Here is a 60,948-nt window from a genome sequence, read left to right as displayed (position 1 = left end):
GAAGAAGAAATGGGTGAAACAGCCACTGACCATGTTATGAGTGTTGATTTTGCATTGTTGTCCACCACACGAGATTCTACAACTTCCCTGTTGGGAAGTTTGGGTGTTCAGAATGCCACAAACACAACAACAACCATCTGATCCAAGCCTATTGCATAGAGCATAAACAAATGAATAAATAACTACATAAAAGTGCTAAGGTCATCTGTTTATGTGCTGTGTCTTGAAAAGTGAAGATTTTTATATATTTGTTAGTATAATTGTTATAGATAGTTTTGCATTTTATCATGAGTCTTAAAAATCTCATGCCAACCTCGCTCTTTTCTCAATAAACAATATACTTAAAGTTGTGGTCAATGTTACAAAGAAAATTATATAAAGTAAACCTGCAGTCTAGTTTGTTAATCATCTGGTATGGGCAAAGCCTATCTAGAAGAGTCATTTTGTTACCTAGTCATCCCACTGAATAGCTTGCGATTCAGCTGGGGGGTCAAAACAGGCTGCTTGTGAGACAGTCCTCAATAAATCAGAGCTAAAACAATTGTTTTTCTACACTGTCTTCTAGAACAAGACATGTTCACTGATAATTCTTCACACTGTCATGATGGTGGTAGTTCTTAATTACTGATCATTTACTTGTGTCTTTGTTTATTATTGTTTATTATTTTATGTCCAGCACTGTCTCCATGCAGATATATAATTACCATTCTTTACTGACTATTAAATCTGGATTTCCAGAGTCAACAAAACAGGGTAGTTTTTCCACCGCTGCTTGAACATGGATGGACTTCAGATCCTTAAGTTAAATCCATTATAAAGACAGTCTGTTCATCTACCCATTTTTCTCTAATTCAACTTAATTACATAACTACAATAATAGGAAAGATGCCCATTAGAGATATCACCTTCTTATGTCCTGTTTGGGACATTCACCATCCATCCACTGTGCATCGTTGCTTATTAACAGTTCACTGAGGGAAGGGTCTGTTCTTTCCTACTCTAAACATGCTGATGCAACTTCTTCACTAAATAAACTTAATGTTAATGCCACCTGTGTTGGTATTTTCCAATAATGTCATTGTTAACAATTATTAGAAAGCACTCTACTGAGACTGCTCTTTTGAAGGTCTATAACAATCTGTTGATGGTTTCTGATGCCAGGAATTGTTTTGTGCTCATTCTACTTAACCTCAGTGCAGCATTTGATACTGTTGACTGTAAAATGTAACTTAATAAACTTGAGATTCTGGCTGGTAGTTCTGGCACTTCATTAGAATGTTTTTCTTTCTATTTATCTGATGGAACTTTGTTCGGAGAAACAAATTCTTCTCTTACTTTGCCTCCTTAACCTGTGGGGTTCCACAAGGTTCAGTCATCGGTAAATTATTATTTCTTTCTACATTCTTCCATTAGCTTACATCATTCAGTCCTTTAGTGATATCCATCCATCCATCCATTCGCTTCCGCTTATCCTTTTCAGGGTCGCGGGGGGCGCTGGAGCCTATCCCAGCTGTCATAGGGCGAGAGGCGGGGTACACCCTGGACAGGTCGCCAGTCTGTCGCAGGGCCAACACACAGGTACAGACAACCATTCGCACTCTCATTCACTCGCACATTCACACCTAGTGGCAATTTGGATTATCCGATTAACCTATCCCCACAAGCTGCATGTCTTTGGACGGTGGGAGGAAGCCGGAGTACCCGGAGAGAACCCACGCAAACACGGGGAGAACATGGGAGAACATGCAAACTCCACACAGAAAGACCCCGGCCTGATGGTGGAATTAGTGATAGTTTTGATAATTTTTATGCTGATGACATTCAGTCCAATATGTTTTTTAAGCCTCATCAGTTGTGCACTCTATTCCACTGTTTAACCCAGATTAGTGACTGGCTTTTTATCAGTCAGTCTTTTTCTTTGTTTTGTTCAGTTGCTAAGTCAACACTCAAAGTCTTGCAACATATGTTCTCCATGACTTAAGAGGAGAACATTATTCATGCATGGTGTCATCGGGGCGATCGTGAATGAACAGTGGTATTGTAAAGTGCTTTGAGGTGTCCTGAAAGGCGCTATATAAATGCAATCCATTGTTATTATTATTATCGTGCTTAGATTTCTGTAATGGCCTGTTTGCTGGCTTAGATAAATCATGTCTTTCATGCCTCCAAGCAATACAAAATCCTGTGGCCAGTCCTACTAGGCAAGCTGTTATTACTTCTATTTTATATTCTTTCATTGGATCCCATTAGATTTTATGATGCATTTTAACATTCTTGTACTTACATAGAGAGCACTAAACAGCAGGGCTCCAAACTAGTTAGTTGTTCCCCGTAGAAGATCAAAGACTAGGAGGGACAGAGCTTTACCTAGCTTTTTGCTAAGACTTCTTGTAAATTAAAACAGACTGTTTAGGTTATACTGTGTCTTAACTTCATGTTGTATTACTAATACAGTAATTACAGTAGGAGCTTCTTATTTATTTTACCGATTTTGTTGTTCTTTTTCTGTAATTGATATTTTAAACTTTATACAGTACAATTTAATCTTTACTATTTATGGTAAGTAGTTAAAAACTGTTGAATATGGCATGGTAGCTTATTAAAAGTCCTCATCTTCAAGGACAGCTGCTCAAAGGATTTTTTCCTTTGCGTAGTTTTTTACATTGCAGACAAAAAAGGGTCAGAATTAGTGAAAATCAAGGAAGTCACTCAATGAGTCAGAATTTACTTGGCAAAGATCGGTATTTTGTCTTGGTTTTTTCATCTTTGTCTTTTGGAATAGTAACTCTGGGCTTGGTGCCATTTTTTCATTGCTCCACATCGATAATAAATAATCCATTACACCTCTGCAGCTTTTATGGAAACAACTGAGAAACTTGTCTCGCAAATTTCACAGCATGCTGAAGGATGCCTCGGTGCATCTGATCATCCGTCCCACTTTGCTGTGCATTTTAATTAGCTTTAAGTACTTAGAAACAACTGAGACCACAACAGTCAAAGTTGGAGTGCTTCAACGGCCTGTCTCTGGAGCAGCAAGGCTTGCTTTCCTCCAGTGCTCTGCAGATCTACAGGTCTGACAAATCCTTATTAGGGGTTTTTACTGTATACCACCACAATTTGTGTGTGTGTCTGTGTGAGTGTGTGTGTTTGTGTGTGTCTGTGTGTGTGCAGAGGGTGTTATGATTTTGCACTACTGGCCAGGAAAACCTATTTGACCAATTAAACCAGGATGTAGTTGCGCCATGTGTATGTGCATGTGTGTGTTGAGGTGTGTGTCTGTGTGTGCATATGTCCGGTGTGTGGGTGTGAAAATATTTAGAATCCTCTTGACACCCAATTAGAGAGCAACCCGACATGACCTCCAACTTCAAGAGACACCAAAAAGCTCACTTGAAACAACAACTTGGAACTGCTTGACAAAATGGCCCCACTAATGAGCGTCTGTAAACACAACCTTATTCTTGCTGATTGCTATTTAAAAGAAAGGGGGTAAAAAAAAAATGTGTGTGTGCAGAATCTATGACTTTAATTTCCATGCATAATGAATGCACAGAGACTGGTCACTGTACCAGTGGTCATTGGATGTTTTGACTACATGCTGCCCAGGGGGTGTTGTTAAACAGCCTGTTATTATGCACATAGTATTCTCAAGACTCCATCTTTTTTTCATAATCGACATTTCAGTAGCTGTTTAAACTTTGTCAGAGCCTGTGCTTGGTTTTTAAACTTTCATTTGAGTTGTTTGGGGCAGTGGTGGGACATATTTTAGGCACAGTGTAAAAATAGTCTTTTGAGATTATATGATGATGATCTCACCATCTGATTTCTTAACTTATATATATCCAGCTATGCAAACTACTGATGATAAATCAATTTTGAATTTTTAGAATAGTTAGATTCAATGAAAAATTCCACTCAAATCATACAATTTGGTACAATTCTTAGCAGCGACATAAAATAAGGCCTTTTGGTTACTCATTTAGCATTTTTTTTTCTTTTTAAACCTTTTTCCGTTTTGCCTCTATTACCTGTGTTTATCACCAAGGAGGTTATGTTTTTGTTAGCAATTGTAAGTATACGTGTCATTCTGTCTGTAAACATGTTTTGAATGAATTCTGATAAAAGGGGGTCATGCTAGAGATCAATTAAGATTTGCCTTGCATCCACCAAGGTCCTCAAGGTCAGCGTAATGATGTATTGGTTCAAATTGACAAAAAACAAACAAACTTATTACTTCAAAACTATGATTCTTACGAGTGTGGTGCACATTTAAACATATAGAAAGTACAGTATAAGGATTTAAGGTGTCATGTCATATTTAACCTCTGAAATCTCTAATACTTTAATCTAACAGTCAAAATAATAACAATGGTCTATAATATACTACTTAAAACTATGTTTGTCACTGCCATTGTTTGTATTGACAACATATAGGGATTACTTTGGAAATGTGACCTCTATTATGTCTCCATAAATGTCTTTTTATCTTTAAAACTCTGCTTAAAATTATTCATAACTTCTAATACCTTGGTTTGTATTGAGAAACAAAGATATTAGATGAATATTATGACCCTGTTATTGAAATACATAACATTTTGAAAATATGTTCAATGTTCCTGAATAAGTATTATTTATTTTTGGAAGACGGAACTAAGTTTTTTTTTTTATCATCAAGCACTTTGATGGATTTTACGAAAAAATGAAATGAACTTTACACATAAATAAAATGTAATAAACAAAATATTTATACTCAAAATTAAATATATTACAATGGTTTTTAAACAGAGAAAATATTTTACTGCCCTAAAAACAACAAGCAAAACAAAATGAATGTATATATAGAAAATGCCATGCAATTCTTTAAAATGTAAAAATTGCCCAGAGAGTGCTCTGCCTTGTCGGGGATAGTGAGCAGTGTAGAATAGACAAGAAAGTGAGGAAGACATGGACTTTGAGCCTTGCAGTATACAGACATCTGCTCAACCAGCTGAGTTAAACTGACACCCACAACAGCAAATTATAATATCGTGGCTCAAGAGTTGGGAGTTCGCCTTATAATCGGAAGGTTGCCGGTGCGAGCCCCGGCTTGGACAGTCTCGGTCGTGATGTCCTTGGGCGAGACACTTCACCCGTTGCCTACTGGTGGTGGTCAGAGGGCCCGGTGGCGCCAGTGTCCGGCAGCCTCGCTTCTGTCAGTGCGCCCCACCCATTCACACGGGTGGATGACTGGATGTGTAAAGCGCTTTGGAGTCCTTAGGGACTAGAAAAGCGCTATACAATACAGGCCAGGCCTTAATATGCTTTGCCCCCCGGATAAACACCATCACTTTTTTCTATTTATTGTTAATCACATTAAAGTTTTCCATGTCATGTTTAGTTGAACGCCTCATTCTTCTCATGTAAAAGAAGGGAAGCAGTTGATGACTTTGTTTCCTTCTTTGAAAAATTAAAAGTGGTTGCCATTTGTCTTTAGCTGAAGCCAAGCAATGAAAAGCTGAAGCCAAGCAATGAAAAGCTCTGTCACTCTTAAATTTTCTACTGTGCTTTCAATTCACCTTTCAATCATTTGTCAAACGACTCAATTGGGGTAGTGGCCATGTTGATTACATTAAAAGAAAATGGCAATTTTAGGCAGCGAGTAAATTGTTACCCACGCATTCTTTTGAACCTTTAAACTGTCACTAGCTGAGAAGATGAAGACTTGTGCAGACACCTCCAGAAAATCAAAAGTTCCCTTTATTGTAGTATAATTCTGCCACCTCCAGATATGATGAAACTGGAAATGAGTCAAACTCCCAGGAACTATGACATGAACTTATTGATCAAGACACGCAGAGAGCTGTCCCTCCCCGTCAGCTCTGGTCCGGTCTCATATCTCCATTGATCGCACTCATGAAAACGAACAAAAATCATGATCAAAGCAGACCCGGGGAGTTCCCATGGCCACAGTCTTCAGATCACAGCAAAGGAGCAGGTCTGCGGGAAGCAGGGAGGAATGCGGTTGGGGGAGGAGGATGAAACGGAATATGAAACAGTCAAATGGAGATCAACTCTGCTGATCCTGCTTTTTGATCTCCGTCTGGGCTGCTTCTTAATATATACGACTGCACAGAGGAAGTGAGTCGGTACCGGATGTGTCTGCATGTGTCTCTGCTCATTCTCACACACACAATTCATGAAGAGAAACACACAGGCATACTTACAGTATGCAGATCTTTTTTTTTTTAATCCTTTTTTCTCCCTTGCATGTACACCATCAGTCACCTCATATTGCATCACACTCTTTGGTCTTTTAAAATGCAGATTGCCAGGAAAATATGGACAGTATGCAATTTTTCACCTTGAGACAGCATGCTGTTAACATATCTGCATCCATTACATCATCACAGAAGCTGACAACAGACACGTCTACAATTACATCACTTCAGAGACACTTTTACCTGTTAGTTGTTTTCTGGATACACAATCTGTATGAGTGTTGGCTATGTTTTCTATTCCTTTGACTAGGTTATTTTAATATGCATTTTAAAGCTTATTAAAGAACTTGTTATTTATTAATGGAGCTGAAATTCAAGAGACACCAAGGCCCTGTCGCTGTAGTTAGCTACATTTGTATTAAATAAGCTTTAATGTAAAATATCCAAGGAACGCTTCCAGGTCTTTGAACACCTGCATGCACAAACTGTCGTGCTGGTGATAGTGTTAATAGGAAAAAACTGAAATGCTGAGAAGAATCCAAGGCGGGCTGGCAGGTAGTCAAAGACACATTTTAATCACTGCTGAAAAATAACAACAAACAGCACAGTGATGGCAGGAAGCCTATTAGACTAACAAGGTCAAAAATAAGAACAAATCACAAACAAGGAAGTCAACTGGAGAGACTACGGTGATTTGGAAACAAAAGAGAGGCTTGAACAATACATGATAAAAACTGAGAGAGAAGAGCTATATCATATACACAAATCCAAAGAGAGGGATACTATGGCGCAGGATGGAGGTAAAAACAGAAATCCACATGAAGGAATTATGCAGCACATTTAATACCGTAACAGCAATCAGTAAAACATTAGAAATACATAACAACTAAAAAAAATAATAAAAGTGAAAAAACAAGCTTAAAAAGGGTGTAAGTTATAAACCACATGGGAGCCAGTAATTACAAATAACAATGGAACAAAAACTAAAAGCTACACACCAGTGAAACTGTTTGTGCTGTGCTGGTACTCTGGAAGGTTAATGAAGCCACAATAAACTGAAATTGATGCAAAATTAGTGATACTTGTGCTCTCCGTGTACATAAAGTTGCCAAACGTTCACAGCTGTTTTTAATAAAATCAGAATTTCCTGATACTTAAAGTTACAACTATTTTCTTATTCGTTTAAATGTGGGCTTAAAAAACTGTCCAAATTTATTATAATGATTATAATTTTGACTTAAAAAAAAATAGTATGTTTGGAATGTTACATTTTTTACCATGTTCAAGGTTCAAGGTTCAAGGTTAAGGTTTGTGTGGTAAAACCACAGAAAAGTAAGAAAGTACCCTGAGTAGAAGGTACAACATTACCTTGAAGCTTTTTGGGTGGATTACTCTATTTTCTAAGAGTGCATTGCTCAATTCATCAGACCAAGTCCATCCACACCATCACAGACGTTCTTGTAACCAAAGTTGATTAAAGGAGATATGAAAACAAAAGTGATTATAATTAGTTGAAAGTAACTGCAGATTCTCATGTAGGTGTTGTGATCACAGACCAGCATCTCTTTGAAGGTGCCATTGATGAAAATGTGATTACAAAGTAAAGCTGCTTTAATAGGCTTTAAGGGTTACTTGAAAGTTGTATCAAAAAAAGTTCCCCAAAAAATATTATAGACCCAATGATAATTTAGAATCATGCAGCATAGACACAGATGTGAAAATTGAAATTTGGAAGCTTTTGCTGTTTATATTTACATACAAATTAAGATACATGGTGAGTTTACATTGGTATGCTGCTTCCTTGGGCACCAGATTGCAAATGAACTTTGACTGCAAATGAATTTTGACTTAACTTTCAGAGTTCCCTTTGAAACGAAACCAGCAAGAAGTCTTTTGGTAGACTAAGTGGCATATCAAAAGAAGCATGGAGGAGAAATTATATTATATGCTAATGGAAGGCAGCTCCTGGGAGCAAAGGCTTACATTTGGCAGACAGAGAACAAGTTTTCTTTCAGAATGCGTATTAATCAAACTCATCATCATAGCATCTCAAAAGGAAAAGTACATCAGTATTCATACATAAGCACATGTAATAAGCACATGCCCTGCAGGATTTTTTTTTTTTTGTGGAAACATGACTAAATTGAGCATGCGGAACACAAGAAGCAATGGTTGGCTTATTGACACCACTTAAAATAATATGTTTGTTTGTGTCGCTACAATAGACACTCACAGTCAATGTCTGAATTCATCTGGCAGTAATCGCAGCAACAGGCTGCAATCATTTATAGCTCAATGCACATGTTATGTATTTCACATGAAGTGTAATAATCTCTGTTGTTTCAAATTTAACCAGTTTTGCAGTCAAATATTTCTTCTACATGAAACCATTTAATTTACTAGAGACAATATAAAAACCTTTGCTGTGCTACATCTAGTAATGGCTCATTATCTAGCACTCTCTGCCTTGTATGACATGATAGCTTTAGGCTCCAAAGACCTACCATGGCAGCTAAAACGTTGACAGAAAAGCTTCAATATGTGAACTCCAAATTCAATAGCTGACATCACAGAGGATATGAACATCTTAATATACAGTTCTTTGTCTGAAGTATGGTGTTGATAAACCAACTGTGGACAATTAGTTTGGTAAGCTAATGAATTTAGCTATTAGGAAAGTTAGCTTGGCAAAGCATAGCTAACATTAGCTTTCTAGCAAGCTAATTGTTTCAAACAAAATAATGACACTCACAGTTTAATGAATTTCCCCTATTCCTCTCTTATATATTTGCATGCTCTCAAAATACTTTAGCCCAAAACAATTTTAGTGGACTAAAACCGAAATATTAGCACTTGCATCACACTGTATTCAGTGTCAGGATGCAGCTTCCTGCAGAACCCTCACACTTTCATGCCAATATCTTCTTTTGTGTCATGAAAGACTTTTTTTTCTCATAAGCTCATAACACGTAGATGTATGTTCTTTACTACAAAATCACTAGGAGTATCTATGGTGTGGATGGGGCTGTCTTTATTCTAATGAAGTCCTACTAAATTTATCTGTCTTTTAAAATTTGTCGCCCTTGCATGGTCGAGTAAAAGATAAACCATGATAAAACAAAACACTGCAAAACCATCTAAATTTCTTACCTAAGCCATATTAATGTGTGTGTGTCTTTCCGTGCATTATAGAAGTAGAAGAGCATGTGTGAAATTTGGGTTCTCAAGCTAATAAAATATGAATGACACTTTGGTATTGTTTTGAGTAGCTGCCCAAGCATTTTAATAGAAAATCTGTGAAAAAAATAATAAAAAACTGATAAAGCAGACCACCATGTAATGCAAATAGATGACAAGCTATATTTGTGTGTTTCACTGTGGAATTATGTTAAATTAGTGTGAAATGAGAATCCAGTGAGTCAGGCCTTTGCTACAAAAAAAAAACAGAGACAAATGTATGAAGGGCCCTTTATAACTTTAGAAGCAAATGGTGCCCAGGACAAAATGGAGGTTAAGTATCCTCGACAGGTATGGCCTCATGAGCAATTTATTCAGGCTTGGTGGTTCAGGAGAAAACCCGATTAACCAGCAGGTTGTCCTCCAGCCTCATAATTATGGAGACACCCCATTTCCAGCAGGCAGTAGAGAGGGAAGTCCATTTTGAATATGCACTGCATCACTCAGTAACTTATTACATTCAACTGTGTGTAATATATATGTTTAACTGGAATTGGAAATAGTATTTGGTGTATGAATAAAGATATTCAGACTGAGAGACAGCTTCTTCCACCAGGCCATCAGACTGCTGAACACGTCATAGACACCTCAGCTTCACTACTGGAACTTTAACATTATGCACTCCATACTGTACAGTAATGCCACTGTTTTGCACATGTCTCAACTCTTTATATTTTTATATATTTTATTTATTGTTTACTCTATTTAATTTGTAAAATATGTGTACACACACACACACACACACACACACACGCACACACACACACACATAGAAAAATATTTAGTATACACATCCAGAAATGCATATACTATTATATATTGTACATATATTTATTAGTTTCAGATGTAGCCATTCTTGTATTTTGCTTGTTTACATTATTGTATTTTGCACAACTCTGTTGCTTGTGAAGCTCGCACACAAGAATTTCACTCACATGTGCTGTACCAATGTACCTGCACATGTGATGTGACAATAAAAGTGATTTGATTTGATTTGATTTGATTCACACCCTTTACTTACAATAGAAATACCTTTTTCTTTATTTAATATGCTTATTTCACTATTTACTACAAAAAGTCAATCAATAAAGCATAAAATAAAAATAAGCACACTGAAACCTTTGAACTCTTTTTAGTATATGACATAGAAAAGTGTTACAGTGAGATTATTGGGTAAATGCCTCTTTGCGTGCAGGTCATGAAGCGGAGGGAGAGTAGAGCATGCTGGCAGCACACTGACAGATTGGATAAGCCCTTCCAGCCTGCCATCCCACAGGGGGTGCGCTTGTATATGTGTGTACGTGCATGTGTCAGTCGAGCTTCACAAAATGTTAGCATCAGTAGTTTGCTCAACACCTAGGAGAGGATGTGTCCAATTTTGTCCCTAGACACCTTTGCGTGGGGTCTAGAACTTGCTCTTGAAATAGAAAGTATCTGACAAGCGCTATTAATGGAACTGCTTTGTTTTAGGTTTGTATACTGATTTGGCACTGTTTTGGGTTTTTTTTTGCCTGTTGTCATGCTGAATGCCAAAGTTGCTTGCAAAGATTTCGTTTGTACACTAAAGCTTTTTTGTTTCTCCTGCCTGTTTGTCATCGTGTTCCATCTCTGTACCAGTTCAAATACAATTTCCAGATAATTAGAGGTGTTTGTTTTAATCAGCATGGAGTGACGCTTACAGCAGGGAAATGCTAACTGACTACTACATACTGCCACAAACTATATTCTACATTTGCGAATGTATGCATGCATAACGCACAAAGTCTAAAGTTACATCTGATTTCTTTATATTTTGATACACAAATAAGGAGGGAAAGTGCAGCAATTTATTGAACAATTTATTTGACAGTTAATGCAAATACAGTATTGTAAGGCAAAAAGAGAGTTTGTGCAATTCTAACAAACTTGAAAGTCAGTATTTGGTGTGACCAGACTCTTTGGAGGCCAATCCATGTGTAACCAACTTTAAGGTATAAAGGTGAATTACAGCGCAATAATTACTTGGGCTCGTAATAATAATAATAATAATAATAATAATAATGGATACTTTATTGATCCCCATGGGGAAATTACTTGTTTTTCTCTGCATTTGACCCATTCACTCAGTGAAGCAGTGGGCAGCCCACTAAGCAGGCGCCCGGGGAGCAGTGTGTAGGGACGGTACCTTGCTCAGGGGTACCTCAGGGTAGCCGTTAAGTGGATTCGAACCGCCAACCTTCCTATCATGGGGCGACCACTTTACCTACTGAGCTATCCCTGCCCCTAATAAGACCCTGGCCAGAATCAGAAGACACCAAATTCGTATGGAGCCAAAGTATTGAGCAGCAATAATGACCTGGACACAATGTTAACTTTTGAGTAGCCACTCTTGTATTGTTACAAAGTATAACAGGTATTTGTCCAATTTGTACAGATAAAGTATAAAATAAAATAAATAGTGTGCACACTCAACAAAATAAAAGTACTCGTTGGGGCCCTTTAAGAATTTAGAGTTAAGCTGGCGATAGCCAACTTCAAAGGTCCTTGTGAATGTAACTGGAATGTATGAGTGTATGGTGTGTATCTTCTTTGGGGTAGATCGTCCTCAAAGTGGTTGGCTCGCCATCTATCACAACCAGAATATCGTCCTGGTCCTTGGACTTTTCCGTCCTCTCCAAAAAACCTGACCTATAATCCAGGTCATAAAATGTACATTCTAATCAGTCTGTTTCAGATGCATTGTTTAAGGTTAAAATACAAAATCAAAATATTGCATCACCTCATATTCATTGCATCAACATCTTAAATCTTATCAAATCTCACAGTTCTGTTGTACAACATTCAATTTTCAAGCATATCAAATATGAGAACTAAACATCTAAGTTGCTCAAATATTTCTCTATTCATGTAAACATTAATTAAACAATACTTATGGTAAGTAACCATTGACACTCAAAATACAATACACCATAACAAATTCAGAACTATGTGCAAATAAGCAACAAAATATACATGTGAGTTCAGTTCAGAGGCATTAAAGCAGTGTGCTTAATTTCTCCACACTATAGGCCTATTCGTGAGAGAGAAATGCACTAAAAATTACCCTCTAGATTACTTTAAACTCACAGTGAACTGACAAAAATTAGCTTTAGAGCAGCTAAGAACATGTTGCTCACCGTTGCTCTGTTTCACAAAAGCCCAACACACACTGGCGTTGGAATTGCAGCAGCTCTCCGGATGAAAGGTGAGTGGTTAGCCTGTGAGACACCGAGCTAGCATTAGCATGATCGCGACGGTAAGTCTCTACAAGTTTTTTCCATCAGAATAACACTCGTCTTACCGACGTTGCCTCTCTCCTTCATCCAGCCACTCGACTCCGGACTTCCAGCAGGTAAGTACGCTGGCTTTCCTTCCTCTCAATCCTGAGTTTTCCTCTCTTTTGTCCGTGGATTTCTCGGTTTGAGTAGTAGATGCCTCCACTCCTCTTGCTGAGATGAGAAAAAACCCGGGAGCACCATGCACCTCCACTTCACTTCCTGGCTGACAGGGTCAATGCGGCCTGGGTAGGCTCTGATTGGTTGCTGAGCTAGGTGCCCTCACGTGGGGTGAACTGAGAGGTGCATTCAATGGTCATAGGAAATACGACGCTTGTTGATGTGGACAGTTAATGTAAAGAGAATAAGTATGATTTTTTTCCATCTGGGCTACACCTGACTAACAGTTTTCCACTGTGTCGGTGGAAACTGATGAACTATGATTTCCAGTAAATAGCTCTTTCTGAATCACCTTAGGAGTTAGGCCACTTAATACTGACCTATGAATCATAAAAAAAAGGCTCCTAACACAGAGACACACACACACATACAAAACCTTCCTTAAAATGTTCAGGTACAAAGACTGGAAAGAAAAAAACTTTGAAAGTTCTTCAAAAAGCCTGAACTACTATTGCTCAAAACCACTTAAAATACCAAAAAAAAATGGGTGTCGCTCTATATATGATATAGATACACATACATATTCATAGATATACTCTGTATATACTAACCCTAAATCTATATCTAGTTCTGTATATATAAAAGCTTGAGTGTTGAGTGTTGCTGTGTGATAATTACTACATGGAACAAAATGGAAAAACAAAAAAACAAAGTGCTGCAGTAACAAAAATGACTTGTCATTTGCATGGTATTCATTCTCATTTTCTCATATAGTCTGTATACAACTATAAGAAGGGTTACCTCGTTAAAGCCTTCACAGATAAAAGCCAAATATTCTTAAAAGACTTTGCTGACATATTGCTGCAATAACAGCTTTATTGACCGTTTTAATCAAACGTCTATAATTTGGACAGCTTCACATCTCCAACAAATTGCTCCACTTTGTTTTTGTATCTCTACTTAATGACAGACTTGTGTTGCTGTGCGTGCCAGCCCTTTCCTTTATGTGTCCCTGCACCACCTACACACCTCTGGATTAGCTTTTCAACTGCACCGACCCTGCTGAGATCAGGCCGGGAATTCAATGCCAGTGTTGGGATCTTTTATACAGTATGTGTGTATTTATTTGTCCCTGAGCCTGTCTGGGTGTCTGAGTGCAATATGATCTCATATTATTTTTAGGTAGCTTTTCCACTGTTTGCGTTCCACCTTTAGTTGTGTGTGTGCAGGACATACCACTCGTGTACAGGAAAAAAGTGAGAGCGACTTGGTTGCTGTAATGATTAATGGGAGAAACTTTCAGTGCTCATTCCATTCGGATAATGGTAGTAAGTCAAAAAAAAAAAAGCAATCTTACTTGTCGCTCTTTTCAGCACAATTGATCCAAAGGGGGGTAAAAAAAAAGAAGAGAAATGTAGAAACCCCTCTCCATTTTTTTTTCGTATTCTATTAAAGCACAAACATTTTCTAAAGGCAGCTCTCACTCTCACATCCACATGAGCTCATGGGTGCTAGAGAGAATAAACCAACCCAGTACTGAAACTAAGTTGCAGCAGCAACTTTTATATTCCAGCCTGATTGATCTGGGCATTCAACATCTGGCATTTCCACATTTTTCCCTTTCTAATTAGCTGCTGATGCTGACATAATTAGTTACCACAGATGGACTGAGGATGTCTGCATGACACTATCTAACTCACACAGCCTTGCAGCACATTTACAACTTTTCATTGTGACTCTGTTTGAATATGTTTAAATCTGCAGAGCCTTTGTGTGGTCTGGATCATGTCACTGCATAATGAGCAAGAGCCACATTGGTTCACTTCAATGCATTCATTGTGGCATGAATAACAATTGGGTAAGTAAGTAAGTATACCTATGCATTTGTACAAGTAGGTTTTCATTGCAGACAATTGGATGCTTTTTTGTAATGTCGTAGTGCAGCAGAATTTCCAATAAGGTTGAGATACTGTTTGGAATGTACATTAAAACAGGAATGCTACAACTGATTTAAACATGAGGGTGTCAAACATATGGCCTGTGGGCAAGAATCAGTTTCCCGAAAGGTCCAGTCTGCTGACTGCATTGCTTAAGTCCAGTGAGCTGTGCTGACAGGTTTTTTTGATTTACTACACCAGCATTTTTAATAAAGTAGAAGAACTGATACATTTTATTTCACTTCTTTTTTCTTTTCTTAAGACACGTCAGTGATTCAGTTTGCAAGTTAAACTTCATTACACTAAAAGAAATGGGAGCAGTTGAAACCCACTTAGGCTGCTTGTGGCCCAAGATGTAAATTGATGGTAAAAAGAAAAGATAATTCATATCCGGACTGACATACTACATTAAAAACTAAGCTTGTAGAGCTACCTTTATCATCGGTAACTGGAAGTAACTTGCAGTAATAGTTTTCTGTACGACTTTAATCAGTCTCTCACATCGCTGTTGAGGAATTTTGAGCAAGTCTTCTTTTCAACATTTCTTCAGTTCACTGAGGTTTTCAGCCATTTGTTCATACACAGCTATCTTACGATAATACCACAGTATCACAGCCAAGTATCTCCACTTTGGTCTCATCTGTCCAAACATCTTGTGATTTGCTCAGACGCAACTTTACAAACCCAAGCTGAGCTGCCCTCTTCTTTTTAGAAAGAGGAGACTTTCCAAACAAGCCATCCTTGTTCAGCCTTTTTCTAATTGCACTGTCATGAACTTTAACAATTAGCATGCTAAGGGAAGCCTGTAGAGTCAAACTCGAGTAGAGAAGAAGCTCTTGGGTTTTTTTCCCTGAGCAATGTATGGTCTGACCTTGGGATAAGTTAGTATGGACATCAACTCTTGGGAAGACTGGTAACTCTTTTGAATCTTTTCCACTTGTGAATCTTTTTCACTGTGGAATAATGGACTTCTGATTTTTTGGAAATGGCCTCACGACCCTTCTGAGATTGATGGAGAGCAACAATTGCTTCTCTCACACCATGTCTGATGTCTTTCCTCCTGGGCATTGTGTTAACACATACCTGAATGCTCCAGACCAACAAACTGACAAAACCTGTGCTTTTATAGAGATCTTCACACTTCCTTGTGAATTAATCAATCGACTGATCAGTTAATCAAGTGAACAGAACCTGGCTGCTGTCTATAGAAGCAGTAATTCTGTTCTTAGTATTTCACACACTATTCTGCATTTCGGCTTAGTTTTTGTTCATTAAATAAAGAAATGTGGAATATGTTGTGCCATTCACGTGAGGCTATATTTACCTAATTTTAAAATCTGCTAAAAACCAGATGACTTCTGTTATGTCCTGAACTGACAGAGGGTGTAGTTTCTTTTCACTATCACTTTAAAGTGGCTTTGACATTCCAAATTTAAATCATTAATTCAAATGAATACTGTACTGTTGACTTTCTAAATGTTAAAACTAAGAATACAAATGCAAAGGAATAAAGTGCATTGCCTTTTGTTTCAACACCACTCTACTATCTTGGGAGCTGCTGTAATTCTGAAAGCAAAATTTGTTCCTCTTCTTGCTGGATATAGGATTTTTATTACAAAGTCCTGCTTTTATAATATGAGAAATATGTGGTTTAGCATTTTCTTGCTGAAACAAGACTTTTCCGGGCATTGTTTATTTACAGCTTAAAAACCTGTATATAATATATGGTTAAACATGCTTTACAAAAAACACTGCTGTTTCATGAAAATGGTTTTTAAACTTTGGGTGGGAGGTTTTTGCTTCTGCTTTAGGCTTCCATGTATCCACACATTTGGGTAGGGAGATGTGCTCAGACAGCTGGCATATATAAATCACTGCAGCTTTTTCTTTCAGTGGTCCTGACTGAATGTAAGATAAGCTGTCACCTATAATTTTATTGTATTATGCCAAAAAAATCTATCATTGTTTGATACCACCCCAGAGAGATTTGCATTGTTGATGCAAAATTGGATGAAAACAAAACACCTCCTTTACTCCTATTATTATAATAATTGTATTCTTCTGGAGACTAATCAAGTATGAACAACTTTGGGTCAAGTGGGATTTTTTTTAGCCTAACGTTGTCATATCATATAGAGTTTTTCCCCAAATGTCTTAAACTTTCAAACACAGTGAAAAGTGTTTCCCTTTAAGTTCTTTACATTTTGTAAACAAGCCATTAATGGTTTTTTTTTTATATTTTAAAGATTTAACTTAGCATGTAAGTAGATCATAAAATGTTGTTATTTTTCCCATTCTTAAGTAGTCCTTTGTTGTCACGTTTTCAATTATTTATTTGTGGCGGTCTAATAAGCCCTCAGTCACGTAGGCCTACAGACCGGTTGGCAGCTACCTGGCAAACACCAAACGCCAGGGGAAAGTGAGTATTCCCCAATTGGTGTTCGCAACTGCTGAGAAAGTCAAGGCTAGTGACCCACTGGCAACTGTTGTTTGCTCGGGAAAAATTTGTACTTCCAGTGATGTATTTATCATGTGGTTGAGAGAAGTTGCTTGCTGGAAATTTGTTGAGGGAAATTTTTCCCTCGTTGAGTTGCTTTGATCATTAGCAGATTGACATGATTGCCTGTAGTTTGGATGGAACACACCCCCTTCTGGATGTTCTATCAAATGCTAATTGGACTTAAAAATTCAAACATTTTGCTATTCACAGAAGCCTTTGCTAATGTGAACCGTGGCTTGCGGAAAAACAAACAAAAAAAACCAACGAAAAATGAAGATGCTGATTTGTATTAGGCCTATTAGAACTACAAATAATCGCAAAACATATATTGATTGCAAATTTATCTGTGCGTACTAGCATTTATCCATTAATGGAGATGAATTAGGACTGAGGCTGCTCTCACTACAAGTGGGCACACAATGAAGACAATTCTAGAAGCACAGAGCAGAATGCTTAATTAACGTTAAGATTACTTATTGTCTCCCATACGAGAAGCTTATCTTGGGGTTGGAGAATAGCTTCATCAAAGCAGGCATTACAATGAAAAACACATTAAATAGGCACATATGCAAACACCAGTCTCAGATAAAAACAACTGAGCACATTAGTCACAACTGATTTAAAATCTTTTAGAGAACTTACATTAAACTGGTACATTAAACTGCTAAAACACCTCCCACTTCACAAGCTCACCAACACTGGACTGAGGTAAAGAAAAAAAAAAAGCAGATAAAGTAAATGAAATTTAGTAAAGGTTTAAAGGTTTTTAAGGAAACATTGGAGCTTGTTAGCAATGTTGTTCAATAATCAGATTTATGCTGACAAATGAAACTGACGCATCATTTAAAATTTGCTCATGGCACATCTTGTTGAAGCAGCATGATGGCAGCATGCCTCTTCTTCCTCACCTAGCAAGGTGTGTAATATAAACATTGTTAAACAGAATGATGTATTTCATCATGTATCATTGATGTCATTATTAGTGATGACCCCAACCGTAACTTTAACTTTAATTCTAACCCGACAATCATAATAATTTTTTTATTAAAATGCCCCCCCCCCCAAATAATCTGACCCAATCAATAAAACCCCCCAAATAAAATTATGAATTATCTTATATAAATAGGCTGTTTTCTTTATTCATTTTAGTTATTACCAGCAAAATAGCTGCATGTTCGATCATCTGGGAAGTTACCCAGATTTATTTAGTTATTTATTTAGAGATCTTGACACCCCCTCCTCCAATGTTCAGCACAAAGTTACGCCGATGGTTAGGATTAAGGTTATGACATACAATGATGACCCCACAGGGTTAAATAGGTAAATAATAACTTAGACTTTGTGTAGTTGTTTACCAAGTTTTTTGTTGTACTTTAAACTCAAGTCTATAATATTATGCTAGTTATTATTGTATGTACTTTGCAACAGACACGATTTGCTAAATTACTTTAAAACCAGAATGGAAATGAATTGCAAACAGTGGGTCTCAATATAAAGTGACATTTGCATGTTGCACTAGTGGGCATCTGGTATGGAAAAAATATAGTATCATCAGAATTCAACTATTTTTAGACACTGAATTTATAACACTGAATTGTTATCCTCCAAATTTCCCGGCAAAAATATTCACCTGCAAAAATTCACCTGCAAAAAATTCACCTGCAAAAATTCACCTGCAAAAATTCAACTGCAAAAGTGATGAACTTGAATGACCCAAGCCAGAGCAATCAGCACTAAATCGAGTCGAGCGGCTCTCAGCCAATTAAATTACTCTTCTTGATCACATGACACCGTTAGCAGGCAGTGTGTCTCCTAAAAGAGAGCTGTTTAAAGGTGAGTGATTTTTTCTCTTAAATAGAAATCATTACAGAACGCCTAGTCCTACTTAAAACCCCATTCATTTTTCTTTTATTTTATCATCTACTCGAACTAAGGAAAACGTTTGACTAACTCAAAGACAATTTCCATGCCTCCCCTGCCTGTCTGCAGAGGCAGTTTTGAATTTAGGAGCGGCAAGATGGCAGCGGCAAACCCTGGCGGTTCTCCGGTAAGTATATTGTTTTTTATCTTCAAGTTTGTCTTTTGAAACGTTAATTTTATTTAAATCCGTTGCTCACGTATAAAGTACACAGATGGGGTCTTTGCTCAACTCGTCTGAGGCGTGTCTCACTAAGCGCTACATGCTAGCATCTTGCTAACCGAGCTACCCTTTACATGCTGTGCTTTAGAAAATAGGATACTTGGTGCAAAACCATACTACGCAGATATTGATAGATAGACGAACACTGCAAATATAATGTTGGAAACGAGAATGGCCAGACCATCTTGATTGAATATAACTTCGCTCCACACAGGTTTTATGGTAGACATATTCATATTGGTATCTAATAAACAGTGTGTGGTAAGTTACTTTAAATTAGTAACTTATTTACATTACTATTTACTTCTATCAAAAGTAACTCAGTTACTTCAAGTTACTTGTTACTTTTCAGAGTAACTAGTTACTAGGGAAAGTAACTTTGGTTTTACTCAGAATTCTCTTGTTAATGTGTTGCTTCCGTAACTGGTTACCCAGCCAGACTGCCAGTCTTCTAGCTTGCTTACTTGCCACAAGTGCACTGTGCCACCTACCAATAGAAAGGACAAAAACAATGTGCACAGTTCCATGAGAGAAATCCCACGTCTGGATCGTCGTTGACCGCCGCATGATTCTACCCTGCTTTTTACATCCAACACAAAAACTGCAGTAGTGGTGCTTTCGATTGTACTCAGAACTCGGAAATTCTGCCTTCTGAATAGGAAGATGCAGGTAACACCAGACTGCAGATGAGCTGCTTACAGGGCTGGACTGGGACAAAAAAAAAATCGTCCCGGGGAATTTGACTAGAGACCGGCCCACCATTATAGGAAAAATCATAAAGCCTTTGAATGAAAACAAACGATGTACACTGTTCTGATGGTATATATGCATTAATCTATCAATCGTTTGTTGTAAGACTCAGATAATAATTTTTTTAAAAGCGAGACATTTTAAATGAGAATAAGAAAGAAAAGTATTTCCTTGTGCCCCCCTCTCCCTGTTAATGCCCTACCTGCCCCCCTGGCAACACTTTGCTAGACCCGCCCCTGCACAGTTACCAGCTGTCAGCTAAGTAAAAAAAGGATCCTGGTGTTATTTGTCTCTCAGAAACAGTTCATAACTTCCCTTCAACTCATTCATGTCACCTAAAAGGTAAACCTGTTTCTCCATCACCTGTTCAGCTCTGATGATCCAGTAAGGACATCTCCTGGTTTCATCTTCATGTTTCCATCTCACCACATATCCAAACCGACATCCTGACCAGCAGCTTTACAGCTGTGGCTCCAGCAAACATCAGCTGATACTAGGCAAGGCAAGGCAAGGCAAATTTATTTGTATAGCACAATTCAACAACAAGGTGATTCAAAGTGCTTTACAGAGACATTAGAAACAAAAACAAATAAAAAGCATGATTTAAAATTGATTAAAACAAGCAAACAAACAAACTAACTAAACACACACATTTCACACCTGTTCGCGCGATCTGAACCCTTATCGTAAGGGGAGCTACCAGTCCTTCTGTGGACGAGCTACTTTCGTTTGTTTAATTAATTAATATTAAATAAATTCTAACAACAGCTGATCAAGCTTAAACGTGCTGCTGTTGTTTAGCGCGACATCCGCTGGTTTCCTCTTTCTGGCGCAAAGTGAGCGATAAATAAACAAGAGAGAAAAGCCGATCAGCTGATCATTGATCAGTTTCATGACTGAAGTAGAAACAGGAGAGAGAATGAGAGAAGAAGAGGCAGCTGTGCGGCGTAAACACAGAATAACTTTGTGTCTTTTTCATTGTAGCTGAAGTCCGGGACAAAATGTTTATTTTCACCTCAATACGAAACCCGTAATATTTTCTCTGAATACGAGATGATTCTGTTTTTTACGGGACAGTTGGCAACTCTAATAATTAACCGTATGAACAAAATAAAGTTCAACATCAGTAACATAGCACCCACCCAGCTGTATAGAAACTCAGTCATGCTAGCTAGCACGCAGTATGAAAAAGTCAGCATAACGAAAATAAACTCCACCTAAACTTGATTTATATGTGACTCAGATACACTGCAGGTCATAACTTCTTACCTGAAGTTCAGTTCACCTGATACTCGGACCGGCGGCTGCTTCGGGTCTCTCCTCTTGCCTCCCTTATCCTTCATGCACCTGCTGGCTTCCACCACTTGCTAATGTTATTGAATCTGTGGAAGCTCCGCGATAGCTACCACACGAAGTAACGAATAACGAGCCTATCTAAATCCCAGTAACGATTAACGCGTCCCCGGTTTTGGCATAATAACTAGTTACCGTGCTCGTTACCACAATAATAACGTAGTTACTGTAACGCGTTACTTAATAACACGTTAGTCCCAACACTGCTAATAAATGATTAATTCTTAGATTTTATCGAACGTTAATTTATAAATTGTTTCTGTCTTTATGTGTTTCTTTCAGATTATGTAAAATGAAATTATTCAGTCAGCAAGACACTTGCTGCAGTTGCTGACATCATCCAATCGAACTGCTGCAGTGATGAATCAGAATACAAGGTACTTTAGCAAGACTTATGAGTTAATGCTTTTTTTTTTTTTTTTTTTTGCCTGTCCCGTTTTGCTCTTTTGCCATCAGAATTGTTGTCTAAAGGCAAACAAAGATGCCCAACGGATTTACTTTACCAAATTGACCATCCCAGCCTTGCCGTAATGGTCCATTTGATTCACCTTTTATTGTTTATTTTATTTTCACTTACTGAATACGGGACAGACTTGACTGGGGGAAAGAAGGGGAGAAAGAAAGAGGGAAAGAGAAACAGCTGAGAAGAGGGATGGGTTTATGAGTTAATGCTACATTTAACTAAAATGTTATATATATATTTTTTGTGTCCAATATTGTCTCCATATGATTTTGTTTTTTGCAACATCTTGCAGAGAACAGAGTCCAGGTGGCCAGGGTACCAGCTTGGTCAACCCTGAAAGACCATCCGTTCATCAACACTGTTGCTTCTACATTAAACAGAAGAACAGTGACGTTGGTGCAGGTCTCCGCGACTCCGGCCTTACAGGTGCAGTGGGCGGCTTCAACCTTCCCTGTAATGCTCACAGTGACCCATGGCTGCAATGCTGGTTCATTCAGTCTTTGAGAGTGCAGTACCTGAAACACACACAAAGTTCATTTAAAGACAAGAACTATCAGCCAAGGCCGACATAAATGTGTTTAATCTACTTCATCATAAATGTAACAAAGTGTTTTAGAAAGTTACATGTAATTTTTCATTTCTTTATGTGTCCATCTATAAAACGCTGCATGTTATAGTGTAAATCTGCCTGTTCTCTGTCAGAAACCTGCCTGCAGAAAATGAACCTAAAGTATGTAATGCAAGGATGTCATCACTTTAGAGATGGAGAAAGCATAAAGTGACAATTATGAATCACTTAATATGAGGAGATTCTGCAGGTCATTAATCAATGTATAAAATTAAACAAGATACAAATATGGAAGCAAGATATATAATCGCTCAGTTTGGGGAAATTGTGGGTAGCCTGCAAGGGCCTCAACTTCTCCATTCCAACAATGTGCAACAAATGGGCACAGCTGATCTTCAACAGTGGAACATCACCCAGTTACTTCCAACTTTAACGCAGCTTGTAGTCTTGGAGAGCAGCACGCCAAAACTGCATGCACAACTTCTGCTAACAGTGGAAACGGATTAAGAAATCCATGCAAATGTAACATATGTGTTAAATACTTTTGAATTTCACCCAAAACACCCTTTTTTAAATTAAATATGTCATTTTGCATCTTAATCTCCTACCTGTGTGATCTGAGTCTGTGTGCGTTCGTGTGTGTGTGCGCTGCGTGGTGACGTAGGCGCGTGCATGTGTGCCCCGGTCACAGCTCCTTTCAGCATGGCCGGAGGTAAGTCACTGCCACGTTGCTCTCTGCGAATTAAAGTTTGTTCAGACCCCAAGCTGCAATGTGAATACAGCTGAACCGCCGCGTTTTTGTTTGTCATTAAGAGACTCATTCGGGATAAGTTTTGTGGAGGGCGGAGTTCACTAATATACGCTTATAATGAGTTTTAGCTGAGAACGCAGCTGAAATGCTAGCATGCTAAGTTAGCCTGATCGCTAGCGGCTTGAGAGCGTACTCGCTTTTTAACAGCATGCACTCTTTTTTCCTTCGTCAGGAGAGGTGTACTGGCAGGCGTGTGACACACACAGATCAGACACATATTTCTGTGTTGCAGATGTGCAGTAAAGAGCCAAACACCCAGTACTGTCTCCTGCCTCTTACTTTCACGCCAGAACACAACGCAAGAACAACAGGCGTAACACATGAACGGGTTACACAAACAGATTCATAAACCGAAAGAATATTATTTTACAGGATTAATTATCATATCAGCCGCTGGCTGATCACAAACCCTGAGGGTGTATACAAGAGGTAGAGGGAATATCCCGTTTAAGTTTAGATAGTATTTCTAAAGATATTGACCATATCCTTTTCTGAAAGTGTGGATATAATGGATGGGGTAAGGTACTGACATGCTACAACTTTATAGTTGTTAAATTCTGGGTACAAGTATACATACCCATCTTGTACATGTTTATTATTATTATTATTATTATTATTATTACTATTATTATTATTATTATTATTATTATCCTACTCAATTATGTTTCTTTTAATCAGAGTATGCTGTTTTAATGACTTTACAATATAATTTACATTGTGTTCCTTACATTTATCCCTAATTGTATGTTATATTAATCCTATATTTCCGTTTTAATATTTCTAATGTTTGCCTTGTTTTCTTCACTGTCTGGTCTGCCTCTGTCTCGCCTGTATGGATGCATTTACACCCAACAAAGGATGTTTTAATTCACCACTATTCCAGTGAAACACGAGTCTCCCATCTTCCTGCTACCGGTCTCGAGTTTTTGTTCACCAAAGCACACACCAACTTCATACTGACGGACAGATCACTGCCCTTTTCCCGCCTTGTCTGACCGTGTTTTGTGGCTTTGGTTCGGTTCACTTCACCTCACTCTTCCCCATTCTTGTCATTAAATCAGGCCGTTCTGCAACCATGACAGCCATTCACTCTATGGCTTTATTCATGGTGTATTTTACCCCTTCACCAAAGGCCGTTCTCGTTTCCAACATTATATTTGCAGTGTTCGTCTATCTATCAAAATCTGCGGAGTATGGTTTTGTACCGAGTATCCTATTTTCTAAAGCACAGCATGTAAAGGGTAGCTCGGTTAGCAAGATGCTAGCATGTAGCGCTTAGTGAGACACGCCTCAGACGAGTTGAGCAAAGACCCCGTCTGTGTACTTTATACGTGAGCAACGGATTTAAATAAAATTAACGTTTCAAAAGACAAACTTGAAGATAAAAAACAATATACTTACCGGAGAACCGCCAGGGTTTGCCGCTGCCATCTTGCCGCTCCTAAATTCAAAACTGCCTCTGCAGACAGGCAGGGGAGGCGTGGAAATTGTTAGTCAAACGTTTTCCTTAGTTCGAGTAGATGATAAAATAAAAGAAAAATGAATGGGGTTTTAAGTAGGACTAGGCGTTCTGTAATGATTTCTATTTAAGAGAAAAAATCACTCACCTTTAAACAGCTCTCTTTTAGGAGACACACTGCCTGCTAACGGTGTCATGTGATCAAGAAGAGTAATTTAATTGGCTGAGAGCCGCTCGACTCGATTTAGTGCTGATTGCTCTGGCTTGGGTCATTCAAGTTCATCACTTTTGCAGTTGAATTTTTGCAGGTGAATTTTTGCAGGTGAATTTTTTGCAGGTGAATTTTTGCAGGTGAATATTTTTGCCGGGAAATTTGGAGGATAAAAATTCAGTGTTATAAATTCAATGTCTAAAAATAGTTGAATTCTGATGATACTATATTTCTTCCATAATCTGGGTGCGTATGTAACCGTCTCACAGCACATTAAGTTTCTTCTATTTAAGAAATTTTTTTCAAATACCCACAGCATACCTCATTCCCTTGAAAAAGAGAAAAAACCCATGCCTCTTCTATGAATCATACAAGCTGTAACACATAGGGATTGCAGAAGACAAAAAAGGGTAGAAATCATTTTAAACCCTTAAGTTGTCATTGGTGACATTTCTCTATTATAACTCTCGGTAATTAGAATATGCCACTTTTGTTTTTATTCAATTGTTCTCCCATGTCTTGGCAATCAGAAAACAAAGACAAGGATCATTCTACCTGAACTATTTTTGTTTTTTCTGAAACAGATTGTTTCTATCTGTGATTATAGGCTCAATAATATTAACCCTGGGAACCCTCAGAGGTTTAATATAATTGGATTGACTAAAAAGAGGCCCCACAAAACCCATGCATACTCAACAACTGTGATAACTATAAATTCTTTAGTCTGAGGTCTTGTAATTGAGGAAAAATCACATTACTGTGAGCCTTTCTTGGATCACAAATCCAAATTTTCAAGTGAAAATGAACATAAGTCTTCTCATAAGGAGTTCCCATAATAAATTCTGTCACTACTTGCAAGAATGCTTCATGTCCTGTCAGGTTTAATATCACTGAGGTACATATCAGACTGGTGGTGCTTTAGCTGAGCCTGCTGAAAAACAAGACAATGAGTACTGTCCAAGTTGTAAGCTCCTTAAATACGGAGTCAGCGTAGCTTCTGCCAGCTTTTTTGGTTTTAAAACAGATACAGCATGAGTACATTTGAACATCCAATGCACATCTCCAAATATATTTAATGAGGGCTTTGTTGGCTCAGGAGTAGCCTTACAGTTAAAGTCAAGGCAGCTGAGAATCAGTGCTCTAATTGGCTACCCTGCATTTTCTCGTGGCATTGTAGATCATACAATCTGAAGATTTATACATCAAACCCTTACCCCTTTCTTTCATACATAGTTTTCAGAAGGCAGTGAAATTATTTTTTGCTGTAAACAAAACATTGAACATTCAGATAAGGTGTTGTTCTAGTGCTGATTTTGATTGTTGAGGGAAAAGGTGATCATATACATAAGCTTCATTTGTGTAGCATGTTTAAGTTAATAAGGAAGATCTGTTGCCAGTCATCTGCTTGCTTTTTGGGTGTTCGATTTCTAGTCTATTCTCTGCTTCACTACCTGTTTCCCACGCTGTCAAAACCAAATACTGTCATCATTTCCCAAGACCAATAACTTTTGCTTGCCTTCCTTGAGCCAATCAGTGTCCTCTGTGTCATTCTGTCTTTCATTTTTTTTTTTTTTTTGCCTGTCCCGTTTGGCTCTTTTGCCATCAGAATTGTTGTCTAAAGGCGAAGAAAGATGCCCAACGGATTTACTTTACCAAATGGACCATCCCAGCCTTGCCGTAATGGTCTATTTGATTCACCTTTTTATTGTTTATTTTATTTTATTTTCACTTGCTAAATACAGGACAGACTTGACTGGGGAAAAGAAAGGGGAGAAAGAAAGAGGGAAAGAAAAACAGCGGGGAAGAGGGATGGGATAAAGGGCAAAAAACAAAAACCAACAAAATAAGCAGACAAAAAATACATACATCAATCACCTGGATCACCTGTTGAGAAAAAAAGAGCAACATAATAAACAACATCACGATGATCTATGTGAATATAACAGTAAATACTAAATATTAAGCATTATTGTGCAGCACGTAAGATCGACAGCGCACAGTGTGCTTGGAGGTAGGAACCAAAAAGGGTGTAGTTTGTGTGTGTGATCACCTGTGTGTACACCTGTGAGGGTGAGCGCGCTTGTATTTAAAAGGTTCCTTCATGTAATGATCTGCTAGAGGGTGTGGGGAGCCACAGCCCCGTCCTCCAGGGCATGAAGCAGGTATGGAGGAGATCAAAACTCCAGACATCCAGAGGCCCTCAGAACACAAGAGACCAAGGAAGACCAACAGAGGGGCAGCCGCGCCACTGTCCCAGAAAGAGCTGAGGAGAGCCCCAGATGAGGGGTCACAGCAGCCGCGGTGCAGAAGGCAGGGGGGGTTGCACTGACGTGCCCGTGAGCTCCACCGGCAGCCAGCTGTGCCTGAGTGACCGAGCCCCAGGCCGAGAGGCAGCAGGTAAGCGCATAGCTCCTCCTGCTAGCCCTCAATGTATACATGTATTTAAAATTGAGAAGTGGGCAACGACACCAGGGGTGAGGTGTACACCCTGATGGTCTTTTGGATTCCGTGTAGCGTGCCCACCCCCAGGATCCTATATGTATGTGTTATGAGAGTGTGAGTAATGTGAATGTCTAAGTTGTGGGATAAAATTGAGGCACAGGCAGCCAGAAGGGAACAGATGGGGGGATGCCTCCCCTGCACCCTGGTGACACACCTTTACCCCAAGGCCCTGCGTGTGGGTGATTGTGGTGGAGCGGAAAGAGGGAGGCAGCTGGAGATGGGGAGGGAAGGAAGGGAGGGGCAAGTGACCCCTCCCTGGGGCCAGCTCCCCCACTGACCCCAGTAGGCACCCCCATACTCTGCAACCCTCCAGGTAAACGGGGCACAGGCCCATCCGGACCAGGGCCCAGTTCAGCAGCGCCGCCTGGCCCCACAGAGCCTGGGACAGCACACCCGACCCCACCACAGAGAAAACTGCACCCACCCAGTCATCCACTCATCTACCAGACTACACAAGACAATAGATGCCCAGGCTGAGATCTTCCTCCACCTCTTCTATATCTCCCCCTCCTGCAGAGTGAGTTCCTGAAGAGAGGAGACCTACAAAATGTAACAGCCTCCCCTACCAGTTAGAATTAAGATTATTTTTATTTTTCCAGTTCATGAGGACTCTTTTCTTGGCTATGCATAGGGCAGTGAAAACCATATGGGCTATATTCTTATCTGTAGTGACATTATCTAAGCTGCCCAACAAACACACTAAAGAGGAAGTTGGAATGTTACATTTCAGACACTTCGATAAGTCTTCACATATCTCGCGCCAAAACTTCTGAACTGGTGGACAGAACCAAAGAGCGTGGATATAACTGTCCGGTGAATTGGTTTGGCAGTATGAGCAGTTGTTGGTAGACGTAAAGCCCATCTTGAACATCCGATGACCTGTATAGTACACTCTATGTAGTATTTTGTATTGAATTATTTGAAGACTGGGATTTTTAATTAAATGAAAGGTTTTTAAGCATATATGAGACCAGAAGTTTTAGTCTAAGTTAACTGATAAATCCGCTTCCCATTTTGCAATAGGAAGTGATATTGATTCATCCGTTTTAGAAAGCATTCTGTATATTTTGGAAAGTAATTTTGGGATTTTAAGAGTAAGAAATGGAACCACACTTGGTGGTGTTTGTAGTTCAACTTGACCCGGTTTAAATTTCTTTTTTACTATAGATTTAATTTGTTGATATTCTAAAAATCTTTTCTTGTTGATCCTATATTGTGTCATTCTGTCTTTCAGAATGGCATCGTTGCAACCCACCTCCTCTCCATCTCCACCTCATAGTCACCTCAGTCGGAGCCACTCAAGCCTCAGTATCATCCTCACCACCACCAGCAATGACTCCGGGGGATCCTGCACTAAATCCCATCGCTGGGATTCTGCTCTGCCAAGTTGGGTCTTCTGCGTCTATGTGCCAAATACACTTCTGTATATCAAAAAAAAATTTTCAATTCTCTCAAATGATCTGTACTTATTGAAATGTCTTCAGAAAAGGGTTTTTTATTTATATAGCGCCAAATCACAACATAAGTCGCCTCAAGGCGCTTCATAGATACAGAGAAAAACCCAACAATCATATGACCCCCTATGAGCAAGCACTTTGGAAACAGTGGGAAGGAAAAACTCCCTTTTAACAGGAAGAAACCTCCGGCAGAACCAGGCTCAGGGAGGGGCGGCCATCTGCTGCGACCGGTTGGGGTGAGAGAAGGAAGACAGGATAAAAGACATGCTGTGGAAGAGAGACAGAGGTTAATAACAGATATGATTCAATGCAGAGAGGTCTGTTAATACATAGTGAGGTGACTGGAAAGGAAAAACTCAATGCATCATGGGAATCCCCCGGCAGCCTATGTCTATTGCAGCATAACTAAGGGAGGATTCAGGGTCACCTGGTCCAGCCCTAACTATATGATTTAGCAAAAAGGAAAAGGAAAAAGGGTTGACACAATTATACTATTCACACTAGAGAAAAAGGCGGTTGGGGATTATGGCACAGTCAAAATTACTGCCACTGTGTGCAATATACTTGTGGTGTCATTGCCTTTGAAATGGTTGCTTTGAAGAAGGGAACCAGGTCTATGACCCCTCGCAGTAAGATGCTGCCTTCAGAGAGACAGCCATAACATGGCAATAAAAAGGAATCAGTCTGCGATCAAATAGGGTTAAGTCAGCAATTAAATGCAATTTGTGATAATACTGTGATTAACTGTAATAAACTTGGAACATCACAAATCTCTTGTCATCTATTGGCATCTGCATACACATAAATTCATAGGTAAACGGATATTCACTTTTGTGTCTGTGAAGGTTCTCAGTCATCCAGGTCATCGTAGTCTAAGGAGCTTGGAAAGAAAAGTTCTGATGGATCAGTTCAGAACTGAAGAAGCTTTTCAGATGAGAGGAGAAACGTCTTCAAGCAACTTAAAGAAGTCCAGATGCTTTTCTTTTCCTTCCTTAGATATTCACTTTAACTACTTAGATTCAGATCCCAGTCAGAACTTTAACGATTTGAAACAGATCCTCCACAAATAGTCCCTTATTTGCGTTCTTTGGCACAGACTCACTTAGACTGATTGCAACGTGTTCGCAATCTGTCTGCATTTATAAATTAAAATGCAAGCAATCAGTTCTTGTCTTTGGCAATATGTCTGAAAGTGACTGCAGTCAGTCTTAGTCAGATTGTGGTTGCTTAGAGACACGTTGTCTCCTACTAAATGACCTGTACTTGCGATACTTGCAGTTGCACTGAGCAATGACTGTTTCTTTGTTCTAGCTGCAGTTTGATGTCCTATTACTCTAGTATGACCAAGACATTAGTAAGCCTCAAAGATGCCCGAAGCACATTCAGCAAGTTGGACTCATGGTTAGAAAATTTGTTTATATTTTTTCAGACTTGTTGAAAATACTGTAACCCCTACAATAGGTAAACTGATACAGTATGAACAAGGACACCGCAAATACTCTTTCTCTTTTTGCCACTTTGTTACATAAATGTTTCCACAATCCAAGCTCTGGTAGATTTAAAGCAGTCCATTAGCATAAGTAACGTATAAACCTTGCATCGTTGAAAAGAAAAATAATTTTATCAGATAAAATAAATGATATGTTATGTTAAATGAATTAGTTATCTCCCTCCCCCCCAAACACGCAGCCTTGGGGGGGAGGCCTACGCCAGCCACGCAGGCATAAGCTTTACTAACTCGGTTTCCCTGGGTCTTATCCCGCGTGTTATGAATTAATCTTCCATTTTTTGGTACTGGCACTGGTTCATTTGAGAAGAGTAATTTGACTATTGTGTGGAAGAACAGCCATATTAATCAGACACTACGATATTAATTAACTTATCACAATGCATTGCTATCACCGAGGCTGAAATGCTGAGGCCACCGGGATAGAGTTTTGCATTCTGTTCTTCACTTCAATTCTGCTGGCTTAAAAATAAATAAGTCAAACTGGGATTAACACAGTGATTAAGCATTAAAGGTCATCACTGGAGGCTGCAAAAAAAATCTTCCACTCATATGTACAACTGGCATATCACCCATCTAGAATAAAGAATAAAACAAAAACCTAACAATTGCAGCAGTGGAAAGATCATCGTGAGCAGTTATCCCAAGAATCCTCTAATAAATATCATGGAACTAATACTAATGTTCTCAAATTTTCAGAATTTTCACTACAAACCTCTTGAACTGTTACCCCTAACTTCTGGTATCATGATATGACAACATTTTCCTCATACACATGCATATGGACATTAAAATGGAAGAGTAAAAAAATGACAATGATAAAGCAGGCAGCAATCTATTATTCAGCAAGCACAGTCTATGAATTATTTCATTTAGAATCAGCTATGGCATTTTGTTTTGAAGCAAAACTACACACGCCCAGTGTTGGAGGAAGTACTCAGATCTTTTATTCAAGTGAATTGCAACACCACAATTTAAAAATAGTTCTTTAAAAGTAAGTTATAAATTCCAAACTTGATTGAAACAAGTTTGGAAAGTAAGTACGTAAAAAAGTAAAAAGTATGTAATATAAAAAATATTTGTTACACCAAAATCAGGGTTTGTCAGTGCTCTGTCTTTGTATATGCTGTCACTCTATTGTGCAGCATTAACACCTTAACAGTCACACTAAGAAATACTCAGGGAGCAGACCCTCAAGACAAACTGGTTAGCAATTTATATTTACATGTGAACATTATAGGTCAAGTGTACATGATAATAATAACCGTAATTTTATTCAAAACATATTTCTACAGCACTGTGGCGGGGTGTGGTTGGGGGCTTGGCTACACGGGAGGAGTGAAGAAGCGGGTTCAGGGTGTGGAGTCGGGGAGGCTGGTTTGTCACAGCCGGCGAGCACCTTCTAATTAGTGATGGTAAATTTGATTCTTTTTATTGAATCGATTTTTAATGAGTCACTCACCAAAGTGAATCGGATTTTTGAGTCATTTGATTCACTGAGTCAGTTGACCAGAGAGTGCAAAAAATTTACATATTCACTCAAACTTAATTTGTTTCTCTTTTCATGTAAATCCCACTGCTAAGATGAATGATTCTAAAAAAAAAAACTATTTTACAGAGCAAAAACATTTCTAAAATTAAGCAATTTCCTATCAAAATTGCTTAATAAACATTTATTTTGTTTATTTTTATTTTATTAGTATTTTCCTTAACTGTGTTAAATATATATTTTCTCATCTAAATGTCCACTGAGCTGTGAGCCAGGGGGCGGTAATGTGCCTTAACATTGGTTGCCAACCAAGAAGAAGGAGAAGCTATGAGCCAGGAGGGAGGGGGTGAGTGAGTGAGTGATTCGTTCGTTCGCTCGATGATTCAGCACAGGAGGGAGGGAGGGGGTGAGCGAGTGAGTGATTCGTTCGTTCGCTCAATGATTCAGCACAGGAGGGAGGGAGGGGGTGAGTGAGTGAGTGATTCGTTCGCTCGCTCTATGATTCAGCACTGGAGGGAGGGAGGGGGTGAGCGAGTGAGTGATTCGTTCGTTCGCTCGATGATTCAGCACAGGAGGGAGGGGGTTAGTGAGTCCTGAGTGATTCGCTTACGCTTACGATTCAGCACAGGAGGGAGGGGGTTAATGAGTGAGTGAGTGATTTGTTCGCTCTATGATTCAACACAGGAAGGGAGGGGGTGAGTAGCTCAAATGTGCTGTTAGCATGTTAGCAGAGCGATGCTACTGTGAAGCGAGGAGCTATTTTCTTGATGTGAGCTTCTACTCAGGGTTTTTTCTTTCAGTTCAGAGCAGAAATGCTTTTGTTAAGAAACTGGCTGTTGTTTTTAACCCCCCACAATTTTAATTATAAGCTAGATAAATTTCTACTAAGCGAATTAGTTTTCCTAACAGAAACAGGGATGAGTCAGTGAGTCAGTTGGGCTTGTGAATCATGATTCACGAGTCAGTAAAGTGATTCTCAAGTATTAAACGATTCGTTTACGAATCGAAATTCACTACTTCTAATCATGCCTTCCCCATTTCAGTAGCGGCTGTTGCCGGAGAGAGGGGAGCTGCTGCTGGAGGAGAGCACCGGAGCCAGGGCAGTATGCGCTGGAAAGTGCCACAAGTAATAAACTGATTGTATCAAAATAAAAGAAAAACCCACACAGCACAAGCACAAATAATGAAGTGTTTACAACAGCCTTTTACTTCAACTGAAGAGGCCAATGTTTGAAGCAAGGCTATTATGAGAGGGAGTAAGCCCTTCACATATTGTTATATTATAAAGACTGTAAATGGCTTGGCTAAAGTAAGCAAATAACTGATATACTGTATTTCCCGGACTACAAAGCACATCCGAATATTAGCCGCACAAGCTAAAATCAGGGGAAAATCCTGTTTTCTACATACATTAGCCGCACCTGACTAAAAGCCGCAGGTGTTTCAATGTTGACGCATCATATGTAAGAGAATATGCACAAAGAGAATTGTCAGGAAAGAGATGGCTGTTTGGAGACACACCCCTTTTATTAATATTTAGAAAAACAAGTTATGGGTACATATTTGCATAACTTTTTATGTATATGTACCGGTAATTACAAGTACGAAACACGTACTGTGCTTCATAAATGAGTAACAAATGTAGTACATAACAATAACCTACAGCACACCAGAAAAATAGATTTGGACTACCTTTTAGGCTCAGGTGCAGTGACACGGCTTTAACAAGAAGAAAAGTCAGTCATTCACCACCATCTCTCTCTTCTTCCTGCGCACTAAAACCACCAAAGTCCTCTTCTCCAGTGTCGGAAACGAACAGGCTCAGGATGGCTTCGTCATCCACTCTCCGCTTCTCTCCTTCGTTGTCACTTTCAAAACCAAAGAAATCCTCGTTGTCAGTGTCGGAGTCAAACACCCTCAGAAGGGCCGTGGCAGTGTCTTCCTCTCCATCATGCAGCAGTCCAGCCCTTCGAAATCCGTTGGTGATCGTGGATGTTTTCACACTTTTCCACGCTGTCAGAATCCACTGGTGGAGTTGGGCATAACTTGCTTTTCGCAAGTTTATCGCGCTCGTCATCCATGCCTCCCATTGAACGCGTAGCGCTACTTTGAAGTTTGTTTTTCGCGCTACTTCGTATGGCACTACGTTGCCTGGCGGACGGACATGTGACCAACATACCACTCTTGAACCCCGATCCTTCCGCCAGGCAACGTAGTGCTGTACAACAGCGGAACAAACAAAACAAATCCTCTTACTATATCACAAAAATCATGGACAATCCATAGAAAAGCTGCACCTGACTAAAAGCTGCAGGGTTCAAAGCTTGTGCAAAAAGTAGCGGCTTATAGCCCGACAATTACGGTATATTATTTCTACAATAGAAATCAAGTATTCTTCAGAAAGTTTTTCCCATATCTGCTGCAGAAGTTCAGGGTGGATCGCACTCTGTACAATCACTGACCCTGGATCCATCAAAACAGTCCACAACACATAACACTTCCTCCTCCATGTTTGATAGTTGATGCCACTCACTGTGGAACCATCCTTTCACCTACTCGGCAGTGTACAAAGATCCTGCGTGATGAACTGAAGATTTCAGATTTCATCAGTTATAATACCTTCTTCCACTCTTCGGTAGTCCAATTGCGGTGTTTCACAGCCCAGGCAGGCCTCTTTCTGATGTCTGATGCCTTAGTAATAGCTTTCTTGCTACAACTCATTCTCTCAAACCCGCAGCTCGAAGTCTTCTCTTCAAAGTTGAAACTTAGACTTGCTTACTATGACCACTATTAAGCTGTGCTTGAAGCCCTGTGAGCCACCTTTTGGGGCTTTGGGGTCTGCAAAACCACTTCCTGTCAGAGTTTGCCCCAGTTTCTGATTGCCTTTTAATGGCGTCGGAAACTACTCATTGACACCTTGACTTTCTTTGCAGTGTCTCTGTAGAAAAGTCCTACACTTTTAAGTGTTATGGTGATCTGTTTCTCTTTCATTGTTAATTACCTTTTTCTCGCCATTTTTGTTGAACACACTAATTTCTCCAGTATAATACTGTTCAACTGATGCTCACCAGGGAATGGTACCACAGTGTGTTCCAGTACTGCTTGTATGCAGACAGAGGGAGTTATAAGCAGTGTTTGTCAAGTTACTTGAAAAAAGTAATCAGTAACTAATTACCGATTACTTCCCCAAAAAGTAATCCCATTACTTTACTGATTACTTATTTTCAAAAGTAATTAGTTACTTTTTAAAACATGATTTATCCCCTAAATAGGTAATAAAGCAATAGATCGTTCAGCCAAATTTTACCTTTTCTGCATAATCCATCGTATAAAATGTAATCAAATGAAAAAGTCTCTTTTTAAAACTTGTTTTATTAGTTTCAATCTTTTAACTTTATGCATCAAGCAAACATTAAATTATATGCAACATTCTCTGACTGGAAGAAATTTGTTTAACATTTAAACCTATTTTCTGCACATTCCAGCATATAAAATAAAATCGTTTTTTGTGTTTACACTCACTCTTTCAAATAGATGCATGCAAAACACAGGAGAAAATAAATAAAATGAAAGACTCAGTGGTCCTGTTGCTCTATTTACACCTGTATAGCAGGAGTGGGGCAGGCGGAGGTTTGCCCTGGTGCAGGTGTGCCGCAGCGGTCAGTGGAAGGATACAGCAGTTTCTCTGTGAATGTCACATTCCAGCGGCAGCGTATTTGGTGCTTGCTCGGATGTTTTGGGGTTTTTTCAGCGTAAAAACAAGTTTTCTTCCCACGCAGTGAGCAGCGGACGCTAATGTTTTTGTCACTTTTTATGGAGTCAAACTCAAAGTAAGGTCAGTACTTCCACCCTTTAAATGCTGCACGGTCATACTCTCTCCCGCACTCGTTATATTATCCCTTTTTGATCTGCACACAGCTGTTGCCACAAACGTCACATTCGCTTACGTCACTGTCATGATACACTCTCGCAAAAAAATCACGGTTTTAGTAACGCAGTAACGCAGCGTGCTTACGGGAAAGTAGCAGTAATCTAATTACCTTTTTGCAATGGTAATCTCTTACTTTACTCGGTACTCGAAAAAAGTAATCGGATTACAGTAACGCATTACTTGTAACGTAATGTGTTACTTGTAACGCGTTACAGCCCATCTCTGGTTTAAGTAATCTAGAAAAGTTGGAACACATGTAGGAATTAGTAGCACCAGCTTCAAGACTTGATCAACCTCCATTGCTGCAGAACAGCCATGATACAGACAAACTTTATTTGTCTGTATCATGGTTTCATTAAAGATGGTTACATCACTGCTTCTGTGGTTTCTCAAGGTTCAGTCACATGATTTAATTCATATTAAATTGTTAACCCATTTTGTGTTCCCTGAGAAAGGCCTTTTTTGTATAATTCTGTACATTATTTTTTCAGTTTTGGGTAACCTTACCTTTTTTTTTAACCTCTGGCAGTTCACCAACTTACCTTTGTACCATTTCAAGCTATTCATTTGACTTGAATTGCAATAAACAACCTTTTTTTTTTTTTTTTTTTTTTACCTCATGTTACATGGAGTCAGTAAGGACTACAGGGAGTGCAGAATTATTAGGCAAATGAGTATTTTGTCCACATCATCCTCTTCATGCATGTTGTCTTACTCCAAGCTGTATAGGCTCGAAAGCCTACTACCAATTAAGCATATTAGGTGATGTGCATCTCTGTAATGAGAAGGGGTGTAGTCTAATGAGATCAACACCCTATATCAGGTCTGCATAATTATTAGGCAACGTCCTTTCCTTTGGCAAAATGGGTCAAAAGAAGGACTTGACAGGCACAGAAAAGTCAAAAAGAGTGAGATATCTTGCAGAGGGGTGCAGCAGTCTCAAATTGCAAAGCTTCTGAAGCGTGATCATCGAACAATCAAGCGTTTCATTCAAAATAGTCAACAGGGTTGCAAGAAGCGTGTGGAAAAACCAAGGCGCAAAATAACAGCCCATGAACTGAGAAAAGTCAAGCGTGCAGCTGCCAAGATGCCACTTGCCACCAGTTTGGCCATATTTCAGAGCTGCAACATCACTGGAGTGCCCAAGAGCACAAGGTGTGCAATACTCAGAGACATGGCCAAGGTAAGAAAGGCTGAAAGACGACCACCACTGAACAAGGCACACAAGCTGAAACGTCAAGACTGGGCCAAGAAATATCTCAAGACCAATTTTTCTAAGGTTTTATGGACTGATGAAATGAGAGTGAGTCTTGATGGGCCAGATGGATGGGCCCGTGGCTGGATTGGTAAAGGGCAGAGAGCTCCAGTCCGACTCAGACGCCAGCAAGGTGGAGGTGGAGTACTGGTTTGGGCTGGTATCATCAAAGATGAGCTTGTGGGGCCTTTTCGGGTTGAGGATGGAGTCAAGCTCAACTCCCAGTCCTACTGCCAGTTTCTGGAAGACACCTTCTTCAAGCAGTGGTACAGGAAGAAGTCTGCATCCTTCAAGAAAAACATGATTTTCATGCAGGACAATGCTCCATCACACGCGTCCAAGTACTCCACAGCGTGGTTGGCAAAAACGGGTATAAAAGAAGAAAAACTAATGACATGGCCTCCTTGTTCACCTGATCTGAACCCCATTGAGAACCTGTGGTCCATCATCAAATGTGAGATTTACAAGGAGTACACCTCTGTGAACAGTGTCTGGGAGGCTGCGGTTGCTGCTGCACGCAATGTTGATGGTGAACAGATCAAAACACTGACAGAATCCATGGATGGCAGGCTTTTGAGTGTCCTTGCAAAGAAAGGTGGCTATATTGGTCGCTGATTTGTTTTTGTTTTGTTTTTGAATGTCAGAAATGTATATTTGTGAATGTGGAGATGTTATAATGGTTTCACTGGTAAAAATAAATAATTGAAATGGGTATATATTTGTTTTTTGTTAAGTTGCCTAATAATTATGCACAGTAATAGTCACCTGCACACACAGATATCCCCCTAAAATAGCTAAAACTAAAAACAAACTAAAAACTACTTCCAAAAACATTCAGCTTTGCTATTAATGATTTTTTTGGGTTCATTGAGAACATGGTTGTTGTTCAATAATAAAATTATTCCTCAAAAATACAACTTGCCTAATAATTCTGCACTCCCTGTAGTTGAAGACATTGTAGACTAGCTTAATGTGGCTTCATTTCCAGTTGCTACTATAGATCAGAGTCTAAAAGACATAGCACCATGGCATATTGGTTTTGTGAACACACTGAAATCTAAACATTTTAACTATTTTTGTTTAGTTAAAATGTAGTTTGTTTTAGGCAGAATAAAGAATATTTGAACAAGAGACATGCTGAAATGCTAAATTAGCCGCTAATGTTAGCAAATATAATTAGCAAACTCTCTCTAAACTGTAAGAGGGCAATGTACACACACACACATACACTCTTTCTCTCTCTCTCATAAAATACTAAATTATTAAGTTGTATTTAAGAATCACATGACCATTGTGCTTCCTTATGTGAGCAGAATAAAACACAGGCTGACTGAAAACAGAAAAAAGGCTTTGTTAAAGAAATGCGATTGTATTCTAGGGGAATGAAGAATTGCAGAAAGTTAGCATGTCACTTTTCAAGTTTTTAATCTCTGGCAGAAGTTAGGCTCCAAAGTATTAAAAATGTCCCCCCCAATAAAAGTACATTGCGCCCTTTAATTTTTTTTCTTTTCAAAAACATGCTCAGTCGGGTTGAAGTCTGCTGACTGCAGAAGGAAATACTTGCAAGTCAGTTCTTCCCCAAGACTTCAAATAGGCCTGGGATGGCTTTGATGCATGTTTAGGCTTACGGCATGCAACTGTAGAAGAGAGTGAACGTTCTCTTTGGTCAGTGTGGAGCTGATCCTGTACAACCTCAAGTATTTCACTTCAGAATAGGGGATACATCCTTCTCACTTTTCTTTTTTGTTTTAACCCTTGTATTAACCTCTTGTACTTCTTCCAAATGAGACATGAAAAATGATGTGCTCACATGTTAACAAAATAATTTTTCATAAGGAATGTTAAATTTGTATATTGGTCTTGAGGTATCAGTTGATGTCCAAACACTAGTAAGAAACACATAAAATGATCTCATCAGCCTTAGTGGTATTCAGCACCAAAATGTAATACTTTTTAACCTCTTTGACTGGCGTAGTGATTTATTGGTTAGCACTGTCGCTACACAAGAATGTGCCCTGGTTCCAGTTGGTTAAGGCCTTTTTGGCCTTTTTTGGAGTTTGTATATTCTCAGTGCCTGTGTTAGGTTTCCCTCGGGCAATTATTTTTTAAAGAGCAGCAATGTAAAATGACACCTTCTAAGCATATGTGACAGTAGAAACTGACGCCCTGGGAGTGAGAACAGGCTGTATGCGCTCAAGCACTTATGATCCACTGCAAATTATTTTTGAAAGCAGAACTAAGTGTACTGAGGAAAAGCACAGGGCATGCTGCTGGGTATATAAGCCCAATTGTGCATTTCTGATTAGCTGATCATGGCAGGTTATTTATATATACACATAGAACTATTGCAAAGCTTGCCCACACAAGTTGAATTTTTTTTGCACATTTTTAGGCATTTAACTATGTTTTTCTTTCATTTGTGTTTTCATCTTTTTCTAGAATACATGTACCCAAGCAGCAAAAGTAAAAAATAAAATAAAATAAAATAAAGCAACAACTGTAAAGCATCAAGTGCTGCCTGTTAGGAATTTACAGTAAATCAACCAATCCCTGAATTCAGTGGCATCTAGTCACATGCAATGCCAGGAAGTTCAAAGGATGTCTGGACTATGTGACTAAGCGAACACACATCCACAAACATCCCCAGCTCCCCCTTGAAAAAACACACAAAAACAAAACAATATTGCATGCAGATTACAACATGCAGTCATTATTTCAAGCGTGTCTCACAGGCATGGAAATATTCTGTGCCCAATTGCTCTTGAGTATTGAAACACCCATTTGATCATATAACTGCTGGATTGTATTAAATGTGACATTGAACCCAGTCCCCACATATTACTTGCTGCATTCCACTTGTTCAGATCATTCACAACTAGACAAGTTCTGGGGACTTGCGCATTTCAAACAGCCGTGGGCTGTTTCTCGATTCTGTGCGAGCAGAGCTGTGTCAAGTGTTCTCACAGCCACAGCTGGGAGGAGAGACAAATGCTTCAAGTTTCCCAGAGCCCAAAGAGAGACAATGACAGGATTAAAGAGTGTGGCTGACTTTTCAGAGTTGCTGGCTGTATACATACTCCTCCAGTCTCAGCATGGAAAAATGAACTGCATGCAAGAACAGGATGCCTCGTCTTATCTGTGTTCATATCACCTTGCGGGCAGTAGCATGTAAATAGTCGCAAAGTCGCTCTGTTGTCTTGGTGAGGGTGATACAGCTATTCTGGGCAGTAGTTCAAGGAAATGCATTTGCATTGTAAATCCAATTATTAGCATCATGCCAGTATGGTAGGGCTTAATCACACAGGCCTAGAGACTAGTCGGCAACACTCAGACCTCTGGTTGCTTATGGGAAATTTGTGTTCACCAACTATTGCGTCTGCTCCATAACAGCCGCAGCAAGCTAAAAAATGGGGTATTGATGACACACACCAAAAACACCAAATGCAATTCTGGGTTGTTTGTTCAATTTTTTCAACCATAACACTGTCCAAACCACAAATCAGTACACGGTAGTGATGGGATTTACAGCTCTTTTTAGAGAACCAGCTCTTTCGGCTCGGCTCACTAAAAAGAGCCGGCTCTTTCTGCTCCGAACCGGCTCTTCAGGTTCTCTTGTTGCTTTAATTAATTTATTATCAACAATAATATAAAATTATGCACAAAAAGGAATTACTAATGTAAAAAAAGTGGTTTTATTTATATATGTTTATATTTAAATATATGCAGTGGCCCCTAGAGACAAAGCACGTACAAACTCCAAAAACACATTTCTAGCATGAACTGAACTTCCAAAACAGCTACCTAGATCACTTAAATTACACAATTGAAAGCATATGTGCATTGTTTGTGTATTTATACACAAGCACTCATATATATTCAAATAATTTTAAAAAAATGTTCATTTACCTGTTACTACCACACACCAAATCCGGTCGTTGGTACTTGCTGGCTTGTATAGCCACTACACTGCTCCTAGCATCCTGGAGCACTTCTGTTGTCTTTTGTACGTGCTTTGTCTGTAGGGGCCACCGTAAATATACTTTTATTTATTCACTCCACATAAAATGTAATGAATAAATCATATAATACAAAAACTAACTATTCACAGTTCAACTTTTAACTATTTCAATTCGGAAGCAGATCTGCGTTGCGAAAACGCGAAACTCGCAAAAAAAACCCCTGCACGTCAGTTTTTGTGTTGCATTTGGTGCATACGCGCGTTTGGCGTCTACCGCTCGAGTCGGAAAAATCTGAACTCCAGCATCAAATCGCGCCGCGACAACCAATCAGGAGCCTGGTGACGTGGCTGTGACCTAGGTCAAAGGGGCTGATCCAGCCAAAGCCCTTCATTCTTCAATGGAGGGAAGGCTAATCAACGCTGTAGCAAACAACCCGGAGCTGTACGACACCAGCTGCTTTCTGTATATGCTTTCTGACAGGAATAAAAAGGACCGAGCTTGGAGGAAGATATGTGAAGAGATCCGGCAACCTGGCAAGTTCATTCATTTCTCTTTTGAAATTTTTCACTGACCCGGGGAAGCCGCACAAAAGAAAGAAAAGAAAAACCCCACGGCTCACGATAAGAAGCCGGCTCGCATCGTTCACGTCAAAGATCTGGCTCTAAGAGCCATTTCGTTCACGACAGACACATCACTAGTACACGGGATCCATACAACAGTTACATTTGCTTTTACACAGACAAAGCAAAATGCTACTGCGACCTACAAACTCTCGCACATCGAATTGTGTATCAATCTACAGTATCAAACTACATATCAAATGGCGTATCAAACTGCAGTCAACAGAAAGTTCTTTTGTGTCCACAGTGTTGGGAAGGTTACTTCTAAAATGTATTCCTCTACAGATTACAGAATACATGCTCCAAAATGTATTTTGTAGCGTATTCTGTTACATTACTTAATGAGAATAACGTATTCTGAATACTTTGGATTACTTAATATATTATCATGCTTTTTACAACTACATGAATGTGCTATTGCTATGTGATTTATTACTATTACTGAAGGCTACTCGCCATACTAATACCAACTAGATGATTAAATCTTAATATAAAATAAGTAACAGCAGGCTGACATTAGGTAAGGCTGCACTTTTTGCAGCGATCTCGTATAGAAAACTATTTGGCGCGTATATAAAACAGGTCCGCGGCTCCTAACCATAGTAAAGGGACCTCTGGCTAATACGACGGGTTCCGTGTCGGGCTGGTAGCTGAAAACTAGCTTTACTTTGTCTCTCGCTAGCAAAGTTGTCCCAAACAACAGAGAGAGGCATTGAAAGGCTGCTCCAAGGGAACTTATTGTTTTGGAGGAAACACGAACACAGTGTACAGCCGAGTCTTAATAGCTTACTTACAACTGGGTTAGACTGCCCAGGAGGCTGCATTCTTTAGGGCTATGCCTCTAACACTCTGCCAGTTGTCTTCATATTAAATAATTTTTTGTACAATAATTTTTAATTATGCGGGCCGCAAGTAGAGGTGACATGGGCCGCGAGATTGAAACACAGGCATTAGAGCCTCTCAATACGTGTTTTGTTTGGGTTTCCACTGGCGTGGAATTACCAAAAATAGAGAGGGAATAGCCTAAAATATGAAACATGAAAAGACTGCCATGTAATCCCTTTATTTCAACAAAGTAACTGTATTCTGAATACCAACTTTCGAAACGGCAACTGTAACGGAATACAGTTACTCATATTTTCTATGTTAAATACCTAACGGCGATACATGTATTCCGTATGCCCCATCACTATGTTCATCAAACAGGTGAGGTGAACAGGTGAATTCAACCACCTTTATCATGAACCGCACATCAGTGTGTGCATTGTAAACCAACCCCCCCCCCCCCCCCCCCCCCCTCAGAAAAGAAAACTCACATATGGTTCCTACACTGACTCATTGTCATCATTAGACAGAGAGTGCAAGCCTGGTTTTTGTGACCACATAGACTCATACGCTGAGAATTTACAATACAGTGCTTCAAGTACTCATGCGCACAGACAGCTGACTTCAAAGAACAATAACAGGAATGACTACTTGGCTGTTGGTTCTCCAGCTGTCAGAGTTAACAATTAAGTATAATCTAGGCTTTAGCTGCAAACACTCACTAATTAACCACCAAGCAGGAGAGAACTGAAAACTGGAAATGAAAACTGTTCACCTTCAAAGTAAAAGTTTTTGCCTTATCGTTGAAAGAATGATGTTTCAGAAGGCGGAAGTTTTACATTGAAGGTGAATGATCTTTTCTAAGGTCTGTTCTTAGCGAGTGTTTGTGCATACTTTTTTGCGGCTACTCTCCTAGCGACAGCAAACCACTTTCCACAGAAACTCACCTACACATTTTCTTCTAGCAACTGGTGGTTACCATGGGGTCACTGATCACTCTTTACACCCCCATGACTGGTGCTTAGTAGTTGATTTCACAGTGACTACCAGCATCCTTAGGTGAACCACTTGCAACCAATTGGAGAATATTCATTTTTTCCTATCAAAGAGTGGTTGCAAGGCATTTGCCATCCGAACGTTTCCCAACCAGAAGCCGTGGGTGGATAAAAACATCCGCGACGCTCTGAGATCACGCACCGCTGCCTACAATGAAGGGCTTGTCTCCGGTAATATGGACCTATACAAGGCTGCGTCCTACAACGTGCGCAGCGCGGTCCGAAAGGCAAAGCGGAGCTACGGGGAAAAACTAGAGTCACAGCTACGACAGTGCGACTCTAGGAGCCTGTGGAAAGGACTGCGGACTATAACGGACTATAAACGACCAGCTTCTTCAATGATGAATGCCGATGCTTCACTGGCTGATGAGCTGAACACGTTTTATGCTCGCTTCGACGCCGCAGCAATTAAAACAACAAACGGCTGCGCGCGCTCGGAGTGCACCAGTGAAGAAAATGCATTCGTCATCACAGAGCATGCCGTGAGGAACACCTTCAGGAGGGTGAACACCAGGAAGGCAGCAGGACCAGATGCAATCCCTGGCCGGGTCCTTAGAGCCTGCGCTGATCAACTAGCACTGGTGTTCACGGAGATCTTCAACCTCACCCTGGCCCAAGCTGTGGTTCCCACGTGCTTCAAACGGTCCATTATTGTCCCTGTTCCAAAGAAACAACAGCCCGCTTGCCACAATGACTACCGTCCAGTAGCACTGACTTCAATTGTGATGAAGTGTTTTGAAAGACTGATGAGAGATCACATCACTTCTTCACTTCCTCCCACCATCGACTCACTTCAGTTTGCTTACCGGACTAATCGTTCCACAGACGATGCCATATCTCACCTGCTCCACACATCCCTGAGTCACCTGGACACTGGCAGAGGGAATTATGTTAGGATGCTGTTCGTGGACTACAGTTCAGCATTCAACACAATAATTCCCTCTAAGCTTTTCACCAAGTTGACGGATCTAGGACTCAGCTCATCACTGTGTCAGTGGATCCTCAACTTCCTCACAGACAGACCCCAATCAGTGAGGGTGGGAAAACAAGTCTCCCCCTCCATCTCACTCAGCACTGGAGTGCCTCAGGGCTGTGTTTTAAGCCCCCTGCTGTACTCACTGTACACTTATGACTGTGTAGCCACATCCGACACCACCTCCATTGTCAAGTTTGCTGACGACACTGCTGTTGTGGGCCTGATCTCCGACAACATCGAGATGGCCTACCTGGAGGAGATTAGGAACCTGGAGACCTGGTGCCAGGAGAATAACCTCCTCCTAAACATCAGCAAGACTAAGGAGCTGATCGTGGACTTCACTACAAAGCAGGCGAGGAATTACAAACCCCTCATCATCAGTGGCACGCCAGTGGAGAGAGTGGACAGTTTCCGATACCTGGGTGTCCACATCACTCAGGACCTGTCATGGTCCTGTCACATCAACACCCTGGTTAAGAAAGCCCGTCAGCGTCTCTTCTTCCTCAGAAGACTTAGAGACTTCCATCTGCCACTGAAGGTGCTCAAGAACTTCTACTCCTGCACCATCGAGAGCGTCCTGACGTCAAACATCTGCACCTGGTTTGGGAACAGCACCAAGCAGGATAGACGAGATCTGCAAAGGGTGGTGCGCTCGGCAGAACGCATCATTCAATCAGAGCTCCCTGACCTGCTGTCCATCTAAACCAAGCGGTGCAAGTCCAAAGCTAGGAAGATTATGATGGACCTCTCCCATCCCAACAATGGACTCTTCTCACTGTTGAGGTCTGGGAAGCGCTTCCGCTCCCTTAAGGCCAAAACAGAGAGAATGAAGAGGAGCTTCTTCCCCCAGGCTATTCGGGGCCTGAACCAGGTGTAGGACTGGACTCTCCCAAACACGTCACTATAAGACTGGACTCTCACACACGTCACCACACGCACCACCACACATTTCCTATAATCCTATAATTCCTATAATTTATAATCCTTATCTTTATAATCTCTTCTGCTATTTGCACGTTCTTTACTGTAAATTCCTAAGTTAATTTGTAAATTTTTGTAGTAAATTGTAAATATTGTAGAACTTTTCTTCTGTCATTTAATGGTCGGGCATTGTACAGCTACAAGCATTTCACCCCCATGTCATACTGTGTATGGTTGTGTGTGTGTGACAAATAAAATTTGAATTTGAGAATTTGAACTGGTCTCTAGGTATGTGTGACTAGATCCTTAGGTAAAACATGTTTAACATTTTATTTGTAAGCAAGATAATAAAATGATAGCACTTACTGTAATACTGTTTTTCAGAGTTATTCATACTCTGAAGTCGAAGTTAAAGTGTATCCATTACTTTTTTTTCTTTCTTAGTTTTCTTACTCTACTGGATCATTTTTGAATGATTCAGTCCAAATAATCTTTACATATCTTATATTGCTACATTCCTTTACGAAAAACAATCTTACAGGTCCACGTGAAGGCCGTGAGCTCACGATGACAGAAGTCAAGTCGCAGGAAGGCTTGTTTTTGGAGTTGTTGGTGGAGAGCAGGCAGGCAGGTGTCACTGTGAAGCACTAGTCTGGCACACTGGAGCAGAATGCTGGCATATCAGGGTTCTCTTGAGCACAAGGAGAGAGGTGAGTTAAAGCTATGAAAACCTGGAGGAAAAGAAGACCAAAAACAAAGCAGCAATTTTTCCTTTAAAACCTTCATCGGAGAGGGGTGTCAACAAGATGAGTGTTGACGCTATTTCTCATCTTGGGATTAAGCTACCCAACATGAGTCACACATACAAAAAGTCTATTTTGACTGCTTTTGCTTTAACCTGAAATAGCAGTTTTAATTAGAATCTTATACAAATACACGTCTTACAACACACACACACATTATAAAAAAAAAAAAAACACCCAGCACGCCCCTGTGGGCGGTTTATCCTTCAAGCTCGGGTCCTCTACCAGAGGCCTGGGAGCTATATATATATATATATATATATATATATATATATATATATATATATATATATATATATATATATATATTAGGGGTGCAACGATATTCGTATCGATATTGAACCGTTCGATACAGTGCTTTCGGTTCGGTACGCATATGTATCGAACAATACAAAATTTGTAATTTATTTTATCAACTTTCCTTCTGACGATGCTGTCTGTGTTGAGCGCTCAGTGAATCTGCGTTCGACTACTCCGCCTAGGGTCGACAGTGCAGCCTAGGTGGAGTAGTCGAATGCAGATTCACTGAGTGCTCAACACAGACAGCATAGTCAGAAGGAAGAGTGCAGGGCACCTCCCCCACTTTCATTCAGATCTGGCGTTTGGAATTATTTTGGTTTTCATGTGAAGTATGACCCTGAAGGTAAGCGAGTCATGGACTAAAGTAAAACAGTATGTTGGATGTGCCATGCAATGCTCAATTACATGGGTGGGAACTAGTGTGTTAGCGCAGTTAGCTCGTTAACGTGTTGGCCGTCTAGCCCCATGCACGGGGCGATCGGCGGTAGCTCGTTAACGGAGATTTGCCGTGTTGTGGCGTTAAGGTCATTTCAACGAGATTAACCTGAAAGCACTAGTGGGAACACAACGAATATGACTGCACATTTACGCCGACATCATCCTAGTGCAAAGACAAGTGGAAGCAGAAAAAAAACAAGCAAGCATGCTACTAACTTTAGCCGAGTCATTTAGACAGCTGTTTAATATGCTGCTGAGAATATAGCCCAGAAGAAGCGGATAGTATAGCTTTTATTTTGGAAAGAGACATTTCTCTGTAATAAACTCTCTTTTCCAAAGATGAGTGATTCCTCAATCAGATACAGGGCTCGCAATATGGCTAGCCCGACGTCCCGGGGCTAGCGATTTTTCCAGTCGGGGTACCAAAATCTATCTCTGCCCTGCCCGTCGGGCTATTGTAGGAAGAAAAAATATATGTCAATGCTTTTGCATTCTTTCGGAAATGTAGCTGGGTTATTATGTCATTGGCATCGGTGAGCCACTGTCAATATGTGACATATTGAAATCGTGTTTGAATTTGCGCTTGTTTTTTTGCTTTCACTTTGCAATCTCGCGAACTGTGTATAGAGAGCGACAGCACTGATCTGTGAGTGATGATAATTTGCGCACCAATTCCTCTGACATCGTCTTATTAATCGTTAGCTTACTATGCAAACATGACAAGTGAAATCTCCCGCAGCTTAAACATGTGAGAGGTTGATCGCACAGAGAATCGCTGAGCTTATGTGAGTGCGTGGGTAAAAGCAGCAGGATTTATATTTGACTACGATGACCTGGATGACTGAGAACCTTCACAGACAGATATATATTTTAGTTCTGCTGAGCCAAATAAGACAGGTCAGGGTGAAGAAGTGACAGCCAAAGAAAAGCTTACCACAAAACGGAAAAGTTATGACAAATCAGACTATAAGGCAAAAAGAAAGTGCAGCTTTATGGTTTCATGGACACAATTATTTCTGTGGCTGCGATATGATGAGCTAAATAACCAGGGCTGCACATAAGTGGTCCGCAGGTGCGCATTCGCTGTCAAAATAAAAAACACGCACAAGGGTTAGGGTTAAATTTAAAAACTGTACTTTTGAGTTAAAATATATCTTTATAATTTTAATAAATGACAAATTAAAAAGGCATGAACATTTTTTTTTGTATCAAAAAAATATCGAACTGTGACACCAAAGTATCGAACCGAACCGAACCGTGAATTTTGTGTATCGTTGCACCCCTAATATATATATATATATTAGGGGTGCAAGGATACTCGTATCGATAGTGAACCGTTTGATACAGTGCTTTCGGTTTGGTACGCATATGTACCGAATAATACAAAATTTTTAATTTATTTTATCAACTTTCCTTCTGACGATGCTGTCTGTGTTGAGCGCTCAGTGGATCTGCGCTCGACAGTGCAGCCTAGGCGGAGTAGTCGAACGCAGATTCACTGAGTGCAGGGCAAGCTAGCAAGACAGAATATAAGCTCTGGTTGCAACATGGCAAATTGAACCTCCCCCACCCTCATTCAGATGTGGCCTTTGGAACTATTTTGGTTTTCATGTGAAGTATGACCCTGAAGGTAAGTGCGTCATGGAGTAAAGTAAAACAGTATGTTGGATGTGCCACGCAATGCTCAATTACATGGGTAGGAACTAGTGTGTTAGTGCAGTTTGCTCGTTAAGGTGTTGGCCGTCCAGCCCCACGCACGGGGCGATCCGCGGTAGCTCGTTAACGGAGATTTGCCATGTTGTGCCGTTAACGTCATTTCAACGAGATTAACGCTGACAGCACTAGTGGGAACACAACGAATATGACTGCACATTTACTCCGACAGCATCCTAGTGCAAAGACAAGTGGAAGCAGACAAAAACAACAAGCACGCATGCTACAAACTTTACTCGAGTCATTTAGACAGCCGTTAGCACATGATTCTCCTTATGGGGACCTGATATGTTTAATATGCTGCTGAGAATATAGCCCAGAAGAAGCGTATAGTATAGCTTTTATTTTGGAAAGAGCCATTTCTCTGTAATAAACTCTCTTCTCCAAAGATGAGTGATTTCTCGATCAGATAGATTTATTATTTTATCCCTTTGTTGTTTCAGCAACATTAAATTTAAAAACTGTACTTTTGAGTTAAAATATATATTTATAATTTTAATAAATGACAAATTAGAGGCAAGGCTGCCGGACACTGGTGCCACCGGGCCCTCTGACCACCAGCAGTAGGCAACGGGTGAAGTGTCTCGCCCAAGGACACAACGACCGAGACTGTCCAAGCCGGGGCTCGAACCAGCAACCTTCCGATTACAAGGCGAACTCCCAACTCTTGAGCCACTATATATATATATATATATATATATACACACACACACACACACACACACGTGTATATGTGTATATGTGTATAACAACACCCAGCACGCCCCTGCGGGCGGTTTATCCTTCAAGCTCGGGTCCTCTACCAGAGGCCTGGGAGCTTGAGGGTCCTGCGCAGTATCTTAGCTGTTCCCAGGACTGCGCTCTTCTGGACAGAGATCTCCGATGTTGTTCCCAGGATCTGCTGGAGCCACTCACCTAGCTTGGGAGTCACCGCACCTAGTGCTCCGATTACCACGGGGACCACCGTTACCTTCACCCTCCACATCCTCTCGAGCTCTTCTCTGAGCCCTTGGTATTTCTCCAGCTTCTCGTGTTCCTTCTTCCTGATATTGCTGTCATTCGGAACCGCTACATCGATCACTACGGCCGTCTTCTGATGTTTGTCTACCACCACTATGTCCGGTTGGTTAGCCACCACCATTTTGTCCGTCTGTATCTGGAAGTCCCACAGGATCTTAGCTCGGTCATTCTCCACCACCCTTGGGGGCATCTCCCATTTTGACCTCGGGACTTCCAGGTTATACTCGGCACAGATGTTCCTGTACACTATGCCGGCCACTTGGTTATGGCGTTCCATGTATGCCTTGCCTGCTAGCATCTTGCACCCTGCTGTTATGTGCTGGATTGTCTCTGGGGCATCTTTACACAGCCTGCACCTGGGGTCTTGCCTGGTGTGATAGACCCCAGCCTCTATGGATCTTGTGCTCAGAGCTTGTTCTTGTGCTGCCATGATTAGTGCCTCTGTGCTGTCTTTCAGTCCAGCTTTGTCCAGCCACTGGTAGGATTTCTGGATATCAGCCACCTCCTCTATCTGCCGGTGGTACATACCGTGCAGGGGCCTGTCCTTCCATGATGGTTCCTCGTCTCCCTCCTCTTTCTTGGGTTTCTGCTGCCTGAGGTATTCACTGAGCACTTGGTCAGTTGGGGCCATCTTCCCAATGTATTCTTGGATGTTCGTTGTCTCATCCTGGACTGTGGTGCTGACACTCACCAGTCCCCGGCCCCCTTCCTTCCTCTTAGCGTACAGCCTCAGGGTGCTGGACTTGGGGTGAAACCCTCCATGCATGGTAAGGAGCTTTCTTGTCTTTATGTCAGTGGCTTCTATCTCCTCCTTTGGCCAGCCTATTACCCCAGCAGGGTACCTGATCACGGGCAGGGCGTACGTGTTGATGGCCCGGATCTTGTTCTTAGTATTCAGCTGACTCCTCAGGACTTGCCTGACCCTCTGCAGGTACTTGGTGGTTGCAGCTTTTCTAGCGGCCTCTTCATGGTTCCCATTCGCCTGCGGGATCCCCAGGTACTTGTAACTGTCCTCTATGTCTGCAATGTTGCCTTCTGGTAGTTCAATCCCCTCAGTTCTGACTACCTTCCCTCTCTTTGTTACCATCCGACTACACTTCTCCAGTCCGAACGACATTCCAATGTCATTGCTGTATAGCCTGGTAGTGTGGATCAGTGAATCGATGTCTCGTTCACTCTTGGCATACAGCTTGATGTCATCCATGTACAGGAGGTGGCTGACAACTGCTCCGTTCCGTAGTCGGTATCCGTAGCCAGTCTTGTTAATGATCTCACTGAGGGGGTTCAGGCCTATGCAGAACAGCAGTGGGGACAGAGCATCTCCTTGGTAGATCCCGCACTTGATGGTGACTTGTGCTATGGGCTTGGAGTTGGCCTCTAGTGTTGTACGCCACATCCCCATTGAGTTCCTGATGAGGGCTCTTAGGGTCCCATTGATCTTGTACAATTCTAGGCATTCCAGTATCCAGCTGTGGGGCATTGAGTCATAGGCCTTCTTGTAATCAATCCAGGCAGTGCACAGGGGTCCTTGGGGATCAGGACCGTCCGACCTTTGGTTAGCCATTCCGGGTGTCTCTCGTTAACTAGCAGCTGGTTCATTTGTGCTGCCAGACGCTCGTGGAGTGCAGTCAGCTTCTTCAGCCAGTAGGCGTGAACCATGTCGGGCCCTGGTGCTGTCCAACTCTTCATACTGGAGACCCTTTCTTGGATATCTGCCACTGTGATGGTTACTGGACCCTGTTCAGGGAGGTCGCTGTGGTCTGCCCTCAGATCCACTAGCCACTGAGCATTGCCGTTATGGGTTGCGTCCTTCTCCCATATGCTCTTCCAGTATTGCTCCGTCTCCAGCCTTGGTGGTGCTGTTCTCTTATTATTATTGTTCCCTTGCCACTGAGAGTACACCTTTGCTGGTTCTGTGGAGAACAGCTGGTTTATTCTCCTGCCTTCTATCTCTCTGGTGTACCTCTTCAAGCGGCTGGCCAAGGCTGTGAGTCTTTGCTTGGCAGTTTCCAAGGCCTCAGGTATGGACAGCTTGCTGTATTTCTTATGCACCTTCTTTATCGCACCTTTCTGCAACTCCGTTAGTTGGCTAACCTCCCTCCGTGCTACTTTGATCTTGCCCTCTAGCCTCCTTCTCCATGGAGGGTACTGCCCCTTGTCGCTGTTCAACTTGTAGCCGAGCATCTCACTGATCACTGCTGCCGTATTGTAGATCAGCTTGTTAGTGTCGGTAATCGTGGTTGTAGGTATTGCCCGTAGTGCTGCATTAACATCATCTAGCAGACCTTCTGAGGGTACTTCACGTAATCTTGGTAACCGGCTACGGGGGATCCTATTTTTCAGGTCAGTTCCTCTCGCATATATATATATATATATATATATATATATATATATATATATATATATATATATATAAACAAAGTAGAATTAAACTGCAAACTCGAAAGTAATTAAGACTTGCTGTATCTGTATAAGAAGGATGGAGATGATATTACAGCTTTCAGCAAGTGGTAGTTTAGGCATCAATTTTAGCTCAGCAAACTGGGAATCATTTATTGTCTTGCTTTCTTATGAGTTGTTTCCCATCAGTTCGGGATGGCTGGATGGCAACCGTGTGCAGTGAAAGGGGTATTTAGATGATCCCAAACCACCAATCTCCACTCTGTAATTTTACTGATTTGCACTCCTTCAACCAGAGAGAAAGAAATCAATAACATTAACTGGTATAATTTAGGGTCCTGCTGTGCTAAAACCACACACGGTCTGCGTTCCACTGCACATGACAGTAGTAGAATTTCTGATGTTCTGATATATCAAATAAAATTAATATGTTGAGGCTTTGAAATCCACAACATTGACAATGCAAAGTCAGTCTAACCTCATATAGCAAGTATGGCCCATATTGTTGTTTCTGACAGGATCAGCAACAGCAATGCGCAATAGGCTTGATACTTTTTTTTCTTTAATATGCTGCTCCAAATCAGCCCTATAAAGTTTAAGGGCTTCACACTGAGGAACTAAATTAGGCATTAGCATTAAATCCTCAGATACCACAGTCCCCTCTGGCTGGAAAAAAACGTCCTATGCTCACAGTAATTTGAATTCGGGGGTCAATGAGGTGCCAGCTTGCTTTCATTACTTGGGATAGCAATGTCTTTGCCATCATCCACTCCAATTATCTTGTGCCATGACTCCTGCTCAACTTTTCCTCTCTAGTCTACTCTCTCTCCAAGTCCTGTTATTAACCTCATTGCCAGTCAGCTTATTATGCCGTCTTTTCCCCACACCTTTCATCTCTCACCTGCCTGCTTTCCCCCTTCAAACATCACCTGTGCCCATCACCTGAGCTTTAGTTCATCATCAGCCCCCAGTTATAAAGAGCAGCAAGTAGTAAGCGTTTTCCTTTTGCCACATTTTTCTTTTTTTGTGAGTTTTATTGATTAAAAGTTATTGTCTTCTTAACATTAGTCTGATCACCACTGTCTGGTTTAGGGTTCAAGTGGGATTAGGGTTGAGTTGACATTTACCCCTTTCTATAGATTTTTCATCTATATTATATACCCAAATGAAAAAATTATGGCAGTATCATTGTGAGGCCAAAATGCATTTAATAGGCTTGATTTGAGAAATAAGAAATATATTCTGTTGTTTAAACCGATACTTGTTTAGCTTGTGGCTGAAATGCAATCTGTCCCTAATTGAAAAGCTTAGTTCAGCCTTTTGACCATTATGCCATCTGGATACCAAGATTGCTGCACTTGTTATTATGAAATTATTAATGAGTTGAAAGAGTATGTGGATTCTGTGAGACACAGTAAATGTAAAGCTAGCGTTAAATGGAATCAGTTAAAAACTCTATATTCAATACCAATGCACCGACTGAAACGGATTAATATAAAAAGTCTACAGTACCTTGAAAAACTAATTGTCCCCTTCTTGATTTCTTAGTTTATTGCATATTTGTCACACTTACATTTTTCAGATCTTCAAACTAATTTTAATATTAGACAAAGATAAATAGATAAAGGTTAATACAAATGCAGTTTTAAATCTGTGTTTCAAGACATGCATTTTAATTTATATAGTACTTCTATATATTAGAGTGTATAAATATAACAGTTATATAACATGAGACGGGGCTAGGAATTGATAAGCATTTGCTTCCTCCTACTCCTATTTCAAATGGGAAATAGTCAGCATTTTGATTATCATGTGAATAGGATGGCTTTCAATAATTTAATGTTTATTTGTTGTTTTATATGTATTAACACATGTTATTCATATTTTTAAAAATAAATATTGGATTGATTGTTTGATTGATGATTTTGTTTATTAACTGAAAAAAGTATTCAGACATATCTTGCCCAACGTGAAAAATTTATTTTCCCTTCACCTAATAACTGGTTGTGCCACCTTTGGCAGAAGAATTGCAATCAACTGGTTTGACTAATACTGGAAATCAGTAGTTCTTCTTTGCTTTGTTTTCATTTAGCCCCATTGAAGAGTTTCTGCACATGAATGGCCTGTTTAAGCAAATGCCAAACCATCTCAATTAGATTTAAATCTGGACTCAAAAATCTTAATTTTGTTTTTCTTTAATAGTCCTATGCAATACTGCAAATTTTGGTATTGAGCCAATATCAAGTGAATCAAGAGCAGTATTGCCAATACCAATACTGATCCCGATACTTTTAACCTATTAAGGGAGCTCATGTATGGGAGAGCAGTGTGTGAACCATCATACGTTTACCAAATTCTGCACACATTTTAATGTACACCAAATGATAGTGTTATGATTTGAAAAAAAAAATACCCCCTAACTTTTCTTATATATTGATTGTATTCTTTCTAGAGAGCTGGAATGTGCCTGTCTTTAAAAGATTTATGGTCAGCTTCTGTTGTTTGAATGTTTTATAATTTATAAAAACTTATAGCACAGACAGCAGAAAAAGGTTCAAAGGTTAATTTTTCATACTGCATGTTCGAGGTATATTTTTTCATTTAAAAAATGATGGTAAAAATGTATTTAACACAGGTCAGTGGAATTCATACTGGAATTTGAGGATAGAAAAAAGTTTTCATCCAATTGCTTTAGTATTGATCTGTTACTAATACCAGTGTTGGCATCGATGCTAGCGATATTTGGATCGGGGACTCAGGGGTTGGTGGGGGTTGTGGTGGTGTGATGCAAATATTAAATAAAGATGGCTCAAAGCATGGATCTGTGGTCCCGTCGTGCCTTAATTCCACCACATTGGTGCCCAAACCCAGGAGGCGGCAAGATGGGCCCACAACAGAGCCAGGGAAGGGAGGAGCTGTCCCAGATGATGGCTGAGATGGCGGCTATCCAGCGGGAGCAGGCGGCGGAGATGCGTCGCCAGCAGGAAGAGCTGCGGGACCAGACCGAGCGCCACCTGAAAAGGATTGGGGATCTGGCGGCGCTGCTCTGGGCCTGGGCGCCACCACCACAGGGGTGTCCCCACGGTGGTGAAGCAGTGGAGACATTTCAGCAACTGGAGGTGGTAGAGGAGGGGCGCAGCGGTCCGCTCCGGCTGGAGGAGGAAGAGCAGCCAGGTGAAGGGCTGCTCCTGCCGGGAGATGTGGAGGAGCCGCTCCAGTCGGAGGCGGCGGACGAGGCACGCGAGGGTCTACAGCTGCTGGAGGTAGAGGAGCCGCTGCGGGAAGGGCTGCTTCAGCCGGGAGCGGCGCTCCAACCGGAGGCGGCGGACGAGGCACGCAAGGGTCTGCGCCGGCTGGAGGAAGAGGAGCCGCGCGAGGGACCGCTTCTGTCGGGAGCGGTGGAGAAGCTGCTCCAGCTGAAGGCAGCGGACGAGGTACGTGAGGGTCTACATCTGCCGGAGGAAGAGGAGCCGCTCCACCCAGAGGTGGACGAGGGGCGAGAGGGGCTGTGCCTGCTGGAGGCGGAGGCGCAGCGCGGGGAGCCACTCCAAACCGCAGCGGCGGAGGCGTGGTGGACCAGCTGTGCGAGGAGACGGAGGTCCCTGGTCCAGGGCAGCCTGCGCAGCCAGAGCTGGAGGCAGAGGAGTGGGACAGCCCCGCTAAGCCGGGGGTCGGCGGGCTGGCCAGTCCAGCCTCGCTGCCACCAGTCGATTCTGCGTGCCTGACGTCTGCCCAGCCGCCTGTGTGCAGGAGCTCATGGCCATGCCTGTGGGGCCGTGTCCGCTTGCTACGCGGCCGACCTCCGGACCAGCTTCGCTGTCGCCCCTGGATGCGCGGACGGCCACCAGAATGGACGCTCCCCCGTTGCTTGGCCAGGGGCTGGGGGCGCCGATGTTTTGGGCCGAGTCTCGCCCCAGTTCGCTGGGGGGGGGGGGAGGAGGTTCGGCCAGATTGCTCCCCGGCCTCAATCGGGCGATGGGGGTGTGTGGTGGGGCGTGGTCTGCGGTGCCGTGCGGACGCACCTGCACGGCATCCGCAATCACGCCCGCCGTGTTAAAACACGGGGACTCAGGGGTTGGTAGGGGGTTGTGGTGTGATGCAAATATTAAATAAAGATGGCTCAAAACATGGATCTGTGGTCTCGTCGTGCCTTAATTCCACCACAGTAACATGATGCAAACATTCCAAAAATTTCAGTTTTTGTTTGGTTCTTTAGATGTTGTTCTGGGTTCTTTTGGGACCTCCTGAATGAGTTGTTAATGCATTTTTAGAAAGATTTTGGTAGACAGGCCACTCTTGGGAAGGTTCACCAATCTTCAAAGTTTTCTCCATGTGTGGATAATGGGTCTCACCATGGTTCACTGGAGTCCCCAAAAACATAGGAAATGTTCCATAACCTTTTCCAGACTGATAGATGCCAGTGAATTTCTGTCTCAGCTGTTCCTTTAGATTGTGATGTGATGTGTTGCTTTTTGAAATCTTTTAATCTATTTCACTTTATCAGGCAAGTTCTATTTAAGTGATGTCTTGATTCAATAGGTCTGTATAATGAGTAATCAGGCCTAGGTGTGTTTAGTGAAATTAAATGTAGCTTTCCAAAAAATGCAGTTAATCACAATTAATTAATGATTTAACAAGTGGGAAATTGCTTTTTCACACCGGGCCAGGAACCTTTTTTCTCTTAATATAAGAAATAACTGTTTAAAACTGCATTTTGCATCTTTGACTAATACTAAAATTTGTTTAATGAGCTGAAACACAAGTGTGGCAAACACACAAAAAACTAAGAAATCAAAAATGGGACAAACACTTTTTCATGGCACTATAACACATCTTTCTTCAGCTAATTGACTCTGTGCACGTTAGCATATGCTACTTCCGGTGCGGAAACTCCTGTGGGGAGCTTTGTTCCCGGTGTCCTATTCGCGCCTGGTTTCCAGCCCAAAACAAGTTAAGCAAGTGAATGAATCAAGCGGCGATTTACATTTCTGTAGATGTCTTGGGCATATACCCAATATATCTGTAAATGATGTTCATCGACTTGTCGATATTTTTCCCCGCGCCTCAGAGCAAAAGAGAAAATGGATTCAAATGTTATATTTCTCAGCTGTCCTTCGTTTATCGCGGGTGTTATGTTCAAAAAATAACCAGCGATAGGTGAAATCAAGTAGCCAATTGTATTTTTTGATGGTGCAAAATGTTTCGTGGACATCGTGGACATACAGTACTGCACTTCAGAGTCACACTGCTAGTGATTGATACAGCGATTCTGTACTGTACAGGAGAGACGTCACGGAGGAGATCGTCTGCAGCGATCAGGACGCAAGACACAATGTGACGTAAAAATAAGCATGCAAACTTGCACTAAAAAATCTGCAAAACAGGGAGGTGAAAGGTGAACCGCGCGTTATAGCGAGGGACCACTGTAATTTTTAAGGTAAGTCACAACATACCCTTCGTACATACTAATGCATAGAAAACGTTACCAGCAATCATTCATTTTTTGTGTGCCTTTTTTTACGGTTTGTTAACATGCTGTGTAGGTGTGTACTTGACTAGCTGATCTCGGCATAACGGGGGAAACATCTGGTTTGACTATTCTTCACCTGTAGTTTGAATGCTGAACATTTGCCTGTTTAAATCATAAGACCAGTCACTATACAGAGATGTGCTTCTGAATGTGGACGATGTGTCTTCTTATTTTGTAATGCAGTTCTGCTTGTGTTGAGTGATGTAAACAACTGATCGATCTAAACTCTTTAAACGTCAAAATTGATCATTAGATTTTTTTTATGAAACAACAGTGGTGAGTGTTCCCACCTTCTCCTCTTTGTAACTTAACGTGATCTTTCCGTTTTCGAGTTTTGGACATGATTTTGGAGTATATCTTTGCAGTAGTGATTTACCGCAAAGCTACCGGAAATGTACAACCCCACAAACGGTCTCAAACCAGGAAGTTAGCATTTCTCGTGCACAGGGTCAATTGCATATTCAGTGCCTTTTTTCTTTTTATGCACATCATACTGGTTACAGTCAGAATAAAGTGGTAATGTGCAATATAACACTAAAAGGTTCACAAGAGTGCACTCACACAGTCTAGCAGGTTTGACTAGTGCGCTTGAACTGGTTAGCTTGGGCACAGCAGACATCTGGTATCATAGAATGATGCAACAGATTATGCTAGTCATCATGCCGAAAATTGATCTAGAAAAAGCAACACAGTAAATATATATATATATATATATATATATATATATATAAAACCACCCAGCACGCCCCTGCGGGCGGTTTATCCTTCAAGCTCGGGTCCTCTACCAGAGGCCTGGGAGCTTGAGGGTCCTGCGCAGTATCTTAGCTGTTCCCAGGACTGCGCTCTTCTGGACAGAGATCTCCGATGTTGTTCCCGGGATCTGCTGGAGCCACTCGCCTAGCTTGGGAGTCACCGCACCTAGTGCTCCGATTACCACGGGGACCACCGTTACCTTCACCCTCCACATCCTCTCGAGCTCTTCTCTGAGCCCTTGGTATTTCTCCAGCTTCTCGTGTTCCTTCTTCCTGATATTGCTGTCATTCGGAACCGCTACATCGATCACTACGGCCGTCTTCTTCTGTTTGTCTACCACCACTATGTCCGGTTGGTTAGCCACCACCATTTTGTCCGTCTGTATCTGGAAGTCCCACAGGATCTTAGCTCGGTCATTCTCCACCACCCTTGGGGGCATCTCCCATTTTGACCTCGGGACTTCCAGGTTATACTCGGTACAGATGTTCCTGTACACTATGCCGGCCACTTGGTTATGGCGTTCCATGTATGCCTTGCCTGCTAGCATCTAGCACCCTGCTGTTATATGCTGGATTGTCTCTGGGGCATCTTTACACAGCCTGCACCTGGGGTCTTGTCTGGTGTGATAGACCCCAGCCTCTATGGATCTTGTGCTCAGAGCTTGTTCTTGTGCTGCCATGATTAGTGCCTCTGTGCTGTCTTTCAGTCCAGCTTTGTCCAGCCACTGGTAGGATTTCTGGATATCAGCCACCTCCTCTATCTGCCGGTGGTACATACCGTGCAGGGGCCTGTCCTTCCATGATGGTTCCTCGTCTCCCTCCTTTTTCTTGGGTTTCTGCTGCCTGAGGTATTCACTGAGCACTCGGTCAGTTGGGGCCATCTTCCCAATGTATTCTTGGATGTTCGTTGTCTCATCCTGGACTGTGGTGCTGACACTCACCAGTCCCCGGCCCCCTTCCTTCCGCTTAGCGTACAGCCTCAGGGTGCTGGACTTGGGGTGAAACCCTCCATGCATGGTAAGGAGCTTTCTTGTCTTTATGTCAGTGGCTTCTATCTTCTCCTTTGGCCAGCCTATTACCCCAGCAGGGTACCTGATCACGGGCAGGGCGTACGTGTTGATGGCCTGGATCTTGTTCTTACCATTCAGCTGACTCCTCAGGACTTGCCTGACCCTCTGCAGGTACTTGGTGGTTGCAGCTTTTCTAGCGACCTCTTCATGGTTCCCATTCGCCTGCGGGATCCCCAAGTACTTGTAACTGTCCTCTATGTCTGCAATGTTGCCTTCTGGTAGTTCAATCCCCTCAGTTCTGACTACCTTCCCTCTCTTTGTTACCATCCGACTACACTTCTCCAGTCCGAACGACATTCCAATGTCATTGCTGTATAGCCTGGTAGTGTGGATCAGTGAATCGATGTCTCGTTCACTCTTGGCATACAGCTTGATGTCATCCATGTACAGGAGGTGGCTGACAACTGCTCCGTTCCGTAGTCGGTATCCGTAGCCAGTCTTGTTAATGATCTCACTGAGGGGGTTCAGGCCTATGCAGAACAGCAGTGGGGACAGAGCATCTCCTTGGTAGATCCCGCACTTGATGGTGACTTGTGCTATGGGCTTGGAGTTGGCCTCTAGTGTTGTACGCCACATCCCCATTGAGTTCCTGATGAAGGCTCTTAGGGTCCCATTGATCTTGTACAATTCTAGGCATTCCAGTATCCAGCTGTGGGGCATTGAGTCATAGGCCTTCTTGTAATCAAATCAGGCAGTGCACAGGTTGGTCAGTCTGGTCTTGCAGTCTCGGCTGATTGTTCTGTCTACCAGTAGCTGGTGTTTTGCGCCTCTGGTATTCTTGCCAATTCCTTTCTGTGTCCCGCTCATGTATTGACCCATGTGCCTGTTCATCTTAGCCGATATGATGCCTGACAGGAGCTTCCATGTAGTACTGAGGCAGGTTATTGGTCGGTAGTTGGAGGGGACCGGTCCCTTCTTGGGGTCCTTGGGGTTCAGGACCGTCCGGCCTTCAGTTAGCCATTCAGTTGCTATATATATATATATATATATATATATATATATATATATATATATATATATATATATATATTCCAACAACAACGCCCTGTTTTGTTGTTGGAATATACAAAACCCCACAAGAATGCCTAGAACTATATAAGATCAACAGGACCCTGAGAGCCTTCATCAGGAACTCAATGGGGATGTGGCGGACAACACTGGAGGCCAACTTCAAGCCCATAGCACAAGTCACCATCAAGTGCGGGATCTACCAAGGAGATGCTGTCCCCACTGCTGTTCTGCATAGGCCTGAACCCCCTCAGTGAGATAATTGACAAGACTGGCTACAGATACCGACTACGGAATGGAGCACTTGTCAGCCACCTTCTGTACATGGATGACATCAAGCTGTATGCCAAGAGTGAACGAGACATCGATTCACTGATC

The 60,948-nt window shown here is 41.0% G+C and overlaps 3 long non-coding RNA genes across 3 annotated transcripts; 2 read left to right on the top strand and 1 right to left on the bottom strand.

Annotated features, from left to right (window-relative positions):
• Nucleotides 1–11,781: 11,781 nt before the first annotated feature.
• Nucleotides 11,782–13,172, bottom strand: LOC309700070. The gene is made up of 3 exons (XR_014274566.1): nt 12,754–13,172; nt 12,590–12,670; nt 11,782–12,101 (listed from the first exon to the last, which is right to left on the bottom strand). It is a non-coding gene; the product is annotated as an uncharacterized lncRNA (long non-coding RNA).
• Nucleotides 13,173–14,641: 1,469 nt separating this feature from the next.
• Nucleotides 14,642–29,751, top strand: LOC309701119. Its single transcript, XR_014274880.1, has 3 exons — nt 14,642–14,705; nt 27,158–27,436; nt 28,776–29,751. It is a non-coding gene; the product is annotated as an uncharacterized lncRNA (long non-coding RNA).
• LOC309701112 lies at nt 18,052–20,594 on the top strand. Its single transcript, XR_014274873.1, has 3 exons — nt 18,052–19,117; nt 19,274–19,331; nt 20,517–20,594. It is a non-coding gene; the product is annotated as an uncharacterized lncRNA (long non-coding RNA).
• Nucleotides 29,752–60,948: the final 31,197 nt, after the last annotated feature.

This window comes from Aulonocara stuartgranti (genome assembly GCF_965226115.1).
Source record: "Aulonocara stuartgranti genome assembly, chromosome: 23".
Taxonomy (NCBI): domain Eukaryota; kingdom Metazoa; phylum Chordata; class Actinopteri; order Cichliformes; family Cichlidae; genus Aulonocara; species Aulonocara stuartgranti.
This window is presented reverse-complemented; position numbering and strand designations above follow the sequence as displayed.